This window comes from Diospyros lotus, chromosome 2, assembly GCF_014633365.1.
Source record: "Diospyros lotus cultivar Yz01 chromosome 2, ASM1463336v1, whole genome shotgun sequence".
Lineage (NCBI taxonomy): Eukaryota > Viridiplantae > Streptophyta > Magnoliopsida > Ericales > Ebenaceae > Diospyros > Diospyros lotus.
The window spans coordinates 12749735-12820256 of record NC_068339.1 but is presented as its reverse complement, the minus strand read 5'-3'; the positions used below and the strand labels follow the sequence as shown (position 1 = coordinate 12820256).

Here is a 70522-nt window from a genome sequence, read left to right as displayed (position 1 = left end):
TAGTGAAGTTTGATTATGGTGGAGATAAGTTCTTTATGGTCATGGACAAGAAGGTGTCGGTGCACGAGGCCGAGGACGCGAGGTTGGTTCTGGAATTGGATAGTGAAAAGAGGGTTCTCTGTGCAGCTCCAGGCATGGTGAGCCTCCTGTGATTTGCTTTACAGTTTTTATAGTTGCTGTATTGAGCTTGCAGACTAATTCTTAGTGGGCAAAAAGGTAAGTGAAAAGAAAAGGAATTGTTCGTATTGAATGAAGCTTTTCTTTATCATGTGGACTCATGCTTAGCTACTGCTTTAAGATGTAGAGAGGATGATGAATATGTTAGGATGCAATGAAAAATTTGTAATAATTCCATCTGGATGTCTACTTGCTGTCTGGACAAATTAGAACCCAAGTCATTCACATATGCATATACTAGTGCTTTTGTTCTGAGCCTCTGATTGATTCAGAGGTAAAATAAGACTGAAAATTTAGAGGTAAAGTAAGCCATTCACATATACAGATTGGATGGACAATTTGGATTTTAGGGGCTGAAAACAGCTCTGGAATCAGGGTTACAAAAATAATAATCTGAAAATGAAGCTTAGGCATGAGAGAGAAATAACTTTTAAACATCATTACTAGGGTTTCATACAAGAAAAGATAAAATTATAATTCAGGTTATTGAAGTTAAGATGGGAGATCCGATGAAATACAATTTTATACAAGATTGGAGTAGCTCCTATTAAGATAAGATACATCAGATATGATTAGGATGGCTTGATCGTGTGATAAAGAAGGATTAATAGAGATTCCTGTTAGGAGGGTGGATGAAATGGAACAGGTCTTTAGCAAAAGAGGTAGAAGAAAACCTAGAAAACATGGTGGGAGACTCTTAGGTATAATATGAGTTATAAGGGTCCAATAGAAGATAAGATAACACAATTGCTCAAAGAGCTAGAATTCAGGTAACAGACTCCGTATATTGGGATTATGGCTTGATACGTTGTTTAGTTATTTGTTTTTAATTTATATCATATGTTGTTATATAATGAGCAATCAACTTGAAATCTTCAGACTCCTGAAATAATTTGTAATTGTACTATCATAATATCCCTTGATCAAATCTTTATGCTGTTAAAATTTGCAGCCTACCATATTCAGAATGTGTTGTTACCTTTTTCTACCCCTCCCTGGCAAAATTATGAGTAGCAGGAACCAAACTCTCTTAACTTACCTTCCCTCTTTTCTTTTTTACTGCTAAAGTGGATCTGAATTATGACAGAATGGACTTCTTTTTACTGGTGGTGAGGACCGGGGGATTACAGCATGGGATGCAACCAGTGGGACAGTTGCCTATTCTATCGAAAATGCACATGCAGCACGTGTTAAAGGCATTGTTGTGCTAACAGGAAGTGAAAGTGCTTCTGCAGATGGTGATCCCCACTTGGTTACATCAGCATCATCGGATGGTGTTATTCGAGTTTGGGATGTTCGAATGGCCAACAAGGAGAAACCGAACCCATTGGCTGAGGCTAACACAAAATCAAGACTGACATGTCTTGCTGGGTCATCTATAAAATGTAAGTTATCATGTACATAAATTTATACAAGATTTAAAGAACTATCCAAAGAAGAAATGATGGTTCTTCATTGATCTTGTAAGTTTTATCACTCTTTTTCATTGAAGTTCTATTGTTTAGTAGCCAACTTTCATAGTTGTCAGATGATTATACAAAGATTTTGATGAGAAGTATATTTATACATGGTGGTTACTACAACAAGAACAATTATAAGACTTAATCCCACTAGGTAGAGTAGACTACATAAATTCTAGCTCTCCAACTCCTCTCTATTCAAGGCCATTATAATCCTATTATGTTTAAGGTTTTTCCTCCAAATTTTAGCTCTTTTGTTTTGAACTTATTCTATTCTGTCTGCTTGCATCACAGATGGCTTTAGTGTTATTCTTCTCCATGTCCAAATCATCCTAATCACACATTGCATTTATCAACATCACTCCAATCTTATTACATATGATCGCTCTCCCCCACCAAAAAAAAAAAAAAATTGGCACATTCACTGTAATATTCTCATCTCATCTCAATTACCCTCAAATTTTGCCTGGGTTGATACATAACTGGCCCAACACCCTGAACCATCTAATAAAACCTCCCTTTTAGCTTTTAAAAGAATTTTTCAGTTGCATAAAATGCTAGACACACAGTGGCTAATTAATCACATTAATATTTATACTTTTCCAAACTAATTTACAGTGGATAATTACTAATTCACATTAATGATCATACTCCAGTGATGCATGACAATGTCATTTTTTACAGGATAGCATAGCTAGAATTTTGTTTCAACACCGTAGGGCAATGCAACAACAGCAACATAATCCCACCTATCCTATGGCCATATCTGAATAATTCAAAATTTTTTACAACTGAACATTTGCTAACAATTTCTTAAACTTCTCTGTGTTGCTTTAGTATTTCTTTTCGTGCCCATTGATGCAAGTCAGTCACTTGTCTTGTTGAACCTCATCGTACACCATTCTTGATTTGATCAGCTTTTAGAAGATCAAAGCTCAGTGACAGTGTCCCTCACAAAGAGCAGAATGCCGCAGAGGAAGATTGAATAGACGTGTTAACTGCCGAGCCTGGGAGGAGGCATCTATTACTTCAAGGCAATCCTAGCCGGCTTATAAATTTACAGAAACGACGATAGCAAGATGCCAGCTCCGGTTGTTCCCTCCAATTTTGACATTTAAAAGTAATATCCTTTTTATAATTTTTAGTTGATTTTAATGTATATGCATCCTTTATTTTGCCATGCTGCTTATTGGTTAATCAAGTTAGCTTTCTTTCTTTCTACCCCATAATTTTAACCTAGTGTTTTCATTGTGAGTAGAAGGAAAGTGATCATGGCGGTTACTCTGTGTTTTTAATTAAATCAAGAGTTTTCTACTTGCGCCAAATTTTTTATTTCTCAAGTCTTGTCAATGATCTACTGAGGCTGCAACTGCAAGGGTAAATGCGTTTTGGCGAGAAAGTAGTGGACTTCACATAGGCGCTATATGGTGCAGTCTTTATTAATTTGCCTGTTACCTCCGGCGAATCTCTCTGCTTTTTTTAGTGCCGCAATTTAAGTTACTCTCCCTAATATTTAAATGCAAAGAGGGATAGCAATTGTGTGTTTGTTTGTCTTTTGTTGAATGATGGATGCAGTGGACTCAGCACGTCCCATTATGTGCCGCCCTTTATTATTCCTCTTGTCGCTTTCAAAATATTATCCCATCCATCAAGCTTTGTGCAAGTCCTAATTGTCTTCTACTACGGGGTGTTTAGAAATTAGAATTCATAAAAAAGAAACGGCTGGTGGAATTCATAAAAAAGTTTTTAACCCGTAATCTAAAGTTCTAAGTAGGTAATCAAATTTTTATTTATTTATATTTTAGGAGTCCGTTGAGAAGGGTGTTTGATTTTAGTGGCGTTTTAATTTTATTTGTTAAAAAACAATGAATATGTTTAATGTTTTTTTTTGGTTATATTTTTTATATTCTATTTCATCATATTCACACCTCATTGGATTAAATATTTTTATTCATCATATACTTAATCATACGATAGAATGAATATACACAAACATTATTCTTAATTTTTTTTAAAAAACATTATGAAGTGAAAACTCAAGAGAGTAAAAAGTGATGCCAATCTGTATCTGAATGACTAATATTTATTTTCATTAAATTAAAAAAATAATATACTATATTATTGTAAATGGTTTTCTCTGCCTTTTTTCTTTTTAAAAATGGTTTTTGGGTGAGGATATACTTTAACTTGTCTATTTTTATGTTTTTTTTATTATTTCACCAACACTTTTAAATTTTATAATTTTAAATTAATTATATTTTTAATTTTATTATTATTTTAATTATACCATAAATTGTATAATTTTGAATCAATTACACCTCTTAATAACTTTGTTAAAAATAATGAATTTATAAATATAATTAAAATAATAAAAAATTTAAAAAGGTAGTTAATTCAAAATTATAAGTTGAGAAATGTATTTAAAATAATAAAAATATCTAAATAAAAAAATATATAATTATAAAAGTTAAAATATATATTTTTGTCGGTTTTTATTTTGGAAGCCCCAATCCCCATCCCATCCCATCCCATGCCCACGGTAACAATTCATTCATTGAGCAGAAGCAGCAGCAGCAGCAGCAGTAGTTTTGATGGAGCAATTTAGAGGGCCATTTCAAACGAATACACTGCACACCAGATGTGTATATATATATATATATATATATAAGATCATCCCGAAATAAACAACCAACCTGTAGGATAAAGGAAGGATAATCATCCCTTGTCGTTATACAAATCAATAAAAAAACATTTCAATCATTTCTGCAGCGATTCAGCTTTCAAAGTCGTACCCGCAACTCCAAGCACAAGAGCCGCGGCTCACCCAAACCCAGGAAAAACTTCTCTCTTTTCAGTTCAATTCGTCTCCATTCACAGCCCAATCTCTAAGGAACGCATCGATTATTCTTCCTTTCCTGCTAGAAATCGGCGGCCGTTTCAGGGTTCTCTCAGAACCCCCCCCCCCCCCAATTCGATGGAGGTTTTATCGGCGCCGTCATCAGCTGTGGTCCGCGGCTTCGCCTCTGCGTATCGGGTTCTCCGAAGCCTCTCGTCTCGTTGAAATCGGTCTTTCTTTATTTTTTCTTTCTTCTCGCTTCGAGAGGTTTTCTATATCTGGGCTGTTTACCTCCTGTTGCGTATTTCCTTTTCTTCTGTTTCTTTCTTGAGAAAGGAAAGATGAGTGCGGCTAAGTCTCGGGTTTGGCAGCCTTGCAAGAAGAAGAGATCTTGATTTATAGGGAGAGATAGAGAGTCAGAGAAGAAGAAGAAGAAGAAGAAGAAGAGAGAAGGAAGCAATGGATGGTATTTGCTCCTATTGAGGACTCTTCTGTTTCAGAGAGAGAGAGAGAGAGAGAGAGAGAGATGGCTTCTAGGTCAACGGGCGGCGGCGGACGGGGCGGTGGCAGCACAAGGGTTGGGAAGTATGAGCTGGGAAGGACACTGGGGGAGGGAACGTTTGCAAAGGTGAAGTTTGCTAGGAACACAGAGAGCGGAGAGAATGTGGCTATAAAGATTCTGGACAAAGAGAAGGTTCTCAAGCACAAGATGATCGGTCAGGTAACCAACTTCATCTGTTTTTCTATCAGAAAGTGAACTAATGATAGGTTTTTAGAGATTCGATTCTGTTTGGATAGCAAGAAACTCGAGTAAAATAAAGTCTAATCAAGGGGAAGGCTGCTTCTTGGGTTTGAGTAACGCAAACACCCGCCTTCTAGGCTTCGTACAAATATGACTTTTAAAACGGGGACGACCAAGTTTGACATTTGAAGATTCTAGCTGGTTGTTACTGAAAAGGAGCCTGATTAGTTTCTTCTTTCTTTTTCATTTCTTTTAGGGGATTGAGTTGTCATCTAAATCTGGATCTGAATTCTGTATTGTTACTGACGGCACTTTCTATGGTGATGTTTTTTTATTTGCTCTCTGCAGATTAAACGTGAAATTTCAACCATGAAACTAATCAGGCACCCAAATGTCATCCGTATGTATGAGGTTAGAATCGAGTTGCATGTCTCTCACGTGTGGTCACAGATCTGACTCAACTTCTTCCCCTTTTCTGGTTGTCTTTTATCCCCCCCGGAACTGGGAGGCGCCGTTCAAGCATTTTTACTTACGTTTTTGTACTCATAACCCAGAAAGCTTCTGTTTTTTATGATCCTTCGTTTGTAGGTTATGGCTAGCAAGACAAAAATATACATTGTTCTGGAATTTGTTACTGGGGGTGAACTCTTTGACAAAATAGTAAGGCTATCACTGCTTCAATGTTTCTGCCTCTGCTTTCAATCAACAATTTTGTTTGCTGTAAAATGAATTTTCTTTGCACTCTTTGCCAGGCTAGTGAGGGGAGACTCAAAGAAGATGAAGCAAGGAAGTATTTCCAGCAACTTATAAATGCAGTGGATTACTGCCACAGCAGAGGCGTTTTCCATAGGGACTTGAAGGTGGGAAAACCACTAAATTTCAGTCTTTAATAATGTCAGGATTGAGTTTTTGCTAACACAGCCTCAGAGACTAAACACACCCACCCCCCTCCAAAAAAAAAAAAAAAAGGATGTACACACTTAAGCATTAATGCCGTCTATCATTCACAGCCTGAGAATCTGCTACTGGATGCAAGTGGAGTTCTTAAAGTTTCAGATTTTGGATTAAGTGCTCTACCTCAACAAGTTCGTGTGAGTAAATGATGATTTCCTGTCATGTGAGAAGTCTTTAGCATTCCTTATAAAGTAATGTGTTGCAAACATATTTTGGCATGTAGGCCGTGTACCTATTTATTTGTATCACTTTATGGTTCTAAACATGGTGATTGTATAGAGAACATCTCACAATAACATATCTCATTATGCATTGAAGATCTAAAAAATGAGTTCCTGATGTTCAGGAAGATGGGTTACTACATACAACCTGTGGTACACCAAACTATGTTGCTCCTGAGGTACATTTACTGCTGTCATGGCAATTATTTTATCAATACTCTTGTGGACTGCAGTTTTTCTCTTCTCATTTTGATTATCTACTTATCTAGGTGATCAACAACAAAGGCTATGATGGGGCTAAGGCAGATTTGTGGTCATGCGGTGTAATCCTTTTTGTCCTTTTGGCAGGCTACCTGCCTTTTGAAGACTCCAATCTTGTGACATTGTACAAAAAGGTCCTGTTTTCCCCTTGGTTTTTGGGTTTCAACACAATAGCTTTTTGGTCTCTTTCCTCTTTTGTATCCAAACCAAGAGTCTGGTTATTTAAAAGAATTTATCAGTTTCCGCTTTATAACCAACAATGATAACATATCAAGCTTTAAGGGGATTACTTAATTGTCATGTAGCCTAGGGTTTGGATTGGAAATCGGAAGAATCCGAGGGAATTAGGACCAAGAACAGAAGGATTGGAGGGAGAATTGGACAGAAATGGGGGAGATAATAGACATAAATGAGGGAGAGTTGCAGACAGAACAGAGAAAGGCAGAGATTAGAGAGAAATCAGAGGGAAATTGAGAGAAAATTGATGAGAGGGAAAGCTGAATTCAATTATCAATTAAAAAATATGCATTCTCTAACTACCTTAGCCTATTTATAGGCTGTTCCAACCTATCTAATTGAGAAGTACAACTATTCTCAGCAACCTAGAGTACAATATAGTAATGCATATAAGCTAACTACTATTATAAAGACAATTATAGCCTCGGGGATCCTTGGGGTCGTGACATTAATCTACAATTGATCCAAACCAATTTGTGTGTTGTTAAGGGGATTACTTAATTAGTTAATCCACAAGTTGAATACTTTCTTTGATTTGATGTTTTGTAAAATTGGCCAGTTAATTTTGTGGTCTCATGCAATCTTTCTGATAGTTTGGACCATGTTGAAACATCTTTAGTGTATGTCATTTGTTATATTTATTCCATAGTTTCATTCAATTCCGTTGCTAACTGTAACCTTTGGGCTATCAGCTTTTGTCACTTGGGATGTGGCCGTAACCTGGAATGAAAGGATAATTTAATTAGAGAACTATATTGATCTTTGTAACAAGGGCCACCTGGTCTATTTTTACCTACCTGTCACTGCTTCTGAATCTCTAAATCTTTCTGCTGGTTAGAAACATATTTGCTTTGTTGCAATCTAAAATGAAAACAATAGTGTTCGTTGGAGCCTAAAACAGGATTTTGTTTTAGTTATATTCAGAGAGGTGGGATGAAGAAAGAGTAAAAACTTGAAGTGAAATATAACTTATTTCAAGGCCATAGTCTTAAGATATCATGTTCTGCATATCTGAGTGACACTGTAGTGGGACTCTTCACCAACACCTGATTAATGATTGTCCTATGCATCCTAAGATTCTATAAGAGCACTTCATTTTGTGTTGTTTGCATTTAAAGGTTGAAATTTAGAGTACAAGTACTTCCCGTGACTGCAGATATTCAAGGCTGACTTCTCATGTCCTCCATGGTTTTCCTCGAGTGCAAAGAAACTAATCAAAAGAATCCTGGATCCTAATCCATCTGCAGTATGGCTATGCTTATTTGTTTCTTTTTGTTAATTTTTTTTTTATATTTTAGGAAAATGTGTTTTCATCTCATTAAAAAAATGAAGCGTCTGATGTGCCCTTTTCAGTTAAGACATGCATTTCTCACATCAATTACTCATGACGTTGTATATGGTTTTATGTCATGAAACAGCGCATCACAATTGCTGAGCTAACTGAGAATGACTGGTTTAAGAAGGGGTATCAACCTCCTACTTTTGAAGACGCAGATGTTAGTCTTCATGATGTGGATGCTATTTTTAATGAATCAGAGGTAACTATTTGTTGATTAAACATGAAGTTCCATTTGAAACCATTTTGTTGTACTCTCTTCAGTATCAAGGGATGGGGCATTTATGTCATTTTGACTCTAATTTTCTTCTAAATGTACAGGACTCACAAAATCTTGTTGTGGAGAGGAGGGAAGACCGACCTGCAATGCCTGTGGCTATGAATGCTTTTGAGCTCATCTCAAAATCACAGGGTCTCAACCTCAGTTCTCTTTTTGAAAAACAAATGGTGCATCTTTCCTCAACTTAAATATTTCACAATATTATCTGCAAGAAAATGTTGAACGACTAAATTCTGTAATAAAATAAAATGAAAAATAAAACCAGCTTTCTCGTATACTTGAAGCTTAGAATGGCTGACATCTGCTCTGATGATCAGGGGCTTGTTAAACGAGAAACAAGGTTTACATCCAAATGTCCTGCTAATGAGATAATCTCAAAAATTGAGGAAGCTGCTTCTCCTATGGGTTTTGACATAAGGAAAAACAATTACAAGGTACAGTTAGCATCCTTCTCCTATCTTGACCTTAATTATTTAATGCTATTTCTTGAGCAGTTTTAGAAGCAGATTATCTACCAAGAGGTTTCCTTGGGAATCTTGGAAGTCAAGTTTGAATAAATTCACCGAAATATTGCTCACTGCAATTTTATTGCATTGCCAGTAATTTCCTATTGTTGCCTTACTACCTACTTGATATCTGATCTATCATCTGCAATTACTGGACATACATAACTCATTTGCTTCATCAATTTAAGCTAATTCATTACTAAATTTAGTCTGCTGGTACTTAAATCTTGCAGTTAAATTTTGAGTTTGTGATGACAAGCACTAAAAGATTTACGGTTGCTTAATTATGGATAAGCATTTTTTTGGCGAAAAGTAGTTTCATTGATTTCTTTCTGTTCTTCCGCTTCTAACAAATTCCTTTTTCCTTTTGATTTTAGCTGAAGCTTCAAGGGGAGAAAACTGGGCGCAAGGGTCATTTAGCTGTTGTGACAGAGGTATGTTTTGTAGGGACTTTCTTAGAGGGTGCCCTGTTAACTGAAATTAGTAGATTGTTATTCTCGGCAATGTTTGAAAAGGGCCTATAAACAGATCTTTGAGGTGGCGCCTTCACTTCACATGGTTGAGCTACGCAAGACTGGAGGTGATACCTTAGAATTCCATAAGGTATGCTTCTTGATTCTAATCAAAATGATAACACTTAGTACCTGTGAGGTAAACAAATTGTTTCCGGCCAGTCCATTGAATGGGTTATGCCTGTGATTTCTTTGTTGTCATGATTACGAAAACCTATATATGGTGCCATTTCTGCTTACATTTTCCCAAGTTGATGCAAATATTACCCGTTTCATGGTTTATTGTGGTACAGAGTTTAGGTATAGTTATGGGTATGGTACGTTATGCAACATATTTCTTTGGACATGTTACGAGGGGTAGTCAAAGTCCCATTTGTGGTCACACTTGAATTTGAATTGAATTGTTTATATGTACTCACATGTTTTAAAAGATAATTTTAATAGTAATTAGAATGAGAACAAATAAGTGAGTTTTATATTTTGGCCTAGGGCATTTTAGATCCTTAGCTTTAGTTTACTTTTGATTTTAGCACCCTAGATTTTTTAATTTTTTTTTTCTTAATTTCATTAACTATATCTATTTTTGAATTGGGGTTGGTTAATGTTGTAAGTTGGTGTGCTTGTGGAGTTGTTGTGTTACTTGCACATTGTTAGAACCCTTGATTCATAAGTTTTACCAGAGGCAGGGGTAGCCAAGGAATAGGACACGAGGGCAGAAGGGTCAAATTTGGTTGGGGGAGAATAACAACCCACATGGTTGCAACAGACTGAGGAGGAGCCGAGGAGGTATAAAACTAGGTGAAAAAAGAGAGAGAAGTAGCTAGAGAATTTTGAAGAAGTTTTGGGAGAGAAGGCCCTCTCGAATAGGCTTATATTGTTTTCTTTTATGTTCTTAGCTTGTAATCCGAGATTCTTAATGTTGATTGTGAGATTTTATCAATTTCTCATAAGTATCCTATCAATTTGGTATTAGAGCATCATCGATCCTAATAGTGAACCAGACAGACCGAGTAGGTGAATTGGAAGGAAGGATGGAAGGCATGCAACGGGGAGTTGATGCCTTGAGGGGCGAGGTTCAATCAGTGGAGAAGAATCTAGCGAGCTTGTTGGAACAGTTTACTTGGATGAGAACGAGGTGGGAAGAGCAGGAACGAGAGAGGAAGAACAAGGAGGAGTTAGGAGACTAGCCTCCGGAATTTATTCAGGATTCCAAGGCGACACTGGAAATAAGAGTACGGCGAGCTGAAGCAGGGGGTTTTGAGGGGGGTTGGCGATCGGAGATTCGAGGGCGATGGTTGGAGACAATGTTCTAAAAATCAGCCTAGGCGGCCGTTGGCTGCTCCGAATTTGGCCTAGTCGGCCCGATTAATCGACCGTCGCTGGCGCCTAGCCACCTGGGATGCCTAATTTTTTACTTACCTCTCAGTCGTCTCCCTCTTCTCTAGCCCAAGGCCGCCGCTGCCTGAACGTCGCCGCCTCAACGCCATTGGTACCTTATCGCTACCTCCAGCTCCATCGCGACCTCCTCTACGCCATCGGCCGTCAAGCTCCATCATTGCCAACGCGTCTTCGCTGACTCAAGCTCCATCTCCGCTACTCTTTCTCCGCCCTTGCCATGCTCACCTGCTGGCAGCTCGTGAGCTCAAGCAGGAGGGCCACCAAGTGGTCTGAGCGCTACAATAGGATCGACCGCATCTGGGTCTATGACCACCAAGTTGCCCAGCCATCCCTATTTATATATATATAAATAATATATTTATAAATTTGTTTATATAAACATATATATAAATTTCTGATTTATATATATATAAGTTTTATTTATCTTTTTAACTTTGATTTATTTAAAAATAACATAAAATTACATTAAAAATTAAAAAAAGAAAAGAAAAAATAGCAGTCTGCCTAAACCCCACATAGGCGTCCTAGGCGCTAGGCCCTAGTCTGGCGCTCGACTAACGTCTTTTAGAACACTAGTTGGAGATGCCCCTCTTTGAAGGCGAAGATCTTGACGATGGAATATTCCTAGCTGATAGGTACTTTGCAGTGAATGGACTGACTGACGAGGAGAAGATGAACACAACAGCACTGTGTTTGGAGGGTGCTGCACTTTCATGGTTCCAGTGGGAGCAACGGAGACGAAGAGTGAGAAACTAGGAAGAGCTAAAAAGGCTGCTGAGGAATCGCTTAGGATCCACGAAGGAAGGCACAATGGAGAAGTCGGATGAGTTGTGGGACACGATTAAGGAGGGTGAGATGGTGGAATTGTTGCTGAATTTCGTCCTAGGCCTAACTCCACCACAGACAATGAAGGTAAAAGGGAAGGATGGTGGGTGACAAATTTACATGGACTACAAGGCTTTAAACAAGGTCGTCCCTAATATTGCCTGGGGAAAACGAACCCCATGTTGTATCAGATGTTGGATGTGGAGTTGCTAGCTTTGGAGGCTTTTAGTTTGAAAGAGATGTTCTGACTATGTCATTTGCCCCAAAAGATGAACATGAAACGCAAGTTCAGTTTGCGCTTGAAAGGGGAATGCCTGCTATATCAATGGTAATGGGCACTAAGAGACTTCAGTTTTTGGCAAAGTCTTTGATGTTGTCCATTGTGCACGATGTAGGGTCCCTAGGCATATTGAAGGGGGATTGGCGGTTGAGCAGAACATGGGGTGGCGAGGCAGAATGGTTGTCGGCGACGATGGTGTTGGGGAGTTCACCGGCGAGGCAGAAAGGTAGCTGACGATTGGTCCGTTTAAAATGCCAAGGATAGTCGATCCGGAGACACATCCAAGGAGAGCATCTTACTGATGATTGGGGCACCATCAACGGTCCATGTTGTCTGGGAAGCTGGTTTGATTCTTGGCCAAGTTTCTTTGAGATTTCACATGGGGTTGGTTGATAATGGAGGCCCCCCCATGTATTCTCACCATCATGAAGGGGTGGGTGCCTCTTCCAAGCAGGTCATGATGGTGGAAGGGCAACATGTTCCTAGAAGTCAAGGGCTCAATTTGCATTTTGTTGTGGAGCCCAGTGCTATAGACCCAAAGATCTTAAATAATGATGGGAATTTGGGCGAACTTCATGATGAGGTTGAGAATTGGCAAGCCATGAAACAACTGACAAAGTCAAGGTGCTGGGAAGTTGTATCAATAATCAGGAAGGCAGTGATTGGAATGGGAATTATTGTAAATCAAGAACCTACTACAAATGAGTGCTATGAAGAAAGAGCACAAAATGAGCCTCCTGTTTGTCAAGAATCTAATGACCCTAATGCAACCTAGAATGTGCCACTGCAAGCATGCATGCACAGAATTCCTGTTGCTGAAACAAAACAAGGATCTAAATGGTCAGAACAGTGGCCAGCATGGGTGGGACAACCACCATACTAGTTGTTGAGTTCCCAGTTTGGAGTCTATGGCAAAGCAACCCTTGAAGATTTCACCGCAGACTATCAATCCTGGAAACAAGTGGTAATTAAATCATATCTGACTGGAATGGGGAGAAACGAGTCATCTGTTAGGAATGTTATGGACATGAAAGTTATCTATGGGGGATTGGTTGTTGCTCTAAGAAACTTGAAGGTGTGGATCATGATTATGGTGCTTATAGACTCTCCAGATACACTACCTATAGTTTATGAACGAGATCATCTCTTCTCTAAAGTTAAAAAGAGATGTCATTTGATGGTCGTGGTTACTGAGGTTAACCAGATTCTCAGTCTAGAGGGGAAACTTATTGTTCGCGACAAGGTGGAGATCATCAACGAGGTGGAGGAAAGGATTGGGAGGCTAGCGTACAAACGGTCTCTACCACCCTCTGGTGCAATTGACCCCGTAATTCGCTTCTTCCAACTCCGAAAAGCCGAAGGAGCAATGTAGGAGGCCACCACTATCCCTGACCAGCTAACTGCAGAGTTGAAACCAAAATTCCTACTGGGGGCAAAGTCGGGCATGGGAAATAACTTGAGGAGCTTCGACATTCTTATTCAATGGAAGTTGTTCCACCCCCCCCCCCCCCCCCCCCCCCCCCCACACACTTGGGAACCGTATGATCCGTTACTGTATCAATTTCTTGAGTTTTACCTTGAGGACAAGGTGAATCTCGTGGGTGGGAGTAATGTTAGAACCCCTGATTCGTAAGTTTTACCAGAGGCAAGGGCAGCCAAGAAATAGGACACGAGGGCAAAAGGCTCAAATTCAGTTGGGGGAGAATAACAACCCACATGGTTGCAATGGATTGAGGAGCCGAGGAGGTATAAAAACAGGTGAAAAAGGAGAGATAAGTAGCTAGAGAATTCTGAAGAAGCTTTGGGAGAGAAGGCCCTCTCAAATAGGCCTATATTGTTTTCTTTTCTATTCTTGGCTTGTAATCCGAGATTCTTAACGTTGATTGTGAGATTTTATCAATTTCGCGTGAGGATCCTATCACACATTGGCTTGCATGTTTGGTTGTAGACTATTATTAGTAAGCTCATTGTTCACACTCCCTTGATTGCAGTTTTACAAGAACCTGAAAACTGGTTTGAAAGATGTTGTCTGGAAAACAGGAGATGAAGCACAATCAGAAGCAAGTGCCGGTCAGTGCATAGTTCTAATAGCAAATGCCACATTGCAACGGTTTCTTTCTTTTAATAATTACCTAAATAACATCACGGCCAGTTTGCAAGGACTTATTTTGTAAATGCAAATGCATCTACAAACCGTAAGTCTTGCCCAAATCATTAGCTCTGTCGAACAATTAGATCATGTAGCTTCACATCTTCTTGAACTGGGTTTTACCCTGCATTCAAGTACTTCTTCCTGCATCTTAACTTCCTTACCGATAAACTTTGTAACGGATTCATAAAGAGATCAGTGAGTTTTTGCCGTGATGGTAATGGAGAATCTAGAGATTGTTCTTGCAGCCTTGGATGGCATTGCTTGGGAAGTTTTCTGTCCTGACAAATTTCTGGTTTTCGTTTGCAGGTGCAGGCAATCCGTAGCCATCTTGCTAGATCTATGGTTGTGGGAGTTTAGTGACCTTCAACGAATTGATACTTCGAACTTGTGCTGTGAGGTTGCTGTAATTTGTGTTATTGGCTTGTATTGTGACTTGATTTTGCTGGTTTTGAATCCCATGTGTTTCTTTGCAAAACAGGGCTTAAAAGAAAACCTTTCTATTGTTTGTTTGAATGTGTTGTGTTGGTAAGGTTGTGTTTCTAAGCTCATATTCCTTTTTGTTCTCAGTAGTACATAATAATTGAATCTTGTATTATTATTACTAGTGTTTGATCGAATAGAAACATCAAGATTGAAAAAAGACCATATTCAGAAGAAAGAAAGAAAGAAACCATTGTTAAGATGTCCATGTTTAAGAAACATTATTTATGAAAAGCTAACAACTATTCTAAACTACCCTACAGAAAATAATGAGCCTAAAGATTGAACACGCTCGATTTTCATCCTCACTGTTAGCATCATGGGATTCGGGACCATGAGAAGGGAGCTTGCAAGGCTAGATTTTGTGGTGGTTGACGCCAAGAGGGCAATCTGCTATGTTCTCTTCGCCCTACGTAAAGCAGATAAAGTTGACCCTCTGTTTATTTACTTTTAAGTTTTTTGATAAGAAGGTGGTTAATAGTAATATTGCATTTGCTGCTTTTTTTTTTATCAAAGATTTAGTTTACAGGGTGTTTCTAATCCATTTCTTGGTGCTGGGAGGGGGGGGGGGGGGGGGGGGGGGGAGGGGCGTGTTTGTACCGGGTATCTTGGATTCTTGGTATAGAGACTTTGCTAGCACCTCCTTTTCAATTGTACTTCCCATCTTTGTGAGTTCACTGAATAAAATTTGAATCTAGCTATAAAACAAGTGATGCATCCATACGGGGCTCACAAAAGAGCATAGTTAAATTGGTTCAAACTAGAGCTACGCTATACCTCTACACTGAAGGGTTAACAAGGTTTGCATTTTTAATATCTTTAGTCTTTGTTCTGCTGGTATGTTTATGGTGATGCCCTTTTCTTATATGAGGAATTATTTGGTAGATTTATCTTTTCTGGATATGGGTGTAAGGATCAAGCAGGGTTCATTGCTAGGATAGAACTTGATTTAGGTTCTTGGAGCTCAAAAGAAATAACAGCATATCATGCCTTAATCTTACTATTAGGTGGTGTTAGCTATACGAATTCTAACTGAGTTAATAATCTTTTTTTGTGGTCATGTATTTTGTGAGACCCTTGTAACTCATACCAAAAGAATTATTGCTAAATCTACTACACTTCAAGTTTAAAGCAAAAGCAAAACTGCATACAAAAACAATCCTTCTTGAGCCTTACAAAGTGGGGAATTCCATGCATTAGAGAGAGAGAGAGAGCGAGAGAGCTCCAAAACTGTTTCTAGACGATGCCATCATATATAATACACAAGTGAAACAGCAATACAAGTAATTCAGAGTCATGATAATCTCATCATCATCCTCAAATCTAAGGCAATCAGATAGATTATAAGTGAGCAGTGAAAACCCTTAAATTGATCCATTGTTAGCTGGAGCAGCCTGTCGGTGGGGTTGGGCTATATATATATATATATTGGCACAGAATATGATGCAGTGTTTCTAGTAATCTCATCCAAAGACAACTCCTCCATGCTGAACTTATCTCATTCATGGCAATTTTCTTTGCAGAATACATATGTTCACACAAAACCCCCTTGTTCTAGTGAAACGGTTCTAGAGAATTTGATCATCCTCTAGCCAAGGACATCGTCTTGGGAGATATTTGCTGCCCATGCTTCCTGCCATCATAAAACAAATTCTTACCACCTGAAGGTGCCATAATGACTTATCAGACTCGGAGGTGTCCCTTTGACATGCTGTAAAACGTTTTTGTCATAATAATTACTTTCGTAAAAACATGTTTACAAAAATCATTTTCAAGAAAAAAAGATAATTTAGTGTTCAGTTAGATCATCCAAGAAATGTTTTTTTTTTATTTATTAATGTTATAGTTTGATTAGTGATTGAAGAGAGTGTTAATAATAAAATTATCAAAAAGTGTTTATGTAGTCAATACTATTTGATAAGTGTAATATTTGTGATTTTAAAGGTTGATTGGAGATAATTTTGTCTAAAAATCATTTTATTTTTTGCTTCTGTTTTTTTACTTTACCGCAAAAATTCCAAATTTTTGTTTCTGCTTCGCAATGAAAAGAAATAGCTTTTGCGAGTAGTGAAAGCATATTTTTGTTTTTTAGCCAAGCACTACAAGAATACTCAGAGAAGCACTTTTATTCAGAGAACAGTTTTGACTTCGAACTGTAGGGTCAAATAAGCTTTCATAAGTCATTCAAGTTGCATGTCTTAGTTTAAATAATATTAAGGTGTTACTCTTTTGTGATTAGAAGATCCTGAAATTAAGTCATGAAAACAATGACTAACCATTTTTAGACCATACCTGGAGAATTGAAAATGCCTTCTCCGCGACGTACTTTTGTGTAAGGGTTGCACCTCTTTGCTGCAGCTTGTCTGGGTGCAGACAGAGCCTGGCTTTCTGATAAGCCTTTTTCACTTGTGAGCTCTCAACCAGGCTTGTTAGAGGGATTGCAAACCACCCACTAGTCGGCCACAATATCTGAATTAAGACGAGAAAACATTGTTTATAACAATGAGCCCTCTTATTTCTCTACAGCTCAATAATGATGCTGCAAGATATAGCAGTATAGATGGTAGAGATCTTACATGGTGCAATGAAGAGAGAAGGAGCCGGATGCTATCCTCCTTACCAGCTGACCACAGCCTTATGTTTTCATCTAATTGCTCCATTTCCCTCTGCAGATTTGTTGAAAAAGGAGCATTAACATACGTGTTAGTTCTATGGTTCTGGAGTCCTAAAGTCTTAGAATCAGGTGTTAATTGGTCTTTTAGGGACAAAAGAAGTTGAAACTGCTTCATTATCTAGACACGTAATCTCATTTGAAGCTTAGTTCCGCCTCATTGCAACTAAATTGACAGCCTTGAGGTTTCATTAAATTACAGTGTATCCCATACATTTTGAAAAATTACACTAACTTCTTATCCGTCAAACAGACATTAAAAACTCTGCAAATATATAACATGTCAAGGGTACCCCTATAATGTAATTCTAATGGCAAAGGGTAAACTGATATAACTTTTGAATAGTAGAGGTAATTAGTGTAATTTCTAAAAACTAAAGAGTATTCTACGCATTTATACCAAAACCCAGAAGTGCACCCATGTAGATATAATAACCACATAAACCAGGGGAACTAAGTATAAGAGTAGAAAGTTCCAATATGTATGGAATATGGACTTTTTAGTAGACATGGTAAGTAGATATGGATCATAAACTAAAAGCAGCTTACATTTTCATTTTTCTCCTGGGATTCTCCTCCTCGTGGCACCCATATATTTGGCTCTTCTTCCTGGACAAGGGAAGAAGTAATAACTTATATTAAAACATTTACTTTCATCAAGAAATGGGAAGCAAAAACATTTATGCATAACTTCTGATTTAACACTTTCTTATGGCGACATTATTTCATTCTTCGCTGTTGCTAATATTCTAATGCCACTTTAAGTGGGTTGGCCCTAAACCCAAAATAAAGTTACACAGGGTTAATCTCAAGTGGTTCCTTATTTAGTAGGCAGCATGCATTTGGTTTCTTGAACGCAATTATGATCATCATAGCCTAATATGTCACTCCTGCAAATAGCACTTTTATTTCCTATCTCTGTCCTGGCAGTGTTATTATTGTCAGGTAACAAGAGTTTTCTTCCTAACAAGACAAAACTTTTACCACTGGGAATCCCATTTTGCCACTTCCAACCCCATCTATTTGTCGATCTGAAAATCCTGCAAAATTTCAAAGACATTCATAAAGTTACGCTCACATGTTAACGTTAGTTAAAATTTATAAAACTCTTAAGAGCTAAAAAGTTATAGGGGTTTTTATACAACTAGAGTTCAAATATTTTTAGGAGGTGAGTTTACACATAGATTTTCTATACATACCTAGTACCCGTAATTTTTAGATTATTAGAAAATACCTTTTGCCTCAGCAGACTGGTCTTGGTCATGTTTGCTCCAATTTTTCTCAGGACAGTGTGTGTGGAACTTCTCTTTGGCCCATGCAATAGCTTCGTCAATGCCCAATGCTTCCTCTGTCCCTTCCCTATGGTCCACATTAATCTCAATGACAAATGAGCTCATAACTTCGTCATCTTCTTGCTCCATTTCCTGTTCTAGGAAAACCTCATCCCTGACTGTACTTGTGGCTTTGGGCTCTGCATCTTGACACAATGAGGAGACCACAGATGAAGGGGAGTTGAGTTCTTGGTCATCCATTGATGCCTTGACACTCCCGTATGAGTTTGGTTCGAGACTAATGATCTCTGGGGAAGGTACCCTTCTTGAGAATCCAAACTGGGAGCTTCTGAAGTTGTCGATGAACTCACTCTCAGTAAATCGGCTGTTAATGTAGGAAGAGCTATCTGTTGGAAAAGCAGGCATCTCTTGCTGCCATGGGTGTTGATCCTCTGGCATCATTGTTGATGAGCTCCATCTACATGGCACATTTATGGGCCTGTAAATAGGACACAACATTTCTAATATTGCTGTTTAAAATACCTACCTACCGGTAGAAATTTTTAATTGCTTTCAGAGGTAATGTATCCGAAAAGCAGGGTATCATGGGGGAATTTTATCAGGGCTCAGGGGTAGTAACTGTTGCCAGATAATTTCCCCCACTCCCTGCCAGAAGCATATGGAGACACACACACACTGTGTTTGTGTGTATATCTTCTATTCATTTTTGAGAAGAAGGGGGTAAAAAAGGCTAATGTTTATATTATTATATAAGCAAACATTAGATTGTTCCTGCATGACAACTAAATAAGTTGTTCTATTATTAGAAATTATAATTTTTATGTTCAAATAAGGTAAGAACAACAATTTTATCATGTTACAATAAGGTAAGAATAATTTTATTCTTGAAGGTAAGTCTTTATTTAAAAAAAATTCATTTTTTTACTTGTGCATATCAAGGGCTATCCCTCTAATTTATAAATGTGTATGATTATTTATAATGTCTCTATTACAAAGCCAAACACCTATGAGTTCAACTTATATTTTCAAAGTGATACTAACAAGATAATCTATAGTTTTTTCTTTATGCATAAATGGTCTGTGGCTAGTAATTTTCTTTATATTTAAATTATCTAAATTTTGTATCTTTTCTACAAATATTAACATCCTTTTCCACGAAAAGGGTAGAGGTTGGATTTATTAAATTCTGAGACTCTTGTCATTTTGGAAGACATACGAGGGCGGAACAGTCATTTAATAACTGCTTTTTCTCCCGCGATTACAGGTATCCAACGACCCGTCCTATGACTGTTTTGCCCAATAAAGCTTGTCAAATATTACAAACTCGCCGGGATAATTACACCCGGATGCAGGGGCTTTTTCGTACTTTAATTTGCGCTGCGCAGACTATAGTGTAGTTAGTTACCTGAGCTTCGAAGCAAACGAGGAGAACAAACTGTCGCCGTTGGCTACATCCGCCGGCCGGAGAGGACTCAGCTCCTCCGAGCTGAGCACCGACGAGGAATTCGACTTCGATTTGGAGTTCGGCTTCGACCTCGATCTCGACCTCCTAACGCCATCCTCTTTCCCGAATATGTCGCTGTAAAATCCTTCCTCCCTCTCTCTGATCGCCGGAATCCTGAACTCCGGCAAGTTCCTGCCTCCACTTCTCGCCGGATCCTCCTTCTGCGGCGGCCGGAAAATCTCCTCGTAAAACGGATTTGACGACTTGGAGAACTCTCCGGTGGAGAACTGCCGCGATAGCACCGTCCGAGGTGGCCCTCCGAAGACGTCGGCGAAGTCCTCGGGTCCTAATAATTCACAGTCGGCGCCGAAGACTGCTCTGGCAGCCGACGTCTCCTCCGTCGACCTCCGCCGGGGTAGGTTGCCTCTGTGTTTGGGCCTCGTCGCCATTCCCATTCGCATCCTCCATGACTCGTCCATTTCCGGCGATCGTCGCCGGCACGTTCATCCAAAGAAGGTGCGGTGGGAGCGTGCCGATATATATAAAGACGTGTCTGCGTATGCAATGCATATATATATAGTTGAAGAAAAAGCCCCTTTTCTGAAATTTCTTTTCCTACTTTTTCGTCTCTCTTTCCAATTAATTAATTAACATTTTTTAGGATAATTATATTTTACAATATTTTTATGAAAATGTCGCCTCATAAATATTATATTCACTTTTCAATTTCATCCATTGTGATGATAAACCTTTTATGTTGGTTATAATAATTATATATCTATTAAATTTTCTCTTAACAAAACAACGTCATAAATACTTTCATCTAACACAAATTTTTTAAATAATATTTATTAAAATAAGTAAGATAAAATTTTATTAAGATAACGTATTTGTAAAGTTAATTATCCAAAAAGAGAAATAATAAATTTATCATGAAAGTTCAAGATAAGAAATCAAGTAATTTTTTTACAAAAAATTTAACAAATATAATAAAAAACACATTTGTCTGAGATTCTTTCAATTTTTTATTTTTTTTTATCTATATCTTGGTTAACAAACACTATTTTAATGTATAAAAAATTTAATATAAAATCTTTATAAGTGGCATCATTGATACAGTTAAAATATAATTAAATTCTAAATAAAAAATTGTAAATCTTTATTTAGAGACATCTATCTGGGAAGGCATAATCGCATGATTTTATCTTAAAAGAAAGAATTCTTACAAAAAAAAACTAATTCCTTATAGTTTAGGAAAAATTACACCTTGAGGCAAATTATATAAAAGATTGCCAAACCCAACCCTTGTTTTAAGAAACAAGGAATTAAGGGAAGATTTGAATTTGATTGGTTTCAAGAATTATTCAGGAAAATTATATAAAAATAAAAATATTTTTAAAGTGATTACATTTTTTTTTTTAATTTCAAAAGCAGTAAAAAGGAAGGGGAAAAAAACACAAAACATTAAAAGCATATCCAAACAAGCCCTTTCTACTTTTCTTGCACCACATTTTGATTTTCCTTATCCTCCTCCCCTCGTTTTCCTACCCCCATAAAGAAATAAAAGATTTTTCCATAATATAATTTTTAATATATATATATATATATATTGTCTCCAATTTGAGCACTATCGAAGTAGTTTCTCTTTATGATTTTAAGTTAACGTTTGTTGGGACCACCGTAAATAATATCCAATCTTGAAAATTATTTGTCTATTATTTAATTTAAGTCTTAATAAATTTACAATAAATGATTTTGCACACATAATTATATAAAGAATAATGTTATTTATCTAGATTGAAGATATATTTTTAGTTTAATTAATATATTTTCATTAAAAAATAAAAAAAGTGTAGATGTCCATATAAAAGTAGAAAAATAAATATAAATATAAATATAGATAGACAGATAGATATGTAAAATGTTTATTGAAGTTGGAGTTTTTTTTTATTTTTTAAGAGATAATTGAATTGAAGTTGAAGATGATGATATTGAAAGTGGGAAATGAGAGTGAATTAGCTGTACTGATGAATAAAGGCAATTAAAAGGGGGGGGAGGTGTGGGGACAAATGCATGCTCTTGTTGATTGAAAAATAGGCTCTTTTTTTTTTTAATTTCTACATATATATATATATATATACCCCAATATCTCTCTCTCTCTATCTATCTATCTATCTCTATCTTTCCTTCAATAACAAAACATCATCATTCATCCCCCAAGCCAGGGATCATCATTCATAATAAGCTCATTTTCCTTTTCTAATTGGGACCCAACTCATTCTCCTCCACCCAAACACCCATGTACTTTTGTATGATCTATATATATATACACACACATATAATGGGTTTTTAACAAAAAGTAAAATTGTTCCTTTTTGTGATTGAAAGGTGGAGTTTAAGTTAAGAAAAAAAAATTACATGAAAATGTGATTTTTTTTTTTTTGTATAAAAATAAAATCCTAAAGTAAGGATTAGATGTATGTATGTATGCATATATATATATATATAATATATAATATATTATGTAAAGTAAGAGATGTTGATCTAGCTCTTGTTGTTGGTTGGGGGTAGTGGTCCAAGGGATAGAGCCCAAAGGACAGCAAGCAGCAGCTCCACTGGACAGTGTGGGTAGGGAACAGGAACATGCTGGCATCGCCATAAATCATTCTGTAAACCATACTTTATGAAGGCATATGTAATGTACACTTCATTTGTTAGAGCACTTTGAAGTTTGAGTAAAGCATTTGAACAGCTCATCTTGCTTGCATGACACAACTTGATAGATCCATGACTAGGCAGGCTTACACTAAGCTCACTCTTCATGTTAACCTAGTCCTAAGTAAGCTATGAGAATAGACAATTTGGTAATAAGACTATATGATATGTTATTCTTCACTTCGGCACAAAAATGCATGAGCGTAGTTGCGTGTACGCTTGTTTTAAAAAGGAGAAGGAGAATGACTTATTATTTATAAATCATAACTTAATTTGTACTTGTATGGATATGATCAAATTATTCTTTCTCAACACGAGTATTCCAATTACTAATAAATTATGAGTGCGATGTACCAAAGTAAGTGATTAGTGCATCTACCTAGTGAAGTTTAGCCATGTGTATCAATTATGTAAGAGAAAAAAGAATAATATCTGTAGGATGGTTAACAATTTAATAAAATATTCATTATATATGTGTGTGTGTGTGTGTACATAAGCATACAAAGGCAGACACATTGTGCCACTGGGACTCATAGTTCCAAGAGCTAAAAACCAAGAAGATGGGCTTGAGATTAGGCCAAGTTACAAGCGCTCAAGCCTAACCATCCAAACCCTAGTGACCCGCTGTTTGCGTTTGGTTGGGTGACTCAAGTTTGAATCAATACCGTCAATTTTGGTCCATTTTTTCCTCGCACGTGCTTTATTAATCATAAAAAAAAAAAAAATTATGCAAAAAAAATCAACGAATATAATATTTTTGTAATCATAAAACCAAAATTAATGAAATTTAATAGCTTTGGATGAGACTCAACTGGTCTATTTGTTTCCCACTTAGGGTTAGGGGGGGCTATACCTGTTTAATAAATGTTTAAAATATATCCTATGCTTATATTCTTTAAATATGAAATTTTTAAGTTTATTTTAATTTTAGATAGATAAATAAGACACATTTAATAGAGTACACTTATTTTGATTAATAAATAAAGGTTTTAGTTTAATGGGATTCAAAACTCAATTTTTAAATCCAAAACTAAGCTCTTTTTTCTTTTTTTTTTAATTAATGTATATAACAGCTGCCCTTTTAATTCATCTTAGAAGCTGTGTGATTTTTGCATGCCAGTAAGGTCTTGGCTAAGTGGCAACCATCATTATGTCATGGGTTTAGCTCCTATTTACTCTCTGTACAATTGTGTTAAATAATGGGTTTAAGCCATTACCCTAAGAATAATATATAATACGTTTAGGGTTTACTAAAAAATTAAAGTCACTCTCAACCCACCCCAAATTCACACTCTGTCTTATACTTCTTGGGTCTATATATACATGCATAGTATAAGATTAAGATAGATACACTAGCTAAACTCATTGAGAGCATTTGTAAGATAATCAAATTGGCATGAAACGTTGTGTGTGTCTGTCCACTGTTATAAAATTAAATCCGATTATTTTAATTACCTATATTTTATAATAACGCAAGAAGAGCAGAGCCAGATAGAGTGAAATGGGTAGAATGATGGCGGAGGCAATGCAATGGTGGAAGGAAAGTGGAAATGAAGTGAAGTGAAGTGGGGGGTTTGGATAGAGAACAGAGTGTACAGAGTTGACCGTTAAATGGACAGTTGGCCAGCAAAGTCGGCAGACATGGGTCGCCCCTCAAGCAGACACCTTCTAAAAGCTTCCAGATTCTGCTGTTTCTCCTCCCCAGACATCTCCCTTTTGCTGCCTCCATAGCGCTACTCACACTTTTCAATCTAATCACACACTTCGTTTTAAAAATCAATGCTTCAATTGCACTCAATGATTGCACCCATCCACAGTTGCAGTCAGTACTATTCAAAAAAATTAAGTAGGGGTTCTGAAATTACATCACTTTGTCAATTTAAGATTGTGGGTTCAATGTTAGTAATACGATTGATTGATGCTTGATTAGTCATATGTTATAAATTTTATCAATTTAAGTGAAAGATTAATGATGTCATAAACAGAATTTTAGTCAGATATGAGATGATGAGCTAAATGACAAAACATGATACTTTTCAGAAGTCTTCTATAATAATATTATGACATCCTCTCAACCTAACTACACAACCACCTCTTTACCCTAGCTCCCATTTTATTTACTTAGTTCAGAAAGGTAAGGTTAGCCCACTTACTTATTGAGTTTAGAAAAGTCATTGGTGGAATCTATCTCAACTTAAGCCTTTCTAATTAGGCCCCATATCAACAATCACACAAGATATAAGACCAAAAACAAAACCCAGATCGACCAGGGGCAAGCACGATGTCATTATCTCCATTTCCAATTGACACCAGGCATGACATTCTCTACAGTCAAAACAACCATTGGCCATAATTGAGCCTCTCTCCAACGCCCTCAACTTGACTACATTTCTCTCCGCCCAACTTCCATTTTCACGAGGGACTTACTTTGCCAAATATCTCCTCTTTTAACTGTTTTTACCCATCTATCTCAACTCAGTGTCCATCGTATGCCCCACACTGAATCAGGCATCCTAAAAAACAATTACATTTAGATGAGTTTAACTCAAAAACCTTAAATACACGTGACATTCTATGCCACCTTCAATCCCTCACGTAAGGTCTCAAATCTCTTTTCTTTTGAATGATTAAAAAAAAAAAAAGGCAAAGCCCGAGTAAACAAAAATAGTGTGCTACTTAACCTGATGGGGATTAGCACACCGGCCATCTAGGAGCCATTTGAGGTTACATCATTAGCTAGCTCCCTCACCTTCAATCCCATAAACCATAAAACAGGTTAACACTCAAAACCACCATTGGACATCAGACTTGTACCTAGGATCTCAAGTCTTCATTCAGGAGGTATCAACATGAAGCTGCCACCTTGGGTGGTAATACAATAGACATCAATACACATAAAAACAGAACCTTCATCTATCTAATTCTAGTAGAAGGCAAGCCCATCTGCCATGCAAAAACAGACCTACATGTTGCTCAAACATCAATGAACAATTACAACAAAGCAATAAATGGATGGGAGAATGCAACTGTATGTTAATTGTGCCTGCGTTGATGGAAAGAGTTACTTTTCTCATGTGATAATCTAGACACCAAGATTACAGTACCAAAATTGTAGATATGACAATGTAAAAATAGCAGCTATCTCCAAAAGCATGAAAAACATTTTATAGATAATGTAGTTCTGCATTACTTAAGAACATATAATATAATTACACTATAGCTAATTATGAATTTTAAGCTAGAACTAAGCACTTCTTCCTACCTGTACTTGGTCGGAAGAAATCCCAAAGTTACAGAAGGAGGGAGATTATCTTAATTGGTTAGGTTGTTTCAGTAATCAAGAGACCCCACAGAAGTGATCCCAGAACTCAGATTTCTCGATTCCTGTTGGCTTGGATAGCCATCACAGCTGCTGCCAGAGAGCCTCTGTTTTGGAACCGAAGTCAGAAGCTCCAAGCCATTCTTGCCCATCTGCTGCAATTCTTGCGAAGAGAGTATCCTGATGCACCACACACTCTTCACAAAGTCCCTGGCATTGGAGAAGTATAAGAAGCAAATTAGTATATCCACAATTCAATCTCATTTCTCCCTGAACCTTTTAAGGGTGGCATCTTTTAAGTTGGAAATTTTGCACAAAATCATAAATTGGACAACAAAAACCATTAAGATTGCAACCATTTCAGCACTAAAAGTTGCTATATAACTAGTTGGTGCTTCAACAGTGAACTTAGTTTTGAAACTTGAATGCAGGTTAGTTGCATAAAGAATGGTCCAAACAGCTTACGAATGTCTAAGATGATTCTCAAAAAAACCTGATCTAACAGAAAAAGGAAAAGGGATTCAGAACTCACTGCCAGGGGTCATCACCAAGGAGGAGAACATCATTCTCCCTGTCAACAACTACAAGCTGCCAGCCTGATCTCAGAGGGTCCTCCAACAGTCCTTCAAGGCCAAACATGTGAGCAATTTCACAGCGTAGCTCATGATAGCTGCTAAACTTGGAGAGATCTAATGACCTGCCAAAGGACCCCGACTTGTAAACCTGTCAATAGCAACAATAATCAAATTAATGCGAGGAAAAAGAGAAAAAAAAATGTGTTATGGGAATGAGGTTATTAACATTACAACAAAAAGGAAAAATACAAGGAATTTGCAAAGGCCCAAAAGGACCTAACCAAGAAAAGTATTCAAGTAACCAAATAATGGCAACTTAACCTTCACGAAGGTCGAGGTTGGTGGGTTTTCTTGACCCCCATTTTCAGAAGACTGCAGGAAACTCGATTCATCAACACAACTAGAAGATGTCACCACTGGATTAAAGGGGAAATCAGTGCCTGTAGTACCCAGATAATCAGAAGAAGCAAAAGCTAAAGGAGTGGAATCACCATCATTACCAACTCCCCTAGTAGTTGTAGCACTTGAGATTCCATTCTGCATTAGGAGAGATGAGGAATCTATATTAACCCCAAACAAAAGATGGTTCTGCGGATCATTGCTCCCCTCTTGGTCAATGGAATACTCTCTACCAGGAAATGGTGGCAGTGAGACAGTATTTTGAGAGGTGCTTGTATGAGATGGTACCAACTGTTCCATATGAGGCAGGACGCATTGCGATGCTGCGGGGGGTAGAAGAGGATCGACTGCAATTCGCTTTGAAGGCCACCCAGCAGAAGATAGTAATGCATCACTTCTTGACAGATTGAACAGATGGGATGTTTCATCCTGCGAAAATGAACCCATAAGACTGGAGAGAGGAGACACAATACCATTGGTCGCAGGGTTCCCATTTGAGTCAGAAAAGCTCTGTTGTCGGCACACAGAAGCCATGGGTCGTAATGATGGTGACTGGCCTTGAGCGCCTGAAGCAAATGGAGACAGGGTGGACACAACAGTTGAAATTTGCTGATGATCAACCAATTGTTGTGGCTTTTGTTCCAACAGTGGTGACTGGTGGTGATGTTGCTGTTGTTGATTGGTGTATGAGTGCTGGTGCTGCAGTTGTTGCTGAAGTAGGTGAGACAGAGACTGAACATGGGGCTGGTTCTCTTTAATACTTTGATAAGCAAATTGAGGATGAGATTGCTGAAACATAGGCGATTGCATGAGACCAGTAGCCATATTGGGAACACTTTGAGGCTGCTGGAATTGCAAAATAGAAGGAAGTGCCTGTTTGGAAGGATCTACAGGCCTCGTCTCCTGAAGAGCTGCAGCAGCCATAGCCTGGTAAATGTCATTTTGCATAAGTATGGAGGCATCAAGCCTTGGCTGCACCCACGGGGTAACACCAATGGCCTGAAAGTTTAGAGATTGGATACCACGATCTACATTATCTCCGTGGAGCCACATGAGGGGAGAATTCATTCCAAGATCATTATCTTTGATTCCTGTGCATAAACAGGAAACAGATTACAAAACAAGATTACCAATAGAAACTGGTTCCTATAATCCTAATTGAACTTGATTGAAGAAGGTGAAGCAAAAAGGTTGAGATCAGTAAAGGATCTTCAAGTGTACTGTGCTCCCATCCTAGGAAATAGGGCAGACAGCATATATACCATTAAAAGAAGGTAATCCAGGTAGCCATGGTCGCTTGAGACGGAGGGGGAATGGTGATGGGTACATTGGAAATGTTGTCAAGGGTTCTATTTCCCATAAAGACACTCTTGGTTGCCTTTCCCCAGCTGTAGATTCATCCCAACCAACCTGCATTAATGAGTCAAAACTTAATTACATTACTTTTCCTTATATTTTTGCTTCCTTCATTCCATGAACCATATAGTAGAAAACACCTCAAAGATTTATGAAAGCATTTGACTCATAAAGAAGCTTCAGATCAGCCATATGCCAAAAGAGGTACAACAATGAGGTCAAGCAAAAACAGAGAATTTAGAAAATGAGAAATTGAAATGTAGTCAACAAACCTTAACCGAACGCCAATGCGAGTTTGGCCACCGAACAGGATCCAAGTCATTTATGCCAGTAATTGTGCCCATGTAGCTGTATATAAAACAATTGCAAATTTCCAGATTTAAAGCATCTATGACTTTTAATTTAACAAGTAAATTTACAAGTCATCAGCTTAACATTACAAGCATCTATGACTTTTAACTTTACAAGTCATCAGAACTAAAATGAAAAAGAAAAGAAAATCAGCAGCTTGATAGAGAACCACCTAAGATATTTGACCAGGTTATAAAATATTCACTACATTCACCACCCCCCCAAAAAATGCAGACCAAGTGTACCCTTAATTCTACCATCATAAATCTACTGATACAAAATAGTCTACTGATATGTAACTTGAACAACATTCCTTCATTATACAGGAAAATCCTTTGCCAAAAATCAAATTGGTCCCATAAAAAATCAAGATAAGCAATTATTGCAGCCATTCCACAGTATCCATGTTATGGTTAAATCTTGCTTGCTTGTATTCATAAAAAAAAAACAAGAATGACTATCTGTAAAACAAAATGACTATTTTTCCCTAGATATATCCCAAACACTGATCCTCACAGTTTACTTTTCAAACCCAAAAAATGCAGAAAATTAAAATAATACACAACAGTAATAGCAAGAGATTCAAAACATACCGACGGACGCTTGATTCTTCAGTTTCAAACAGCATCCTAAAGCGCATGCCAACAGAAACTCGAGTATGATAGGCTGCTTTAATGTATTTGGCTAGAGGTATGACAAATTCTGATGGACTAGCCCTGCATTTTAAGGTGAAATGAATTGTCAAACAAGTATCTTCATAAAATGTGTGCTTTTATCCACCCTATAAAAAAACATACCTTGGATTGTAGAAAATGGTGAAACGGCTATTAGTAGCAGCTGCATGAGCTGCTGCTGCAAGAAGCCCCAAGTGCATGCTGTCACTTGATAATACTGAAGAAGGCATCACGGTTTGTGGTCGATTAGCACGTCTAATACCGAGTAGTAATTGGTTCTTCTCATTCCTGGAATAAAATCTTTTAGTTCAAAAGCTGCTAAGCAAAAGATGGTCTATGGTATCCAGACTAGTTGAGACATGAGAAGGGAAAAAATAGTATTTGGCACATCAAGCAGACAAACGCTTCATCTGAAACTCTACTCAATCAACATGCCCGTCTCCTAAGGATAGCAATAGTAAACAGAACTATATAGATCATTCATTATGTCACATATCTCCTAGCAATCAGGCAGATAATGAGCTTTGAGGCAAATTATCACCATGCAGCCATACTTTTCACTTCTTAATTATGTCACAGTCAGTCAACTATATCTGTTAAGCAAATACTCTGCAGCTTAAGGCATTAAGGAGAAAACCTCCTGTAGTAAATACATCTCAAAAGAACATCAGGAGCAGGAAGAAATGAGAAGTTTAGTACAAAAAACAGCCAATTGCCTACCATATGAAAAGGACAGAATCTCCAGCAATTAGTCTTTTTGCACTAACAAATACACTCCACCCAGTCGTCAGAAGATGCCTCTTTGGCTGGCCTGCAATAATGACAAAACAAAAATATGCTAAGAATCTACTAACAGGTCCCACAATCATTTCTCAAATAGGCTATGGCCATACATGGTAGGATATAAGTTTATTTGTTTTTCTATTTGGCTCCAAGCAGGATTTCTTAAGAAAGTCCAACCCTTTAAAATCTTAGTCTCACACTAGAAGCAGAATTGAACTTGGCAGTCTCAAAAGATTTACTAAAGGTTGAAAATGTAAACTAGATGGTACAAACAAAGAACACAAATTGCAAACACAACGCCACAGCAATCACTGTTCAAAACAGAAAGGAAAATTTAAAGTAATATATTTATGTTATCTGGCTAACAAGGTCAGAGTGTAGACGCTTTTTTCTGCTCCTTGTTATCAAGATCCAGAGTGCACTTCATATTGAATGTGGCAATTCCTACCACAAAGGTTAAAGCTAGATGGAGATTAGACCATCCCTCTCACAAAATTTAGCTCATTATTGAGGTAGTATGGTTAAATCAGCAACTCTTTAGTGTCATTTCCAACAAACATAAAGAAACTTCAGTACTAAGATAGCAAGAACAGATTAGTGTTAGAAGACTCACCACGAAATATATGTCTGAATTTCCATTCATTGTCATGCAGATCCCTTGCTATTAATTCCTGAGCTGGAGGCTGCTGGGAGTAGTCCTGTAGATTAGACATATGACCTTAGACCAGGGGAGTTAAATCTTAAAACAGGAAGATTTACTACATTGTAGCCAAAATGATTTTACCAATGGGGGAAAAACTTTTTCAGCAGCCCGGCGAGGAACAGAAAATCCTCCATGAGTGCTTGTGTCACTAGCTGTCAAGGTTTTGCAGAAATAATTTGTTGGCTGCTTGCTAGGGGCACCTAAATCTGCAGGAAGGAAGGAGATATCTTTTTGCTCTTCCTACAAAAGGGTTCACACATATAAAAAGTTAAATTATATCAAGGACCAGCCACAAAAACTTACTAGGCAGGGTTAGCATACCGGAGTCAGTGGCTGCAAGGTCATTTGAGCATATACCTCATCCGTCTCCAAATCTGCCTGAAGTGAATAAATTTTTTATTTTTATAGAATCATCCTGAAAGTAGCCAGAACCAACAAAGAAAACTAAAGATTCCTTACATGCATTGCCACATTATGAAGCTGACAGATTAGTTGTGGAGGTAAGCTTGGGTAGTTAGGTATATGTGCATCCACTTCTTTGTTGGTTGATGCAGCAACCTGGATAGAAATATAAAGATTTGCACAATTTGACATTGTTACTTGTTCCATATTACCGGCCAGTCTAGCCAGCCTTTGAACAGAATCATAACAATTTAATGAAAAGCATACACGCATCACTACAGCCCCAGAATACATTTAACAAGTAATTGGAAATTTTAGCATGACAATTTGGATATATATGGATGGCAACTAATTGAACTAAGTCTAACTCAAACATGCAAGCAGCACCAGGCCCCTGTTGATGAAAGCATTAAGATGTACGAGGAAGGAGTAGCAGGCACTTAATAGGAGGACATTTACAGCCAAAAGATAAAGAAAAGGCAGCAGATGCTCACAGAAACAGACAGAGATGACACGTTTTAGTTCTCTGAGAGAGTGAAACAAGATAAGCCGTTAGGAAAACCAGCACAAATGAACATATTGTCAGCCATGGGCAGACTTAAAAGACCCAAAAGAAACAAGCAGACCATGGCAGAACAACAACATATCAAACCTTAATCCCACTATGCGGGATCAGCTATGGACCATGACAACGAAAACTAACCTGCTCACTATGACCCTGGGGAAAATATACCACGCGGCTTCCAGCGGTAGGCAGGGACACAAGAGGACCCGCACATGCATGCCAAAGTTCTGAATTGAGACATCTCTTCTCCCCTGCAGATGCAATTCAATATTAACATAAATTTCCAAGAACATTATACAGCCACCAATTGGGAACTGGAAAGGCAAATGCGTTTTTGCCATATCAGGATGTTTAGATAATGAAACAAGCAGCCCCTCATTATCCTAAGCAATTATTAAATCATCAGACGAAGCCACAAACATTGTGGTAATTATGCTAAATCGTCGCATAAAGCCATAAAAATTATAGTAAATGTCCTACTACTTTGAAAGCGCAAAACTTCCAGCTGAAGGAAAGAAAAATAACTTTATCAAAATTGCAACAAAGGACAAGGACAGAAATACAACAAAACAAAGTGGAATTGGCGATCGTTGAAAACCCAAAATACTACAATCGTAGCGCAGAGTCCCTTCATGAAATCAATGCAGACCCGAAAAAAAAAGAACAAAAGCAACAATTTTATGCAGATGAACTAGACGCTAGAAGTACTTAAAGCTACCAAAACAAAGAGAAATTCAACAAATGAAAGTGAAAAGAAGAAAAACGGAGGCAGAGCAAACGATCCAACAAGAGGCAAGAATAAATTAATACCTTCCGGCGCTTGCTCAGTAAACCCAACAGGAGAAAGCCTCATTTCAGTAGATTCAAGAACTTCCAACCCCAATTTGGAGGCAAAAGCGGCTCAAAAAGGCTATTACCACAATACTTAGAGCTCTAAATTCCCCAAACTGGACACCCGGAGCACTAAACAAAGCCTTCTTGGACGTCTTTCCCACCCAAAAACATCATCTTATCTTCGGCTGGCCCCCAAAACCACAGCCAAATCTCAAAGTAATTCTGAAAATTTGCTAGCAAATGAAGGTCGTGAACAAAACCAGCAACAATCCTCCCCCCTCCTCCCCCCTCCAAAATCTTCAACCGAAGCCGGTTCCACTAACAAACACAATCGATTTCAGCCTCATCCGCGCTTGATCTTCCTTGCCCAGCCCCAAGCACACCAGTTCGCTACAAACAACTTCATAAAACAAGTCTTCATCCGATTAACCAGCACATTCCGGCTGACTCCGAAACAAGCACACCAAATTACACAGACTTAATTGCTTGCTTGAACTTCAGCTTGCTCAAAATGACACAGTTCTTCTACCTCAAAAGCCGCTTATACTTCAGTTTCACAACGACGCCAGGGTAAGAAACTCTTCAGATCTCAGCTTCGAAGATCCAGAGAGAGGCCCAATCTCGAGCTCCAGAGCACCGACAATGACTTCGGAGTAGAAACCCCCAAAATCCAGATCCCCAAACCGATATTCAAACCTCAGGCAGCGGAATCCAGCGTGCTCAGAGTTAAAAAAAGGCAAATACATATAATATGTATATATTTATGTATGCGGAATAATATAAGCAGCAGAGGTATATCTTCTGAGGTTTCAGAGGTATTGAAGTGGAAACCCTAGGGTTTCCTGTAACTGAACTGGTGATATCAGGATACTTTGGTCGGGTTTTATGGCTTAAGCTTCTCGATCCAGCTTGTGGCTTGTGCTTTTGCTCCTCTGTGCTCTTTTCCCCCACTCACTCACTCTCTCTCTCAATCAATCAACGCATCCGCCATTACTTTCCAACGCTGTCAGATATATATAGAGAGAGAGGGGGGGGGGGGGGGAGGGAGAGGGCGCGCATATATAGAGAGAAGGTTGCGTTTGATCTTTTACAAAGAGAGAGAGGGTTTTGCGACATTTTGTGACTGTTCTAGACTTCTGTCAATTTAATAATAATTTTAAAATAAGAAAAAAAACATATATAATGGAATAAAATTAATTATTTTAAAAAAAATCATGATTAAATTGTAAATACTCAAATGGACAACTTGCTTGGGCAACGTTGGTATTGAGGTGGAGTCAATTTAGTTTGTCTGAAAGTATTTAATAAATTAGTTTAATTAAATTTTAAATATAATTGAGATTATTATCTTTATATGATTCCTTGTCACTCGTGTTCTCAATTTTAATAAATAAAGTAAATTATAGGTAAAAACTTTATTTCACTACGCAGGATAAAGAATCGAACTTACGACCTACTGATTTGAATTTCAAATTATTATGATCCAATTACTTAACTTATATCTTAAGAGTAATTTATTTTTAATATAATTATTTGATAAAAGTTTAAACTCACATGACACTGGACATACTCAACTTAGTCTTGAGTTCTTTAACATAATTATTGTGAAGTGAGTTGAAAAACTTATAAATTTATCAATTTTTTTATTTATCTTGTTTGATATTAATCTCATTTTAATGTAAGTACAAATTTAGCTTGACATTTTAAGTTATGTATCCATAATTAAATTTCTTCTAACAATAGTTATTTTAGGTGATGCTAAGAGAGAAAATCTATGATATTTAAGTTAGAGTTTTGGTCAAATTTAAACAATTATATATTTGAAAACAATTTTAGGGTTGTAATAGTTCACACCAGTCATTAAGATGATTTAATTTTAGGATTGTAAAATGATTTGGTTTGCTTTGATGAATAATTGTTAGATGTTTTTGTTGATGTTTTGCTCGGAATAATTTTAAATCGTAAACATAACGATTACTTTTAAGATAAGTGTAAAAATGTAATAGTGTTTGTAAATTCTAAAATATATTTATAAAACTATTGTTACTCGAATACAACAATAAATTTTTTCACTGTTAATGTTGTTTTAAAGTCACTATAAGCCTATAAGAAAAAAGAAATATCAAAGGGTATATGACAGTTATCGTGTGAACACTTTGATATAATATTAAAATTAATATCAAATACATACATTTTTATAATGAAAATTCATTAATTTATAAAAGAGCGTGAGGATTCTTGATAAGCATCCCTCGTATTTTGAGATCAATTAAAATTAAAATTTTTATTAATTGTGTTAATCTTTTACAAATTCTATAATAAATTTTTGAATATTAAAATTATCATATTCACGCTTCATTTAAAACTTTCCAATAAGAGTTTATAGGAGAATATGGTATCTCGTGACCAATTGCACTCTCTAGGAGATCGGACACTTCTTAATGATTGCTAATAGTCTCAAGAAAACTAGGTCATTCAAAAAAAGTTTATGTTTTCAAAGACCCTCCAATCTCCCATAAACTATTCTTGAATTATGTTTGGGCTGCTTTTGGTTTTAATTTTTTATTTTTCAATTAATGTCCATGACACATCAAAAATATATATACATATATAATTTGATAATTTTAACCGACTACATGAATTATAATAAATGGAATTAGTTATATAATCCATAACTTACTAAACATCTATTTTTTAGTCTATTATAACTTATATTATTTTTAAAAATTTATCACAAAGATTTTATTGCCCTTCCAATTTAAAAGAGGATAAACATAATAACAATAGTATATTAGTCTATTATAACTTGTTTTTTTTTTAATTTTATAAATTAAAAAAACAAATGTAACAAAAATTTAGAAATCATAATCGAATATTTCTACTGCAATAAATATTTGAATATGAACATAAAATCAAATACTGGAAAGAATTGATCGTCCCAATTAACTCATATCGTCTTGATAGAGTTAGGTATATAATTACAACTCAATCAACATTTTTCAAATCTAATAATAATAAAAGTCTTTAAAAATCACATTTAGATGAATTATTACTCGAGGACAAGCTTCAATTGTAAATTGTCCATTTATGGCCAAAAAGTCATAAGCTCGATGTCTTTATAACAAAATTAGAAAAATGTTACATATAAATAAGATTATTTTGCAAGAAGAAGTCCCATACATTAAGCAATAAAACTAAAATTTAAATAATAATAATGAAAGGTATACCCTATGTCTAGCTAGAGAACATGTTTACAATTCTTCTTTGTTGGGTCCACTCAATTAATGGGAACATTATTTGGGGGAGGACCCATCAAACAGCTTTGTGAGTAAAGTGTCAATCTCATTTGGATCTTAGGAAATAAAGCTATTTATTCTCTTTCCTTTGATAGGTAATGTCAAAGTGTGGATGAAATTGACATTAGCTTCCCAATAATCTTAGCTCAATTATGATATATAATTAAAAATTAAATTATATATCAAAGGTATACTGAAAGATATTATTCTCTAGTTTATCTAGAAGAAGAGAGTTAAATTTATCTAAAAAAATTAAAATAAGTCATTTGACTTATTTTCTAAGTATTGTTAGATAAATATAAAATAAATATAATAAAAAATACTTTTATATGAAATGCTTTATGTATTTTACTTTTTTTCAATTATATATATTGATTAACAAATAATACTTATGAGTATAATGTTTTCAATTTCTTTTTCAAAATTGACCCCACTTAAATATATAACATGAGCAATGACTTGAAAAAAAATCAACAAGTACTTATTTTAAGATATTTTAAAATAAACCCAAGGTAACACAAGTTTACTTCTATAAGTTAAGGCAAATAGACTCTTATCTTTTATTTTTATACCCTATCTTAGTTTTTAGGATAAATAATTTTAACTAGTTATAATTTAATACTAAAAAACATATAGCAATAAGAGTTAGATATAAAAATAAAAAATGATCAATTTTATAACACTATATATTATAATTAGACTTAACAAATTATTAGTTAGCATTACAGTACAAATCAATTATTTCAAAAAATGTGGTCATTCATCGACAATATCTAAGTTACATATCATTATAAATATAATCTTTTGAAATTAATAAAAACACACCTTAGCCCTCAAGATGCTAATTTGCCTATTAGGCCACGAGTATATATATATAGTCCAAGGGATTGCTTGGGTGGTCTAAGTTTAAAGTCAAAAAGATGGTGGTACCTAGTATGGTTTATAGCACAAATTTTTTAGGTGTTTTGAATTATCATTGCTTTGGCTTCCACCAAGTTAAAAAGAAAAAGCACTAAGTGTGTTCTTGATTCTCTCTAGATTTATTTACTTATATATTTGTCGACAAAAACTTTTAGCCTAATAATTTATCAATTATATATATAAAAATTTGTGTAATTCGTTCTTAAAATATTTAAGAATTATTTTTAATTTTATATTTTAAGTGTATGTTTTGAGATTGTTGAAAATGAATTTATTTTTTTATCTCTAGCATTTTTTGTTTTTTAAAAATTTTGAGTATGTTTATGATAAAAATAGTTAAAACGATTTTTTGTTATTTTAAGTTTTTTTTATAATTTTTTTCTTATTTTTAAAAATATAAAAATAGACATATTTTTATTATTTTAAAAAATAAAAACAGTAAAAAGAACATGACCTTTTAAGTTTTGGTGACCAAATATATTATTATAATACATTTTTGTTAAGCCAATTATCAATATTATAAAAAATATATATATGGGTTATTGTTTTATGAATTACACCCAAATTCCCTTGATTTGAAAATGCTTTGAAGAGATCTTGTAATTTGCATTTTTTGCAAAAAGACCCCACCACAACTAACAACGTTAATTAAAACAAATTTAACTAAAAACAAGATATAAAAAATAAAAAAAAATAAACAAAAATGGAGAACCCATAACTGATAGGCTAGAACCAGTAACAGTGATTGTTGTTGGTGATAACCTTCAACCATTGGTGGGCTCATTGCTGACTAGAACAAAACAGACAATTGATGGGTTGGAAGAAACAATGAGACTTTCTTGAAAGGGTTATGAAATTGTGGTTTCACAAGCCACTTATTCCACAGAGAACGAAGGAAAAAGAACATTGTATAGTAGCGATGTTAAAGAATATTGTAGAGTATTGATGGTAACAGTAGTTATTGATAACGATATCATGAATAAAATTTTCACAACTTAGAGAAATTATAAAGTGAGAGCGGAAGAGAATTGAAAAAATGAAAAGATTGATTAAGGTGAGACCTGAGACTGAGGTAGTGATTGTTAGTGCCATTGGAAGATGAGAAATAATCAAAAATCATGTGATTGAAATTGATAGAATAAGAAAAAGACTTAGACGAATAAAATCAATGGGAAATGATCAAACAACTGCTACTTCTTCATCTCTCGCTTATTTCAAATTCAACGGTTAATTTTTCTTAAATTTGGACGATTGATATTATTTTTTCATCATCATCTTTTTCTTCTTTCATTAATTTTCATTCGACAACAATAATAATAGGTTTTTCTTCTTTGTCACTTTCCCGTTGCTAACCACGATAAGCTCATTGACGATGGGTTCATTATTAATGGGTTTCAGTAGTAAATTCCAGAAATACTCGTCATTAAGAGATTATTAGTTATTAATTAAGTTTTAATTTATAATTTTTTTTATTATTTATTTTTTGTTTTCATTTAATTTGAATATTTTGATACAAATAGGATATATGATAACATTTAATTATTTTAATTTAAGTTAATTTAATAGAATTGATATTAAAATGAGTGTTTTTTCAGCAAGAAACTAAATCACAAAAACTCCTATAAGATCTAGATGCATTTTGCTTTTAAAAATATTATTTATGTCCTTTCTAAAATTAAAATAATTGCATTCAGAATGGTAGGCCCAAGGCTGAAAGCTACGGCATGTGCAGTGACCCAGCGATAGCAATGTCTGCAATCCGGTGGATCAGTCGTACAGTCCGTATGATCAGAAAACAATCCCAGCCATTCGTGGGTGGGCCCAGCGATAATGATGAAAGAGTGCGACTAACGGGAAGCTCAGGCCGTTGCTTTCTGCCGCTTTCCTATTCGTCACTGTCAGTCGTACGGTATACCACCGGCTTACATAATAAAATTCCCGCACGCATACAATTCCCCGGTGACTGTAGGGCCGAACAGTGACCGAAAGGTAAATATGCCCACCTCTCGGCCTTGTTTGGATGCGGATATCTCTTGGACGACTTGGAAATAGATACTACCTACCATGCTAGTCGGTGGATGATAGATTATATATATATTGGAGAGGAATAATTTAGAAATCCATATAATACTTACATGCCAGGCGGTGGATGATAGATACTATCGTTGTTGTTGTTGAATATATTGAGTTTTTATTTGATCAAATTAGATCCTAATTACAGGCTCCTCATGAAGAGTGGGTATTGCCATATATAGTAATTATTTGAGTTACTTTGGGACCCCAGTATGGATAAATGCACTAACATTCCATCAATTGTGAAATAAAAGCTTACCTGTACGTACCCATGCTTTGATCTCAAATGGACCCGTGTTATTAAATGTCCATCCGATCAACTAGAGATTTTCTTCTTCCCCAGCAAGCAAACAAGGGAGAGTACTGCAACTCATTTCTTTATAAATCATTTGACTCGCACCACTGTGAAACCATTCATTATTTCCTAACATTTTCATCACTTTGCTCTGTGATTATTTTTTTAATATATATTAACCATGCAACGTGACATAATAATTCCAAAATACAATTACTAAAGTGGCATCTTGGAAAATTTGAGGCCCCATCCTAGCTAGTCTCTCCAATAGATGTTGTTATAGACTTGGCCACAGTGACGCTCTTAATTTAGACCTGAAACTTGAGGCATGGAAAATTGTATAGTACCAGTGAGTCAAGATGCGCTACCAGTAGCACAATTATTCAAATGCTCTTAAGCCTCGAACCACTCCACCCCCCCTTCTAACAAGGTCCAAGAAATTTCATTGAGATTCAACCACTGTGTAGTTTTCTTTTTTCCTCGTTAAGAGAACAATTGGAGTGATTTTGGATACATTTTACTATATTTTATGTAAGGGTTGACGTATTAATTAGTCACATAAGATATGGAAAAAATTTATGTTAGAAATATTAATTCAAAAATAACAATATGCTTGCTTGCCCAATTCATCATTTTGCACTAGCTTCAAATCTCTATTCTCGATATCCCGTATCACTAATAGAATTATCACATTGACCATATTTCATCATTTATCTTATGATGGTTTCAACTTTTTGTGTAGTCACATTCTATTATTTATTTTTAATCAAATTAGTTCATATACTTTGTTTAATTTGTTAAAACACTATTTGTTGCTAATGTATTAGTTAAGTTATAATTAAGATAAAGTAAAACTTAATCTCTTCCACTAATAAAAATACTATTTGGTCACATTGATCATATTTAATTATTGATTTTGTGTATGTGCATATGTAATTATTATGTATATTTAATTATTTTATATATTTAATTAATAAAATATGGAGTCATAGAGGAGAATATAAAATAAAATATTGTTAAAACTGGAATTTTCAGAGTAGGGAGGGACCCTTCTGGTGGACTCCAGCACTGGTTCGAATGATTCCATCCACACCCAGAACTCTACTGGACAAAGATTTTATTTTTCTTCCTCTTTCTCCTTTATGAGTTCCAGCAGCCGAAACCCAGAGGGGATGGGTTCTGGCGTTACAACCCACTGGGACTGGGTTGCAGCGATAGCGATCCTTCCTGGCCATCCATGCCGACATCTGTTGGGTTGCAACCCACGCGAAATGGTTTCGACCGCGCGCGTGTGCCACAACCAATAATTAATGAGTTTCAACTGCAAAAGGTTTTCTAATTTTTAAAATTTTAATTTGTCTTTTATTAATTATAGAGATTAAGCTTAATTGTATATTAATTATAGCTTAATCAACACCGTTAATAACAGGTGAAGTGTTCCGGCAATTTATTTATGCATAATAGGAAGGCTAATTTGGCTAAAATAAATCATAAAAGGCGTCTGACCAAAAAGTTGAAACCACACCAAGAAAATAAAGGAATAATTTACGCTTTCCGGTAAAATCTCATACTTTGTATAGTCATGTGTTTGGAAATTTGTAAAAGTGTTTTTTATAAATAAAAATGCTTTTTTTGGTAATCAGTTTGTTCCATAAAATAAAATAATATAAATAATATTTTGTATATATGCCATTGCCTAGCCAAATGTGCAAGCATGGGGGAAACAATTATGTTTTTTTCTTTCAATTGTAGATAACTTTTTATATTTTATGATATCTTATCTACGCATATAATTATAATTAAAATAATAACAATAATACACATCCCATTTTAATTTTATTATTATGTCGATTGATTTTTAAATTTATATTTTTTATTATTTTATTAATTTGTATTTTTAATTTTTTTTCTTAAAAAACTTCTTACCGAGCTTATACTAAAAATATTGGGTTAAACCAAATAAAAATTCCATTTTATTATTTTTTTAAATTTCTAAATAGTAAATTCCGTTCTATCTTTTTCTATATATTAATCCAAAGGAGATGAAAATCCCACTTAAAAAAATATTTTTACTAAAAAAAAAAAATCATATTATTCATTTTATCCCAACCGAACTCGAACTTAGAAGTCAGAGTCGAACTAAATGTAGCTCAAAACAAACCTCCTTTGGATGAAGGTAGACGGAAGAGGATAAGATCGCAATCCAAGTGGACATGCATATATACATATATATATATATGGGTGTGTGAATATATATATATATATATATTGATATTGATGATTGGTGGGCAGCTAGGGTTTCACTGTCATCAATCAGTGAACCATTTGAAATTTTCTCTCTCCGGGAGCGGGTCCCACTAGTCAGGAAAAGCGATAGATATGAAAGAAAAGCAACAGCTCATCTCATAGATTTGTGGGCCCCCACCCACATCTCTCTCATATCTAGAATTCCTCGCCCCCCCCCCGCCGCGGGCCCCATCCCTTTCTCACGCTGACTCTTCCCCTTGGCGTCAAACCTGCCACGTCACCCCACTCAAACGCCGAGCCTCTCCGGCCGGCTGGCTCCAGCCGAGCCACGCCATTTCTAAAAACTAGTTTTTATCTTTTATTGTTCCCAAAACAAATTTAATACTAATTTTTTTTCAATAATCATATATTTGTATTATTATGATGGTAAGGGTAGAATTATCTTTATATTAGCCTTAATTTTATTTTATATTCGCCTTATATTCTAAACAAGTGATAGAATATATAAAAAGAGAGGGTCTGGTTCGGGTAAATAAATAAATGGCTTTACTATCTCTGGACTCAGGTTTCCTTTCCTTGTGAACGAACAAGTGCTAGTGTCACACCCAATCCACATGGGGGCTGATAGAATGCGGTGTAGGACCACAGTGGGCTATATAATGGGTTTGGTGGGGGCCAGACAGTGGGCCCATGTCCGGCCTAGAAAAGGGCAGTTTCCCACAGTCAATAGGACTTTTGGGCATGGTTGGATTCTAATCTACAATGGGACAAAGACAAACTTGCCATTAAGGTATTTAAACCATCTTCTTCAATTATTTGAGTTGTGATTTGATTTGTAAATCTTTGTTGGTACTAAATTACAAAGTTTTAGTTAAATTAAATGTGTTGGAGGAACATGTACAATCCAATTTAAAGTTGGCTTCTTTTTCTTTTTCTTTTTCTTTTTTTTTAAATTATTTTAATTAGGAGAGCCATTATAATACATAAAAGGTTTTTTTCTAATGTACAAAAAAGAAAAAGTCTTATAATTAAACTCAATATTGCATTGTAGAGGTTGCCACCTAAAAAATGATTAAGAATCATAGGATGAACAAAGACAAGAATTGGGCATAATGGTGAGGGCAAATGCAAGGCAAAAAGATGATTAGTGTGGTCCCCGAGTGCCATAATCATTCTTGTTTGGCAAGTAAGAAAATGATAATTAAATGGCTAAGAAAGTTAATTTGAGAGGCTGACCTTATAGAAAGATAAATAAATAAATAAATAAAGCTTTGCCCATATACCAAACAATATTGGTTGGCCATTTGTTTTACCTTGGAAATTCATATTTTAATAATAAAAATAATATTACAATTATAAATTACTTTAAAAAATATAAAAATGATGAGATGAAAATTATCATTAAAATACATATATATAATTATAAGAAGAATAAATTTTTTTTAAAAAATATTATTTTATTGTCAAAGCAAATATTGGAAATCAATAATGGTCGTATCATATCATCATCATTGCTCAGAGAAGAAAGATTAGAGGGTGATAGAATAGAAAGCACTCTTGAAGATCTTGCCAAAGGCATCACTTAGATACGGTGGCCCAAAGGGCTAATAGAAAGCTTAGGTATATGGGCAAAATGGGCCCCCTCTTAGACTTTTTAGCGCGCACACACACACCATGCCAATTGGAAGCCAGCCACTAGATTCAATTGAACCACTCCTTGCATGCAATCCCCCGAAGTTAATGGGTTTTCAACACAATTGTCTAAGCTTAATCAAGATTTTATACATAAATTTAAATTTAATTAAAATATAATTCAACTTATAACGTTGAAAAATTTGTTAAGTCAATCAAAATGTATAATTGAATGGACAAAACCCAATATAATAATTTAACCACGATCTAATTGAATTTTGATTTTAAGACTTATAATAAAATATTTATCTTTTAAATGATTCTATCCATCAACGATAATATGGGTATGACTAATTATGCAAGTTATTTAGTTTTTGTTAAACTTTTCGTATTCTTAATCTCTAATGTAATATAATTGCATAATTTATATGTTATCGTGAATGTTTATAAATTTTTATTTATTCAATTTATACTCAAAATAGGTAAATGAATAGTGGTCTATAAGCCGTAGTTCATATAAAAAGAAAAAAAAAAAAAAAAAACAAAAAGAATAAGATAGCACTTGAGTTAGAGGATCTCTTGTGTTATAATAAAGCAAGCTTTACCTTAAAGAATCAAAATCAAAATATTGATGGGTATAATTAGTAATTGTAACTTTTTTCTTGGTATAATTACAACATGATGGTTTACAAAGCAATTTTGAAATTAGACTTTCAATATTTTGTTAACTAGCTCGTAATATTTCTTGAAAAAAACCCATTAAATTAATATCACAAATAAAACAAAATTTAACATTTGATATAGATATTTAAATTTTTATATAGTTGATTAATTATTGAGTATTTAATGGATATTTATTATTCATGAGTACTCGTCACTCATCGAGAATAAAGATAAAAATTTAAATAAATAAACCATATGAGATAAGGACGAGAATGAAGAGAAACAATTATATGTAAAATAAAAAAGAATGAAAAGAGAGATTTTTTATTTTCATAAGATGTAATAAAAAATACAGATGGTTCAAATTATAAATTTGTAAAAACATTTGATTGATTTGGATCTCTCAGTACGGGCTGAAGCCCGATGCATGTAATCAGTGGGCCAGTTTCAGGCCCAGATAAAATTAAACCAAACGTCTATCGGATGGACCCTTATTAATAAAATAGGATTTATTGGGCCAGCAAGAAGGCCCATCCCCATCTATTAGATGGCCCTTTGATTAGGGCCTTGCAGCCATCAATTCCAACGTACTTATTGGAGTTTTTGATAATTTTATTATTATTTTTATAAATTTTGGACTTTATTACTTGTACATAGAGACTTACACACATACATTAAAATGACAAAAATATCCCTATTCCAAATTCTCAAATTGAAACTTTCATAAAACCCTTTGGCCTTGAGAGAGAAGCTCGCCACCGCCATCGTCTCTGCCACTACACCCGCCATTTACCGTCGCCTTCACCCGATGGCCATTAACGATCCTGGACAAACTTGTATTTTTCGACACTGTGATGATGATTAAGCTTCATCTAAATAGAATTTCATTAATAAAGTTTGGTCTTCAACCATGGATAACGTCCAATCAATGATAAAGTTTGATCAAAGCTTGTCATAAAGTTGGATAAGATTTTATTCATGGATGAAGTCAAATTTTAATGCTTTTGGTCTTTGAATATTTCATAAAAATAAAATAGTCATTTATTTATTTTTGCTCATAAGTAGATTTATCTTTTTTAAAATATCACATTTTCCATGCCACGCTAGAAAGCAGGTGGCCAATGTAAACCAAAAATTGTTAATTTTGTAATTTTAATATAAAACTTTTTGTCACACTCACAGTTGAAAGTTCAGTGCTCAATACTCTGGGCAAGCATGCCTGGCAGGCCATCGCGCCCAGGGCGTGCGTGTCGGGTCACTCCCCTGTGAGCGGATGGGCACGCATTAGCATGCCCTGCTCTGATCGGGGGTCCCTGTGTCAACTCCTAACCTTCATTCTTGATTAGTGAAAATATCATTGACAAATATGTTCAGAGTTGTTTATCTTTCATAAGTTTAAAATTTTTACCATTGATTATGAATTATGAATGTTATTGACTGTCTTTATTAATAATTATTTGGATCCTAAAGATAATTTTCATAAATAAATTAAAAAAATATTTCTCATTCTCAATTTTTTTCATATTTTATTATAATATTTATTGACTCAGTACAAAAAATATATCAAAATAATAAATCTTTCTTTTTAAAAGTGTAAGTGTCATTTTATTAAGAAGAAAACTTCTATAATTTTCGAGTAATGTTTCTGGGTGTCACTCATAACGCAATTCTAAGTTAAATGAGATTATCATTTGAATTTAAGCATATTAATAAATTGATGAAGATAAATTAATAAAAAAATTATTTATACATAAATTTTTTACTAATAATTTACTTATTAGTTTAATGTGAATTTTGGGGTAAAAAAAAAAAAGGCATTAGTGAGATTAATAATAAATTATTTTAAAATTCATTTGTCACATTAATAATTTATTAATAGATATCGATGAAATTAAAATGTAAAAGATAGTACGTGTGTTTCTAAAATACATGAATATGGTCACGATTTTTTTTGAGAAAATAATAATTTACCTTTTAATTTAATCGGTGGTAATTGAGAGGGTTATATGTAATATTCTTTTAATCTGAATGTAAAGTGATAATTGAGCATGATTAGAGTGTCCCCGTGTAATTAAGCCAAAATTTGAAAGAAAACGAGAAGACGTCAGTTGCATAAACGCAGACTTCTCAGCTTCTTCATTTCTTCGTCTTCTCATTTCAGCAACCGAAGAAAAGTAGGGTATTCAGAGAAATTTCTTCGTTTGTCTGAAGATCGTCACATTCTCCTACTTCAACGTTCTTCTGGATTTACTTCACATTTTCATCCGTGCCATCTTCCAAGCATTTGGGTGTGCGTCTGTGATTGTCTTATATTTGGATTGTAATCGAAGTTGTCTGAAGAATGCGGGTGAGTTCGGTGAGACATTAGTGAACTAAGGTGTGTATCTCGCGTTTCTCGTGGATTTTTTGATTAAGATACATTATTTGGGGCGACAGTTGCAGACTTTCAGCAACCGAAGGAAAGTAGGGGTTCTGAGAGGAATTTTCGCTCGTCCGAAGATCGTCTCCTTCTGCTTTAGTAGTCTTCTGCCATTACTTCACGATTTCATCCGTGTCGTTTTGCAAGCATTTGCATACAGGCTTGTGATTGAGCGAGTGTGTCTTCTATTTGGATGCTGACCCAAGTTATCTAAAGAATGGGGTGAGTTTGGTGAGACATTGGGGAGTTAAGGTGTGTATCTTGCATTTCCGTGGATTTTTTTTATTATTAGAATGTGATCTTTGGAGTGGCTGTTGCATACTGTTACCCAAAGATTTGTTGGATGGTGGTTGTTTTGCTTGGTTGTTGCAGAGGGATCTAAACGATCCTCTGGAACTTTTGGATCTATTTTTTTATGCTATTCATGTGAAAGACCTTTACGCTGCAGTGCTAGGAAACTTAAAAGGATGCTGACTTGCCTTAGTTAATTGAGTTGGTTTTTCATTTTTGGATTTTCCTTGGTGTTCATGATTTCATGACAAATGGGTTGGAGTTTTCGAGGATGAAGAGTTTGAAAAGCCAACTAAGAAATTTAGTAGATATAATTCTGTACTGACAACAAAGATGGGTATGGCTTGAAGATTTTAATTATTTTTGGGCTGCATACTTGTGAGGCTTTCGTGGTCTCCTTGATACGGCTTGTCTTCACGGCAAATGGGCTGCAAAGTTGGTTGAGTTCCATAAAGAATTGAAGTTGTTTAGGAGTTTTCAAGGATGAAGAGGTTGAAAAACGAACTTCCTGGTACTAGGAGGCTCAGATTGTCTCATCTTTTGTTGAGTTTAGCTACAGTATACTTGATTTTTGTATCCATCAAATTTGCCATTTTCTTTGAGATTTCTTCAGTGTTGGGTAGTGATGATAGTTACATGGGAGCTGATGGTCTTGCCATTGGGGATGTGGAAGATGGAGAGCTTAGCAAACCATTTCTTGGCACCGTCTATAAGGATCCATTTTATAGGAGACTAAAAGATAATGAACACCAAAACTTGCCTTGGATGCCGCTGGAGGAAGGGAAAGGAGAATCCCTGCCAGCAAAGCCTCACCAGCATGGTTATGGTCGAATAATTGGTGAAATTATGAGGCGAAGGAATAGGACTATTGGCATGTCATTATTAGAAAGAATGGCGGATGAAGCTTGGACATTAGGCTCAAAGGCATGGGCAGAAGTGGATAAATTTCACATGAAGGATATAAATGATAGCTCTATACTTCAGGGGAAACCTGAGCCCTGTCCTTCTTGGATATCAATTGGTGGTGAAGAATTAGGTAGGGTGGATCGTGTTATGTTTCTTCCTTGTGGTCTTGCCGCTGGTTCTTCCATTACAGTGGTGGGGACACCCCATTATGCCCATCAGGAGTATGTGCCACAGTTTGCAAGAGTGAAAAGGAGGAGTGCACTCGTCCAGGTTTCACAATTTATGGTTGAACTGCAAGGGCTAAAATCAGTTGTTGGGGAGGATCCACCTAAGATTCTACATCTAAATCCTCGATTGAGGGGAGATTGGAGTGACCAACCAGTAATAGAGCACAATACCTGCTATAGGATGCAATGGGGGACAGCTCAAAGGTGTAATGGTTTACCATCTCTGAATGACAATGACATGCTTGGTAAGGTTTTTTACTCTTCTTTTTTGGCTTTTCCTTGGTGCCTTATACTCTCTAAAACATTGTCTAAGTTCTAACTTTTTTTTAATTAAAGGTTTTAGGAACATGTTACATTAGGGGAATAAAAAGGTATTCTTGATGCATGTGGCTCCCTTGCTTTGCGAGGATTGGGGGGGCAAGAACCTTCCTTGGGATTTGGATTTAATGTAGAGGATGAGCTTGTATTATAAAAAATGCTAATATCATAGGGATTTACAAAGTTGTGTTCCATGTTGTACAGATTGGTTTCACAATATCAACCATGTGATGGAATGTGACCATATCAACTATTGTCATTCACTGCCATCTCATGAAATATTTCCATATGAAAATGGTCTTGGAACTTTATCTCATTATTCATTCATTAAAGGGTTGTAACAGGAAGGGCATTTGACGTTTGTTCTTCTGAACGGATTTGTATTGTCAATATGACTTTTAGAAGTCAATTGACATCATGAATATTGTGCCACCACTGACCCTAACTTGGTTAGGATAAGGTGCAGCTGATGAATATCATAGATTGATATGCTTGTCCTGGAAACATTGCATGCTTATGTTTCAGAATTGCAAACTTAATGGTCCAAGGTGATCTTAAAGTTCTTTTCTTTTCTTTTTAGTTTTTTATTTTATTTCCCTAATTGTTTCTCAAGGAAGGAAGAATTCGAAGAAATCAACTATAATGTATTGAAAATAAGGTGAATGGATTTTTGACAGCATAATCTGTACAAGAATTTGGCCATCATGTGTTGGAAACTGTGTTTTTATATTACTTTCAGGAAACAAGATGCTAAGTACTAATTGTAGTTAATGTAACTATTTAGGCACTTGATTTCCTAGGTATGTGCAAATCACGTGCTAACCTCAGAAGCTGAAACTGTCGGCCATTAATTGGGTTACATGTTCAGATCCCTAAGTAGTAGACTTGTAGACCTAGATTTGGTGCTCTTTAGACGGGCAAAGTAGATGTATGGATCATAGTTACCAGGAATGTGATATGTTTCGGGTCATGGCATGGGGGTATGTTAGTATGCTAATTTTGTGGTTCAGTGGGGGTAGGTTTAATTAATTGGTTAGTTTGAGTTGTGGTACATTTTGTAGTTGCACTCGGGTTTGAATTAGTTGGGTTGGTACTTTGCTGTTATAGAAATTAGTTGGGTTGACACTTTGCAATCTGAACCACAGTATCATTTCTATAACAGCAAAGTATGACACTTTTGAAGGTTGGCCTTTCAACCTTCTACGTATTTCTTCTCTACCTCCTTTAAAGAATATGTCAAATAAAAAAAATATCATTTAATCTTCTACAACAGCCTACTCTTGGAAATATTAATGATTGACTTTTAATCTTATTCAGTTATCTTCTCTCGCACCTTCAAAGAATGTGCCAAATCCTCAAATACTAATATGAAATCTTTCTGCTTTCAAATTCCTACGTATTACATTTATGTAAAACTAAGACATGTGAAAGGGTAACCTAACTATTCATCTATTCTCTTCCGTCAAAATTTTTCAAACATAAAAAAACTACTCCTATTAGCTCTTTTTATCTATTCCTCTACCTCCTCTCACATTTTCCTGCCCATCCTTTGAAGTTTAATTGAAGAGATGGATAGAGATTCTTACTGAAGAGATGGATAGAGATTCTACATTCTTCAAAACAAAGAGCAAGACCAGAATCGGTTCTTTTTATCTATTCCTCTACCCTGTCTCACACTTTCTCCTTTCCCTTGCCCAACCATGCTTTGAAGTTTAAACGAAGAGAGGGAGAGAGAGATTCAACATTCTTCCTCAAAACAAAGACCAACACCTGCAACAAAACAGTGACCTTCGACAAAATATACAAAATGCAATTGAACATTCAAGAAAGTGAGGTATGCAAGTGCATAGTTCTGAAAGGCGAGAGGCGCAAAGGGTCCTGGAGCCTGAGGCACGAGGCGCGCCTTTGCGAAGTGAGACGCACATTTTAGAAAAAAAACTCAAAATCTTGTAAAATCATAAAAAACTATCAAATTATCAATAATAACACATGCATATTATTAATGATTCATTATCTTCAAATTTTAAACTAACATCATCAAAGTTGATTCATTCATCAAGTAAATTCTAAACTAGAAACATCATCAAAGTTCAAACTTAAAGTCTCAAATTCAAATAAGTACCAATCATCATGCAAAGTTTTAAACAAACATATAAACACTACAAGTCCACAATCAATAAAGAAGTTTTAATCAATCATCATCAAGGTCAATATCTTCATCATCCCCTTCAATCAAGAAAATGTTTTCATTTTGAAAAATGCTATTTTTCTAAGTCTGAAAGATTAACGTATTATAAGGAGACATATAAAAAAATATTTTCATTTTGAAAAACTATTTCCCAATATTTTGATAGCTAATATTCATTGTTGTTAAAATGATTTTTAATGAATTTTTCAAGAAATAGTATGTATGTATTTTGGGGGTGGTGAAATCACTAAATCCTGAGTTTGTACTAAAATCAAAATTTTATTTTTTTATTCTTATGGATTTTGATTTTTTAGATATTTTTATTGAATCCAAATAGGGGGTAATTTCTTATTTACATTTATGTATTAAAGTAAATGGAAGGTAAAATATAAATAAAAGAAAATGTGGACATTTACTTAGCGAACGCCTAGGCGTGCCTTTAACAACTATGTGCAAGTGTCAGCTCCCTAAGGATCTGACGGTAATTCTCGATCGGTAGAAGGATCGAGAGGGATAACGAGAGAGAATTTAGGGAGAGAAGAAGATAGAAATGAGGGAGGAAGAGAGAATTGAGAGAGAGAAATCAGAAATGATCGTGAATTTTCATAACCATCAGTGGAAAGGGATCGGCTATATTTATAGTTGATTCTAACCTCCCCCATGTGTGGTAACCGCTTACATGTGCTGGGAATGTACAAGCTGCCAATGCAGCAACAAACTTAGTACAACCCCCTATAGCATACTTTGCTAACATACTATTTTCCCCTTTCTATTACATTCTAATTGCTGTATCTCTCCCTACTTCGTTGGTACATGACAGCTAGCTTTCTTTTGTCTGATTTTCTTTGAAACTTATTTTTACTTTAAATTTATTTTCTTGTTTTAAATTGTTTTAACTGAGTTTACACATAGCTTGGGATCCCCATTTTTGGTGGTCTAGGTCGCGTTTCCAGTGATTTGGGGCAACAAAAGAACCGTGATCAGGAATGCTCGAACTGGATCGCAGTTCTCGGGTTTTTTTTTTTTTTTTTTTTGGGGGGGGGGGGAGAGACTGGTAATGACAGTATGGATAAGCACAGCACTGGAGGGTTTGAGATAGTGCTTCGTTATGGCTTGTCACAAGAATGGAAATTTTTTTGCTAGGAGGCGAACTTGACATGGAGTTTCTCTCGGTTCCATTGGCACTGGGATCCAAGGGTTAATGACATATCTGCTGATAGTCCAAACCAGATTGAGTTGGGAGTATCTCTATTCCAGACAAAAAATGTCTTGTATTAGTTTACTGTGCTCTATTGGGGGCTTCTACCCCAGGGGATTGAACTTAGGTCAAAGAGAGACCTAGCTTTGAAACTGTCTTCCCCATTCAAGTGATGGATTTACCTCATTCATCTTTGTTCACTTTGTTTTGGTTGTTAACCTTTTTCTTTTTCTTTCTGGTTTTATCAATTTTGATTTTGTAAACCTTTTAGCATACTTTGCTTCTGATCATTGTTTGTTTGGTGGACATTTTATTAGGACGGTGAATTTTGTATGCTCATAATATGTTGGTGCCTTTTCTATCATGTCACCTTTTGATATTTTTTTCATACATTTTAAGCAACTTCTTTAATTTTTATTTTTTTGTTTTTGTTTTGTTTATGATATATCTAAATCTTTAACAGTTGATGGACGCTTGAGATGTGAGAAATGGATGCGGAATGATATTGTAGATTCGAAAGGGAAAGAGTCCAAGATGACCTCATGGTTCAAGCGATTCATTGGTCGTCCACAGAAACCAGAAGTGACCTGGCCATTTCCTTTTGTTGAGGGTAAATTGTTCGTCATGACTCTGCGTGCTGGCATTGATGGCTACCACATTATAGTTGGGGGTCGGCATGTGACATCATTCCCATATCGGACGGTATGTCAATTGAGATCAAGAAGTCAATTTTATGAACCCTGATTGCCTTTTGAGTTCTGTGTTTTAATGTGCTTTTAATAGCTGCAAGTTTCCTGATACCATTATCTCTTGTTCAATTATGTGGCACATAACTTTTCTGCTTGTGCCTGTACTGAACTTGAGGTTATAAAACATATCTCATAGCCATTTTTTATGATTGATAATGTTTTGTTTAACTGAAAATGACACATCATTTTTTATTGCTCACTTTCTCTAATACAAGAATATAAATGCTTGTTTTGGCCGCATGTTTGCTGTTGATTCAGGGGTTTACACTTGAAGACGCCACAGGATTGGAAATTAAAGGTGATGTGGATGTTCATTCAGTGTTTGCAACTTCTCTCCCAACTTCTCATCCAAGCTTTTCACCCCAAAGGGTGCTAGAAATGTCTGCAAAGTGGAAAGCTCGCCCATTACCCAAAAGTCCAATTCAACTCTTTATGGGGGTCCTTTCTGCAACCAATCATTTTTCCGAGCGCATGGCAATTCGAAAAACCTGGATGCAATCTTTAGCAGTAAAATCCTCAAATGTTGTGGTTCGTTTTTTTGTTGGATTGGTAAGTTTCTATGTCATTTTTTACTAAAAAGAAAAATTACATGTATATTTTCCTCTACTTTGAGGAATACTAAAACCGTTGACTCCACCTAGTAAGGCTTGTGATTGTTATTGTTATTGAGGATACTAAAACTGTTGGGTTAGATGGTGGGATGAATATCTATTTCCTTTGGACCACAATGTTTATGCCTTTGCATGGACACTTTATTACTTAAGAGGATGAAAATGTGTAGCAAGTAATAGTGTACCTGTACAATAATCTGGTCGCCAGAGAATTATCAATCGCCTTTATGAATCAGTGGGATTATGGAAAGAGATGAGGTTGGAGATAAGGTTTGACTAGAGCATTTAAGGCACTATGGAAAGCAACTTTTTAGGAATGCCAGTAACATTGTATTGTGGCTAAAAATAGGGGAAAATATTTCAGCTTCTGGTCTATAGTTTATGTTTAATAACTGGTTGAAGTAATGGTACCTTTGACAAATATAAAGAGCACAAATCTCTTAGTTTAGGTGGTATTCCAACATAAATATTCAGAGGAACTCGTTTGTTTTAGCTAAGGTCTTGAAATAGGAAAAGAAACCATGAAAATGCTGGGCACAAGACAGGTTACTACCTTTTTGCAAGAAACTGGAATGGGCAACTATTATCTTGGGAGTGAACCATCTTATGAAATACAAGGGATGTTATTGATGACAAAGGACGGAAACTAATTTATCAAATCCAAGTAAATCTTACGTGGGGTTTTGTGTGGCATATTTAATCCATTTCATGAAGATAATAGGAGCTCATTTGTTGTTCTTGATAAACAACAACGTGGGAACAATGCTGGACAGCTTTTGTACGAATAGTCTAACCAAAAATGGATGAGAAAGGCAAATGTAGAGATAGTGTCATTATAGAGATAAAGGAGTAAGGTGGCATGCATCGAGGAGTTAAATCATGTCAATGGAAATATCCTTGCTTATACTTGAGGACTGAAAGGCTTGGATTCTCTTTTACTTGGAGGTGAAGGAAGAAGAAAGAGAAGAAAGAATGGGATTGAAAAGGCAGACATTTTAACAGCTAGATGCTTTGGCACCTGTGCCCAAGAAGTGATGTATTACACGTCTATTGCCGTAACTAGAAGGAACTTTTGTTGTCGGTCTAGCTTCTACTCTAAGATTATCAAAATTCCAAAACGTCATTGTGATAGGCCCCCGATTCACTTGACTTATCAAAGAAGGCCTAGGGGGCAGCGATCAAGGGCAGCGGAGTAAATAAGTTGGCTGGCATAACAACCAGCCATGTGCGTAAGGGGTAGAATGGGGAATCGCTGGTGTAACAACCCAGCTATGGCATCACAGAATTCGGTTAAGGGGTAGAAGGAGGAATATGTAAGGGGTGGGGGGGTAGAGAGGAGGAAAGCTGGTTTTTCAGTAGGAATTTGGGAGAGAGAGGGCCTCTCGAATGCCCTGGGTGATCTTGTTCTTGGCTGGAAGTTTGTTTGTTACTAATACTTGATTGTTGCTTGGAATTCTAATCAGAAATCTTACCACATTGATGCTTATTCTTTATGCCAATCATAAAATTGTCCACTTCCTTGCCCTCTCCCTGCTTTTATGAGTTTCTCTACATGTATATACGTGATGATACCCTGAAGTCTTATATGAAAGTAAAAAGAAGCAGAAGGGATAGTGCTATATAATATGTACGGGTTTTAACTGGGAGGTCCAGGAGACTTGGTGTTGAAGTTATTTTTGAAGTCAAGTTAGCCTAATTGTTGCAGCTTGTATTTCAACCCATTTTTCTGTTAAAATGGACTCTCTATAATCTGAAGCAGAAACCCTCAGATGGCAGCTCACTCTGGAACCAAATACTAAAGTAACTCAAGAGTAGTGCTCCAAAATACAGCTAGTGCAACTCTGACATCTTTGATTTATGTTAAAATCTTTGGGTATACTGATTTTCGTTGCAATGTCTACCTTGAAATCAAACTGGTTTTCCCCTTATTGAGATTACCTTCCTTAGGTATCACAAGGTCCCCATCTATCCCCTCAATAGGAGAAACACGACCACAAGCACAACCTTAAAATTTCCATTTTGAACATGGACACAAGCACAACCTTGAAATACTAAAAGTATTAAACTTCAAGTTTGAACATGCATATCAAGGATGCACCTGTTGCTCTTGGTAGCCACATTTTGTTTCCTCTGCATTCAGACAAGTGTGCTATCAACAATTTCAGCTACTATTGAGTTTAATTGGAACGTTTTAATGGCCTTGTGAGCCCTGATAAGAGACAGACAGAAACTGGAAAGAGATGGAGGAAAGGACATACAGACAGAGGCACGTGAGGAAGAGAGATAAAGAAGTGCTTTTGAGCCACCACGCTGCAATGGCATAAGGTCCTCAATAAATGGATTATTACATGAATGTATCCACCTAAACAATTAGAGTTCATATATGTAAATGTATGATGTGGGGGGTCCTCAATAAATGGATTATTACATGAATGTATCCACCTAAACAATTACAGTTCATATATGTAAATGTATGATGTGGGTGTATAATGCATATATTGAATATAAGAAAATAACTTATCGTGTTGTATATAAATTGTTTTTTTTTCTTTGTTAGGGCATATAAATTGGTTTTGATAAAGTAATGAGTGGTTGTGGGTCTGTTCCTTGTTCTGTTTCTGACATGCATCTACAGTTGGGGAAAAAGGCTTAGGTGACTGAGCATAAATGGTTCTATAGCTGTTGCATCTTCAAAATATGAACTTTTTTGTTCTTTTTTTCGAAGAGTCCGTTCATTTGAAAGGTCAACATGCAGAATCCGAGGAAGGAGGTGAATGCAATTATGAAGAAAGAAGCATCTTATTTTGGTGATATCGTGATTTTGCCATTTATTGATCGCTATGAGCTTGTGGTTCTTAAAACCATGGCCATCTGTCAGTATGGGGTACGTTCACTATCATCATCTAGCTTTCTTTTATTCTCCTCTGGTCATTTTTCTAGGTTGGCTCCTACTTTGAACCCTTCATGTCCCCTTAAAGAGCCGAAATATTCACCATGCAGGTTCAGAATGTAACGGCTGCTTACATCATGAAATGTGATGATGACACATTCATTAGGGTGGATTCTGTCTTGAAAGAGATTCAAGGAATCTCTCCCAAACGATCCCTCTACATGGGAAATCTCAACCTCTTACATCGGCCTCTCAGAAGCGGGAAATGGGCGGTCACTTATGAGGCATGTAAGATTTAGAGCATTTATATTAATTCTAATGATGAATATTCAACTACAGGCCTTATAAGAACTATATACAGCAATAAAAATGATGCATCTCAATGTCATTATATGGGATAAACGCTTGATATGTTATTGTTTAACTTGTGTCTAATGAATAATCCCTGATGGAAACAGGAGTGGCCGGAAGAAGTATACCCGCCTTATGCCAATGGGCCTGGATACATAATATCCAGTGATATTGCTAAATTTGTTGTCTCTCAACATGTCAATCGACGTTTACGGGTTTGGGAGCCACAAACTTTCTGCTTTTATATTTTGCTGTGGAAGATCACGCGAGTTAGTTTCTCTTAACATATTGTTTTCTATTTTACAGATATTCAAGATGGAGGATGTGAGCATGGGAATGTGGGTTCAGCAATTTAACAGGTCCACACCGGTCCAATACTCTCACAACTGGAGGTTTTGTCAGTACGGGTGCATGGAAGATTATTACACTTCACATTACCAATCTCCTCGACAAATGAATTGCCTATGGGAAAATTTGGCTCGGGGTCGAGCTCACTGCTGTAACTTAAGATGACTGGGAAAAGAAAAAAGAAAAAAGAATAGTAAGCCTGGGGATGGCTTTAGTAGCCGCCATTCTGAGTTGCTGTGGGATTTCTTCCAATCGTCATTTTTTGTGCATATAGGTGGCCACCGGAAAATGGCTGCTTGAATCCCGGCCATTACTTGGGACGTTTCGTTCTTTCTGGTCATGGAGGCTGATGGGGAGGGGGATTCAGGGACTCTTCCTTGACCCTGTGTGTTGTACTGTCCAAGTGCATATATATGATTCATTCTGGGTCTTCACATTCTGCAGGCTGGCAAGCAAATTGTACTTTTAAGAGCAGAGAGCATGTGAGGCAATCCTGTTGGATTCCCAGTTCATAGCTTAAAAAACCATGTGAGTTTTTTTTTACTGCAATTCTAGTTGAGTAGGTTGCTTGGCAAGAAAGGGAAAACTCATGTGACCAATGGAGATGGAGGTAATATACCGTTTACCAACCAGGCAGGATTAGCGTATGGGCCGTGTGGGATATTTGAGGAAACTTCTATTAACTGTGTGTCCCAAACAAATCACACACTTGAAATCTCTCGGGTCTTTTTAACATATAAGGGGTGACTAAAATGTTTTTGTTGTAGTGTGGCCCAATCCAACGAATTGCTGCCATTGGCATTGGACGTACATGGGTTGATATTTGTCTTTTCTTAATTCCAAAGTCATGGTTTCACAAATAGCAATGGAGATGTTGAAAGTCGATAAAGAGTTGATAATTGCATGAGAAGCCAAAAAAAAAAAAAAAAGTCTTCTGTCTTGCTAAGATGCATATATGTGCATGCCTTTGTGAGCATGATAAAAATACATAAAAAAGAAAAGAATTTCATCGTAGATTCATTCATCATCCTGTCGGTAGACCCAACTGACTGAGTAATTTTTTATTTATTTTTTTTAATTTTAGTTATGTTCATCAATTTTGTTAATTGTGAGACATAGGACATGTCCCTTAAATTCTTTGTTATCCGTGTGAGTGTTGTTTTTGAGATATTAAGGGTACATTTGATTGCAAATATAGAATTTGGTTAGAAGAAAAATGTTTTCTAGATAATTAGATTATATAGAATTAAATTTTAGAGAAAATGTTAATTAAAGATGTTTGATTGACTTAATTTTTTATTTAAAAATTATTGAATTTTTTATTTATGTTTGATTATTATTATTTTTTATGAAAATAATCACGTATACACATAAAATAATTAATAATCAAATACATAAATCAATAATTAATTATATAAAATAATTAAATATATGCATATTTAAAAAATAAATTAAATATACATATACATAATATTTAAAGTAAATTAAATATATATATACAAATATACATACACTCAGCAAGTTTAGCCACAGTTGTGACATCGCCACTCAAGATTGTCACTTGCATTTTTTTCAGTCACCGTCCACGCTTTCGTGATTACCTATGTTCTATAAGTCACTAATGGTCGCCATTGCAAGTCACACAAATCTGGCCGATCTTTTTCTTCTCAATTGATGATGGGCGATTGTCGCTGCAAGTCGTTGGATTTGGCCAATCCTTTTCATATCTGTTGATAGACGGTGGTGGGAGAGGTAGGCTAGTATGTGGTGGGTTGAGATTTTCCATTTTGATAGAAAATTGCATTCACCTCTCGTGCGAAAATGAATTTCAACAAAAAGTAAAAAAATAATATCAAAAAATATTTGACTAATTAAATATCTCAAAAATTAAAATTAAAGTAAAAAATAATATTTTTTTATAAAAAAGATAACCAAGAAAACCGACCATAACTTCCCATTTCGATGCACATGATTTTCTCTTTTAAGGTGCATCTATCTGGTACTAAAGCAAAAGCAAAATGGGGACAATAAAGAAAGAAAGAAAGAAACCCAATAATTGAAAACTGGTGAGAACGTGACCCCACCCTCTTCAATTCAGTCAGTCCTTTCCCTTCATTCAATCACCTCAATCCAAATCCAAATCCAATCCCCATTTTCCAATTTCAAGTATTACTATTATTTATTATCTTCACCTGCCTCTGCCTCTCTCTTCCTTCATCTATCTTGCGCTTTTGTCTTGTCGGCATCTCCACACAATATATATATATAATATTATATTATTGTAATACGAGTGCAATAAATATTAATTATTAAAATAGACATATAATCACACAAAAAATAAAAATTAAATTATTTTTAAATAATATTTATCTAATATAATTTTAAATTCACGATTAAAATAATTTTAAAAAAGATAAATAAAAAATCTTGTAAAAAATAATAATAAAAAATACTTAACAAAAGAAGAATAGAAATATCAGAAAACACACTTAGATGGAGACAATTAAATTTGATATTAATTATATTTATAAAAATAAAATTATAAATAAAAATAATTTATTAATTAAAATTTATATAATAATAATAATTATTATTATTTTTAGAGTTTATCCATGCAAATTATCATATAATAATAACACAAAATAAAAAAAAATTATTAAATTGTTACATCACCTTGGTTGGTTATTTAATATATTTGAGTTCTTGTACAAAGCGAGTAGTCCACGCGTACCGCCGCTTCAAGTGCCAGTCACCCGCGCGTGACCCTCGATTTGGATAACGGTTACTTGTCACCAAGGAAGGCGTTGCTTCCCCTGTATGTATGTATAATGTCGGCAACGCCTCGTTCAGCCAGCTGTCCTCTGGAAAAGTAACGGCTCGTTTGATCCGCCAGGCCGTACTCGCGAGAGTGTCATGTTTCCCCTGGTACTCGCTGGTTCCCGAGGAAGCGGGTTGGAGTGGGGGGCCCCCTTTTTTTCCCGCTACGTGTCGACATTGGGGATCTGGTGCGTGGCGTGCTGATCTGGCATCTGCTTCTGGCGAGGCAATCAATCAGATTTGTGTCTACCTAAAAAGACAAAGCCACCTACCCTACGCGGGCCAAAGAGTTACCTGCAACTTGAAAATCTTTCTTTGCTTTTTATTCAAAATTTGATATTCATTGATGTATTTTAATCTTTTAAGAATTATATTAAAATGATATAATTATAAATTTGTGGAATGTTTTGAATTTGATCTTTTTTTTTTTTTTTGGGGGGGGGGGGGAGGGGGGGAGAGCAAGTACTAAGTAGGAAAAAATGTCATTATTATTCTGTAAGAATTCAATCACTCTCTGTCTCTCTCTCGCACACACATCAGTTGTTCTCTCGCGTTTGATCCGCGTCGCCTACACTGGACTCTCTCTCTGACTCTGTAATGTCCTTTTCTTCGTCGTCTGATTTGCTGTATCTTTAAGCCTCTGTGGGGACTTTCACTTTCACTTGTCTTTTCGTATTTTCTTCTTCTTTAAATTCAGATTCAGAGGGAGAGAGTAAGCCACAAGACAACGCCACACCTCTTCAAATCCACACACTCAAACTCAGATATTTTCTCTCTCGACTTTCCACCATTAAAGCCACCCACCCCCGTCTTTCTTCCTTTATTAATAATCTCCAGCCTCAACGCCAACGGTTACTTTTCTCCCCGCATCAACGGCTACTCCCCATGCTCCCAGCAGAGAGAAACTGACCACTTCCAGATTCCCGATCTAGAGAGAGACCAATATCGAGATGGATTTCAGCTCCTTCTTGACGTCGCTCGGGACTTCCTTCGTGATTTTCCTGGTTCTGATGTTACTGTTCACTTGGCTTTCCAGGAACCCCGACAACAAGGTCATTTACTACCCGAACCGGATCCTCAGGGGAATGGATCCGATCCAGGACGGCTCCAGGTTCGGGAATCCGTTTGCCTGGATCCGGGAGGCTCTCTCCTCCACCGAGCAAGACGTCATCGCCGCCTCCAGCGTCGACGCTGCCGTCTACTTCGTGTTTCTCAGCACCAGTTTGTCTCTCTCTCCCCAATTTCCATTTCTTTCTCTCTGTGTATATTTATATATATTTCTAGGATTTCAAAAGAGAAGAAGGACAAGTAAAAGCTTTGTTGCTTTAATTCTTTTAATTTAAATTGTGGAATTTCATGCTTTTGTCCTCCTTTTTTTTAATCAATGAATTTCATTTTCTAGACTCCACACACAACATTATGGTAAAATTAGTTGTTTATGTATCTCTTGCATCTCGTTTCAATTGTGCATGGCTAAAAGTGCAAAAATTCTTCTGTTGCCTTGCTCTTATAATGTAAGCCATTGATTTTATTTTAATAACCGAATTTCCAGAATTTCATTTGTTATTCTTTATTCTTTTTCTTCTTTCATTTCCTAGAACTTGAAATGATATTATTGCAAAATAATTGTGTGGGTTTTTTCTTTTCTTTTCTTTCTTTTTTTTTCCCTTTTTCTTGTAAATTTTGTGCTGGTTTTGTTTGGTTTAACTTTCAAATTTTCTTGGCTCCATTTTGTGGGAGATGTCTTCACATTTGGATTCATGAACAATGTTATTAAATTGCATTTATTGTAAACGCTTTGTGGTTGATGGTCTTGTCCCTTTATAAAATTGGCATGCCAACTGGTGACTTGATGATATTCTATAACCCCGGGAACTAGGATCGGCCAAAAGGTTGCAAGTGCCATTAGAAAATATTTAGTGGATAATTGCCATTTAAATGGTCAATGACTGCAAATTGGTCATGCCTGATGGTTTACCAATATAATGCATGTACCAATCATTTTCTTTAATGAAATAAAACATCTTGTTGACAAACTGGCAATGGTGAAGCAATCGAAGGAGGCATTAGTTTAAAAGGTTTGTCTGTAACAAAATTTTGATGCACCTTTATTGGGTAAGAAAAGTAAATGGAAATTAAAAACTAGCTGTTGAAGCATTTGCAATTCAGAAGGTTTTTTTTAGAAGCATTCACCAAGTTACTTTCAATATGTAGTAATTCACAATGTCTCTTGACTCTTTCAATAGTTTCAAAAACTATTTATTGACGCTTTCTAGGCTAGATCTCCTTTTGTCAAATTTTGCTGGTTTTCTCTAGTTTATTTGAACCTAGGCAAAGTTGACTATGGCCGGTTTGTTTCTTTATTAGGCTTAGGGCTGGCCCTTTTTGGAATTGCACCTTCATGATGATAGCGAGGCTTTGATGTAATTAATCTCTTAAATATATATGTTCCTCAGCCTGAAGAATACCCATCAAGAGGCTCTAGTGTGTGCAGAGCAACTAAAATGTACAGACTTTGTAATTTCTATTAGACTAAGCCAGTTAGCACAAATGACTAGATGTTTTTGTTATCAATGTCACTACAATTAGCAACCTTATCTTACCATGTGGGGTTCCCCATTTTGATTCTACATTGCCACTCTTTTTCATGTATACGTCATGTCATCTGTATGAATGTTACTCTTGTTTGGGTCCTTGGGACAGAACTTTGTAAAGAAATGATACCTTTCCCTCCCCTTCCATACCTCATTTTCCTTTATACCTCAATTTGGGGTGTAAGGAGAGGGAAGAATAATTTATGGTAATATTTTTTATTTATTTTACAATTTTTGTAAACACTAAATATTATCATTTCACCCAAATAGATCCTAAATAATTAATTGCTTGCTGACAATTTTTTTTTGTTTAATTGCCTAATATATATTTAAATGATTTTATAACTCAGTTGTGAGTTGCGATGTATTGTAACTAAATTAAGTTTCTGTACCTTATAATTATTATGTATGTAAAGGAGATATAGTTGTCATTTAATTTTTATTAAGCCCCCCACCCCCCCCCCCCCCCCCCAAAAAAAAAAAAAAAAAAAAAAAAACATGAATCTCTATCCAAATAAAGGCTACATTATGCTGCTTTAAGTTCCCTTTTCCTAAACAAAGAAAGAGCAACAACTTTTATGTTAATTCCCTTCACCTTCTGTTTCTTTCTGTTAATATGCCTTGCCTGCCCGTCCTCTCCCAAAGAGAAACCATAAGAGTTCCTTACCGAGTTTTTTTTTTGGGGGGGGTCTTCTTACCAATGTCACTGTACAGCAGTTTAAAACCATTTTATGCACGAGTATTTCTTATGTGCATGTTTTTTGTACTATCTATGTACATGCATCTCCTGTAGCCAAGTGGACAATACATCAGTTAGCCTCAAGCTTAACTGTTTGTTTTCTGATATGGAATGTATTATATATGCTCTCCCTCACCTTCTTCTTCTTCCGATAAGCATACATTATTTCTGATTTTCATTCTCCTTCTACCTGTTTCCAGTGTTGGGGATATTGGTTTTAGCTGGACTAGTGCTGCTACCGGTCCTTTTACCAGTGGCTGCCACTGATCACAGTGTGAGATCAAGCAATACCACAAGCAATGGGACTTTCAATGACCTTGACAAATTCTCCTTGGGGCATGTTAAAGTAAGTTGTCGCGACCATACTTAAATTGGTGCTGCCAATCTTTAATTTTGGGACAGTTTTACCTTTTTTTATTGCTAAGTGGACTGTCTTGAATTCCAATCCTAGATTTTATTTCTGTTCAGAGATGCAGGCTCTTTGTCCCCATATAAACCAATCATCTTACTAGAATAGTAGCCTGACATTCAATTATCCATGTTATGAAACCGTATGGGTATCATGAAAGCATTTCCTTTATGGGTTTTCAGGAAAAAAGCTCTAGGTTGTGGGCTTTTGTGATAGCTGCCTACTGGGTTTCTTTTGTGACATACTACCTGTTGTGGAAGGCATACAACCATGTTTCTGAGCTGAGAGCTTCTGCTCTGATGTCTCCTGATGTGCGAGCTGAACAATTTTCTGTTCTTGTCCGAGACATACCTCCTCCGCCCGAGGGTCAGACAAGAAAGGAGCAGGTTGATTCATATTTCAAAGCAATTTACCCTGATACATTTTATAGATCAATGGTGGTCACAGATAACAAAGAGGTAACATACCTAATTGATTTGGCTCACACTTAACTAGTCTGTTTCTGCTTTTTAATTTATTTTATTACCGTCTTCTGCAAAACATTTTAAGGTTGTTTATTGTAGAATACCAGGATGGATAGTTACATTAGTTTTAGAACTTTTTCCTTGTTTTATAATACCTTTTTGCTTTTTGGTGGTTTAGATCTATCATATTTGAATCAATTTATGACCTTGTATTGTTTGGTTTTCCCAGGTCATTAAAATTTGGGAAGAGTTGGAAGGGTATAGAAAGAAGCTTGCACATGCTGAAGCCATATATGCAGAGTTGACAAAAAGTGGCAAAACTGAAGGGATTAGACCCACCAATAAAACTGGCTTTCTTGGTCTGATCGGTAAAAAAGTAGATTCCATAGAGTACTATAATGAGAAAATTAATGAGTTGCTCCCAAAGTTAGAAACTGTACAGAAGGCAACTCTCAGAGACAAGCAAAGAGGCTCAGCTTTGGTCTTCTTTACCAGAAGGGCAACTGCTGCTTCTGCAGCTCAGAGTCTACATGCCCGTCTGGTTGACACATGGACAGTCATGGATGCTCCTGAACCCCGCCAAATAATATGGACTAATCTTCCGAAAAGCTTTTATCAAAGGGAGACAAGGCAGTATGTCGTCTATACAATTGTTGCATTGACTATACTTTTCTTCATGATTCCGATTGGGATCATTTCTGCTTTCACAACATTGGCAAATCTACGGAAACTTCTCCCTTTTATTAAACCAATTGTTAAGGTGGATGCAATTAGAACAGTGTTGGAAGCATATCTACCTCAGCTTGCCCTTATCATATTTCTGGCTATGTTGCCGAAGCTTCTCTTATTTCTATCTAAGCAGGAGGGCATTCCTTCAGTGAGTCATGCAGAAAGGGCTGCCTCAGGGAAGTACTTCTACTTCACAGTATTGAATGTTTTTATTGGAGTTACGATAGGTGGAACCCTGTTCGATTCCTTCAAAGACATTCAGAAGAATCCAAGTTCTATTGTTTCATTACTAGCGCGTAGCCTTCCATCTAATGCAACTTTCTTCCTCACCTTTGTGGCCCTGAAGTAAGATCAAACTTCTATCACACTAGTTGCTTCTTTCTTGCATCTTTTCCCATCGCTGTTATCATAATTGTTCTAATAAAGGCTTTGATGGGTCAATTTTGTGCAGATCACATGCTATGCTATGGCTACTTTTTATTTATTTATCAGAATTTGGTTAATAATATTACAGAATATTATTATGTCAATAGTGAAGTCAAAAATGTTAATGTAGAGTGCTGCAAAGACCTTATTTCTGAAATGTATTAGCTTAGTCTTGAGATAATCACATTGTATGCCTTCAAGTCCTATTCTTATTGCTCGGGTTGCCCTTTTTCAGCATTTCAAGGAGTATATGCTTGTTGGTTTCTTTGCTTATAGTGGGCAAGGATCAGTAGCTCACATTGTTTATCATTGGAGATTTAGAACTTTTCGGTCTCTCCCTACTGTTACCCCTATGGATACAATTGAGGAAGGGGATTGTTTTCTGTGTAATCAAAATTGTTAAAGAAATAATGACAACCCTAGTAATCTCCATGAAAGAAGACGTCAAATGACTACGAATTTTCTTTGGTCAATTTAATTTTGGAGTATGAAGTTTGCTTTAGCTTTTGGTGGATTCTGTTCACTTCAATTGAATGCCCTATATACTATGTTAGGAACTAGGATGAGGAAAATGAGGTTTTTATGTACAGGTATAAATGCAAGTAGTTAAAACATATTATTTTCTTTTCTTTTCCTTTCTTGTGAATGATTCCCATTCCAAACATAGGCTTAGTTGAAATAGATATTTTGATAAACTTAATGTATGCATTTATGCACTCCTCAAAGATGGTCTAATGTGAAAACACTTGAAATTTCACACTGTAACCTTTTCTTTCAGCCATTTTCTTTCAACTCAAACAGATATTATAGTTGTATCTGTTTCTGTTGAATGATTATTTCAGCCACATTATCAGAGTTTAGAAATTTTTTTTTCCCACTGCATGTGTGGATGGCTTGCTGGATGTGTTTAATTTATTTCTGCAATTGAAGAAAAATCTTACTCGTGCTTATTTATTTTATTCAATTTTATCCTCTTTCGCTATTGAATGATATATTGTTCGGGTAGTTTGCCTAATGAGCTAGAATTCATGTAGCAGATCCCTTAGTGGAATTAAGTCTTCACATATTGTTTTGCTTTGAAGATGTATTGGTCGTGGATAAGGATAGTGGGAGATCTAGTAGTCAGGTAGCCGGCCCATTCTAGTGGGAATTATGGCTTGCAGTTTTTGATGTTGTTGAATTATGCATTAACTTGCAGCCTCTATCCCATTCCCCCCATAAAAAAGAGCTACTTTGTTGGGAAAAATTGTCTTTATGCAAGTTAGGGTTTTTTTTTCTCCTTCCGTTCCATATGTATCTGAGATGTGACAATTCTTCCTAGACACCTTGAAATCATATGCTCATGTTTTCCTATCAACATGAAAAATGAATCAAGTTGAAAAGGTTTTTATTAATCTCAGGTTCTTTGTTGGCTATGGAATGGAGCTGTTCCGGGTAGTACCTCTGATCATTTACCGTCTAAAGCGGAAGTACCTTTGCAAGACTGAAGCTGAAATAAAACTAGCTTGGGCTCCAGGCGATCTCGGGTTTGCAACCAGAATACCTGGTGATATGCTGATTCTCACAATTGTGCTTTGCTACTGTGTCATAGCTCCGGTGATTATTCCGTTTGGTGTGCTATACTTTGGCCTTGGCTGGCTTGTCCTTCGAAATCAGGCAAGTAATCCAGTGTTACTTCTTTAGTTCTTTTGAAGACCCTCGATGAGTAGTTTCTAGGATGCTCTAAATTGTTGGTGTCAAAATCATCAAAATTTCTTGCTTGATGATCTAAAATGAATGCTTATGATTCTATTATTATGGCTATATTGGGTCGATTGCAAAGATTCGGTTTCCATAAACTGTTGCCTTTCTTCTCCTCCTTCAAACCGTTTCATAACCCGACAAGCATGCGTATATTGGAGTCATCTGCTAGAGGTCATTGCACATTGCACAATGACTTCCTATTTCATGTTGGCTTGCTAGCTTTAACTCTCTTTCTTTAAACTTACAATAGGTGCTCAATGTTTACGTTCCTTCGTATGAGAGCTACGGGAGGATGTGGCCGCACATAAACACCCGAGTTGTGGCTGCTCTGTTGCTGTACCAAGTCACCATGTGTGGTTACTTCGCAATAAAGAAGTTCATATACACGCCCATACTAATCCCACTCCCCATACTCTCCTTGATCTTCGCCTTCGTCTGTAGTAAGAAATTCTACCGGTTCTTCCAGGCCACTGCTCTCGAAGTAGCTTGTCAAGATCTGAAGGAAACTCCAAACATGGAACTGATCTTCAGGTCATTCCTGCCACCTTACTTGTGTGTCAACAAGGCGGCGGACGAGGATCAGTTTGAAGATGCTCTGTCTCAGGTTTCAAGGTCGGCCTCGTTCGCCTGATCCCCCACGTACAGTTTGATCGTTTTGGGTATCGATTTCCTCGGGTTTTATAACGTTTTGTAACTCCCTGTCATGTAAACTTCGCTGCTATTGATTATCTTTGTTTGTTGGTAATTACTAGCTTGTGAATTGCTTTCTTTCAATGGGTTCTTTTGTAGTATAAATATATATATGCATGCATGGAATCATGAGTAGTAGTGTAACTCTAGCTAGAAATGTTCTTTTACCTCATCCCCTTCGGTTCCTAAATAGAGTTTATTATTGGATTGTAGTAACTCGCTTTATTATGTATCCATTTTCAGTCAATTTCTTTGAATTGATCAATTTACGAGTGGCATTCTTCAATTGTCATTTTGGATCACATGTGCCCACCTCTTGTCAAGCAGGACTCTGTTCTGTCTCAGTGGCTACAATACTTCTGGGATTATTTGCTCATGTCTACATGTGCGTGCTTTTTTAAAAGAAATAAATTTAAGTATAAAAAATAATAACCATATTTATGATTTTTTTTCATTTATATATCTCAAATTTGGGATATAAGGATAATGTTTGTTAATTAAGATATGAGTGAAATAAATGGGATATGAAAAAAAAATTAGATAAAAGTATTTTTTATTGTGTTTATTAAATTTATATAGCAATTTACTAAAATAAAGTCATATGATTTTTTGAAATTGTTCAGATAAATTTATTTATTTATTTTTTAAATAAAATTATTTTGTACTTTATAGATAAAAAAAATAACTCATGTTTTTTAATGTATTTTAAAAAATTTAATTATAGTATGATAAAAATTTTAGAATGTTTCTTAGTTTTATTTTGATTATTTCATATTGTGATTTGAAAAATATTTTAACTTTATTTTAATATATAATTTTATTTTACTTTTTTTAATAAACATTACAAAAAAATGAAGTACGAGAAGAGTTGGAAAGGTACCCTGTACCCTTTTATCATAAAACATTAAAACATTCGAATCTTACTTCATTGCCCGAGAGCCTCATAGAGAAGCTTACGAAAAAGGTCCAAAAGAAATAAAATATCCCTCACCCAAATGCAAATTTATCCCCTTACCTACAACTGCCCTTCTCATCTCTCTCCTTTCCATGACCGCTATCTCCAGCGAGTTCTAACACTTGTCATTGCCTTCCTCGCACTACCTCGCATCGATCGCTATTGCAACGGATGAGGAGGATGCAATAACAGTCGACGTAAAGCCAAGCGAGGCAGCGCAAGAAAGACAATGGCAAGTGTTGGAGCTTGTTGGAGACGACGGCCATAAGAAAGGGAAAGAAGAGATGGGAGGTTGCAACGAATAGGGGTAAATTTGTATTTGAGTATGGGGAATTTTTGTCTTTTTGACACCTCTTAATAAGCCTCTTTGTGAGGTTCTCAAGCAAAGTAGCATTAATCAAAATATTCATCTAAACAAAATAAAAGACCTCTTATCCCCAATCTTTCTCTCCTTACCTCTCATCTAAACATAAATTTAAAATTTCTTGCTCACTGTTTACTCAAATAAAAATTTCACAAGACAACCATATAGTTTTTGACGTGGGAACTCCCATAAAGATTGGAAGTGTATTTATAAAATGGTGGTTGTGTAGTTAGTTATATATAAAGAAAAAGAATAAGAAAATTGAAGATCGATGGCAACTGGTTGGGCTTATAATAGTATGTTATATTGTATGTTAGGTTAAATGGCTAAGTATGATATGAAACCGCTGAAGACTTGCTTTTAAGCCCACTTGAGAGTTGACATTACCAACTCCTACAACAATATTTACAAATTGTGATTCATAAGACTAATAAATGGGGCGGACACAGGGGGGCTGAAAAAGTGGATCTTATACACTAAAAAAAGCATATTTTTTTATTTCAAGCCCCCGAGCCCAACCCAATCGCAAGCCCCCCTCCCCCTCCCCACCAGCCCAACTCCCCCCACCCTTCTTATTTTTTTTCCCAAATTCTGTTAAAATCCTAGTTCGTCGAAGTGAAAAAAAAAAATTATCGATGAAGTTCACCGTAGCAAAAAAAATTTGAAATCCCCTGAGTAAAAAACCCTAGGTCCATAAGTGGTCATTTGTATATATGAAAAATGATAACAGAGTATAATTATATTTTCAAGATGCATAGAAAAGATTAGTAGATACTGTATTTTTGTTTTTTAATAAAATCGATTCTCGTGTAAGATTTTATCAAGTTATATAGATATAGACATGACAATGCAAACACGACATAATATAGACATGGGACACGACGAAAAAAAAAAAAAAAAAAAGGGACACAATGACATGACAATATATATGCACACACACATTAGGTTATTATTATTCTTATATAATTATAAGTGTTGTTGTCAAGATAAAATAATAAATTTATTTGATTTAAAATGTTATTGAGTCTATAAGTAAGAAAAAAATCAGAAGACGCAGAAAAGTTTTAATACAAACATTTTAATATTTAAGTCAGACAATAAAAATTATGAAAGCTGTATTAAAAATATACATTTTTTTGGAATAAAAATTACTTATTTATAGAGGGGTATGAAACAATCCTAAGTACTCAAGAGTTATGACTCTTACAAATGATGTTTATCTCTTACAAATAATGTTATGTTATTATTATTCTTATATAATTGTAAGAATAATAATTATTTATAACAGATATCATTATTTCCCATCTATTAAGCTCTATTCTCTTTTCTATCTTTTTTTCTTTTTTTTCTCTTCTCATCTCTTCAACTCAATTGCGTCACTAGAGGCAGAGAGGGTAAAGACACAATTATGGACATGTTATTGTGTTTGACACTCTACACGCTTGTTTAGAGTGTCAAATGTATGTATTTGTAATTTATTTTTAAATATTTTTAATAAAATCATGAATTGAACACGCTTAAAACCATGTTAGTCGTCATATTCATGTTGAATGTTGTAGGAACGCTGTGTTCAAGCAATTTTTAACGTGTCACCTTAAATTTTTATTAAGTGTGTCATTAATCCTCTCATTTTAACAAATAATAAACCCTATATTTATCACAAAATAACCAAAATCAAATCCATAAGCTTATAGCCGTCAAATAATACTGAAATAACAATTAATTTTTGTGGTTTTTAGTTACATGAATTAAATAAATCCTACAGCTTTTGTCTTTAATTTAGTGGTTGTCTAAAAGATTAAATAACTAGCTAGCTAGAGCATGGATGTTTTGGTGCAGAATAAATAATAATAATAATGATGATGATATATGGTGCATGTTTGAAATGGAAATTAAGTTAGGTACATAATTAAATATTTAATTTAAAAGCAATGGGAATATGGCCTACCTACCTACCTTCTCATAGAAAGTCAAAGGCATTTAAAAAAAAGAAAAAAGAAAATTGACAAATGAAAAAGATGGGTTTTTTAATGTATAAATTATATATCTGTAGTTTAATTTATGTGCATTGTATTAGTAAAAGCTAACCTGATTTACGTAACTAAACCAACTTGACAAGAAGCCTCGTATTTTTGTCCTTTTATTAATGTGGATGAATTTTAATTATTTTATTCGAATTAAATTAATAACAGTGTGTTAATGGCCTACTCTTGTTGAAAGTCAAATCCA

General features: G+C 35.7%; 6 protein-coding genes and 1 pseudogene across 14 annotated transcripts in view; 5 read left to right on the top strand and 2 right to left on the bottom strand.

Annotated features, from left to right (window-relative positions):
* LOC127795198 (uncharacterized) overlaps positions 1–2856 on the top strand; it is a 3500-nt gene extending 644 nt beyond the window's left edge. The window contains exons 1-3 of the mRNA XM_052326728.1: positions 1–137; positions 1265–1562; positions 2555–2856. The exon at positions 1–137 is cut by the window's left edge and continues 644 nt beyond it. Coding sequence (XP_052182688.1) covers positions 1–137; positions 1265–1562; positions 2555–2622 — 503 coding nt within the window. The 3' untranslated portion in view covers positions 2623–2856. The remainder of the gene's footprint in view (positions 138–1264; positions 1563–2554) is intronic.
* Positions 2857–4420: 1564 nt separating this feature from the next.
* Positions 4421–15662, top strand: LOC127795195 (CBL-interacting protein kinase 23-like). Of its 6 annotated transcripts, XR_008021756.1 has the most exons (16): positions 4426–5194; positions 5564–5626; positions 5804–5875; positions 5968–6075; positions 6226–6306; positions 6516–6569; positions 6660–6785; positions 8045–8134; positions 8307–8426; positions 8546–8671; positions 8822–8938; positions 9388–9444; positions 9539–9613; positions 14017–14095; positions 14484–14574; positions 14921–15662. XR_008021756.1 is itself a non-coding variant. In XM_052326726.1 (15 exons), exons 1-14 carry the CDS (start codon positions 4937–4939, stop codon positions 14532–14534), a joined length of 1398 nt encoding a protein of 465 aa, XP_052182686.1. In that variant the 5' UTR covers positions 4422–4936; the 3' UTR covers positions 14535–14574; positions 14921–15662. The 6 variants fall into 6 exon arrangements, 4 of the variants coding, with proteins under 4 accessions (XP_052182686.1, XP_052182685.1, XP_052182687.1 ...); XM_052326726.1 differs by lacking the exon at positions 14017–14095 and having other exon boundaries at positions 4422–5194; XM_052326724.1 differs by lacking the exon at positions 14921–15662 and having other exon boundaries at positions 14484–14690.
* On the top strand, positions 9621–14010 carry LOC127795197 (probable methyltransferase PMT26; annotated as a pseudogene).
* Positions 15663–15888: 226 nt separating the features above from the next.
* Positions 15889–20543, bottom strand: LOC127795194 (uncharacterized). 2 transcript variants are annotated; one of them, XM_052326722.1, is made up of 7 exons: positions 20026–20543; positions 18563–19098; positions 18313–18368; positions 17878–17937; positions 17234–17323; positions 16950–17126; positions 15889–16290 (listed from the first exon to the last, which is right to left on the bottom strand). In XM_052326722.1, the coding sequence occupies exons 1-7, from the start codon at positions 20541–20543 to the stop codon at positions 16246–16248; spliced, it is 1482 nt and encodes a 493-aa protein (XP_052182682.1). In that variant the 3' UTR covers positions 15889–16245. The 2 variants fall into 2 exon arrangements, with proteins under 2 accessions (XP_052182682.1, XP_052182683.1); XM_052326723.1 differs by having other exon boundaries at positions 18563–19077.
* Positions 20544–25918: 5375 nt separating this feature from the next.
* LOC127794902 (auxin response factor 6-like) lies at positions 25919–33776 on the bottom strand. The gene is made up of 14 exons (XM_052326198.1): positions 32717–33776; positions 32045–32157; positions 31399–31497; positions 31261–31317; positions 31021–31179; positions 30850–30934; positions 30174–30264; positions 29577–29741; positions 29373–29495; positions 28701–28776; positions 28335–28482; positions 26995–28163; positions 26631–26821; positions 25919–26308 (listed from the first exon to the last, which is right to left on the bottom strand). Exons 1-14 carry the CDS (start codon positions 32757–32759, stop codon positions 26110–26112), a joined length of 2718 nt encoding a protein of 905 aa, XP_052182158.1. The 5' UTR covers positions 32760–33776; the 3' UTR covers positions 25919–26109.
* Positions 33777–45997: 12221 nt separating this feature from the next.
* Positions 45998–57285, top strand: LOC127793757 (hydroxyproline O-galactosyltransferase GALT2-like). Of its 3 annotated transcripts, XM_052324463.1 has the most exons (8): positions 45998–46214; positions 46304–47955; positions 51878–52116; positions 52422–52712; positions 55530–55658; positions 55775–55948; positions 56123–56230; positions 56322–57285. In XM_052324463.1, exons 2-8 carry the CDS (start codon positions 47061–47063, stop codon positions 56526–56528), a joined length of 2043 nt encoding a protein of 680 aa, XP_052180423.1. In that variant the 5' UTR covers positions 45998–46214; positions 46304–47060; the 3' UTR covers positions 56529–57285. The 3 variants fall into 3 exon arrangements, with proteins under 3 accessions (XP_052180423.1, XP_052180422.1, XP_052180424.1); XM_052324462.1 differs by having other exon boundaries at positions 45998–47955; XM_052324464.1 differs by lacking the exon at positions 56322–57285 and having other exon boundaries at positions 45998–47955; positions 55775–55952.
* A 2592-nt stretch (positions 57286–59877) lies between these two features.
* Positions 59878–67058, top strand: LOC127794861 (CSC1-like protein ERD4). Its single transcript, XM_052326125.1, has 6 exons — positions 59878–60401; positions 62714–62859; positions 63105–63380; positions 63616–64460; positions 65942–66197; positions 66535–67058. The coding sequence occupies exons 1-6, from the start codon at positions 60131–60133 to the stop codon at positions 66913–66915; spliced, it is 2175 nt and encodes a 724-aa protein (XP_052182085.1). The 5' UTR covers positions 59878–60130; the 3' UTR covers positions 66916–67058.
* Positions 67059–70522: the final 3464 nt, after the last annotated feature.

Bases quoted from the DNA above. Each gene is read 5' to 3' on its own strand.
- LOC127793757 (XM_052324463.1), top strand. From the start codon at position 47,061: ATGAAGAGGTTGAAAAACGAACTTCCTGGTACTAGGAGGCTCAGATTG. The intron at 52,713-55,529 runs GTAAGTTTCTAT...GTCAACATGCAG, and splicing joins TTCGTTTTTTTGTTGGATTG to AATCCGAGGAAGGAGGTGAA. The intron at 55,659-55,774 runs GTACGTTCACTA...TTCACCATGCAG, and splicing joins TGGCCATCTGTCAGTATGGG to GTTCAGAATGTAACGGCTGC.
- LOC127795195 (XM_052326724.1), top strand. From the start codon at position 4,937: ATGGTATTTGCTCCTATTGAGGACTCTTCTGTTTCAGAGAGAGAGAGA. The intron at 6,786-8,044 runs GTCCTGTTTTCC...CCGTGACTGCAG, and splicing joins TTGTGACATTGTACAAAAAG to ATATTCAAGGCTGACTTCTC. The intron at 8,939-9,387 runs GTACAGTTAGCA...TTTTGATTTTAG, and splicing joins TAAGGAAAAACAATTACAAG to CTGAAGCTTCAAGGGGAGAA.
- LOC127795194 (XM_052326722.1), bottom strand. From the start codon at position 20,543: ATGGACGAGTCATGGAGGATGCGAATGGGAATGGCGACGAGGCCCAAA. The intron at 18,369-18,562 runs GTATTTTCTAAT...GAAATTTTGCAG, and splicing joins CCAGTCTGCTGAGGCAAAAG to GATTTTCAGATCGACAAATA. The intron at 16,291-16,949 runs GTATGGTCTAAA...TTATGATGGCAG, and splicing joins AGGCATTTTCAATTCTCCAG to GAAGCATGGGCAGCAAATAT.
- LOC127794861 (XM_052326125.1), top strand. From the start codon at position 60,131: ATGGATTTCAGCTCCTTCTTGACGTCGCTCGGGACTTCCTTCGTGATT. The intron at 62,860-63,104 runs GTAAGTTGTCGC...ATGGGTTTTCAG, and splicing joins TCTCCTTGGGGCATGTTAAA to GAAAAAAGCTCTAGGTTGTG. The intron at 63,381-63,615 runs GTAACATACCTA...TGGTTTTCCCAG, and splicing joins TGGTCACAGATAACAAAGAG to GTCATTAAAATTTGGGAAGA.
- LOC127794902 (XM_052326198.1), bottom strand. From the start codon at position 32,759: ATGAGGCTTTCTCCTGTTGGGTTTACTGAGCAAGCGCCGGAAG. The intron at 32,158-32,716 runs GTATTAATTTAT...TTGCATCTGCAG, and splicing joins TACTGAGCAAGCGCCGGAAG to GGGAGAAGAGATGTCTCAAT. The intron at 28,483-28,700 runs GTTTGTTGACTA...TCATTAATGCAG, and splicing joins CGCATTGGCGTTCGGTTAAG to GTTGGTTGGGATGAATCTAC.